Source organism: Mus musculus, chromosome 8, assembly GCF_000001635.26.
Source record: "Mus musculus strain C57BL/6J chromosome 8, GRCm38.p6 C57BL/6J".
NCBI lineage: Eukaryota > Metazoa > Chordata > Mammalia > Rodentia > Muridae > Mus > Mus musculus.
In genome coordinates, this window is record NC_000074.6 from 82,777,031 (window position 1) to 82,848,050 (window position 71,020).

General features: G+C 42.4%; 1 long non-coding RNA gene across 2 annotated transcripts; it reads right to left on the minus strand.

Moving 5' to 3' along the window:
* Window positions 1-19,083: 19,083 nt before the first annotated feature.
* On the minus strand, window positions 19,084-60,504 carry Gm31545. 2 transcript variants are annotated; one of them, XR_387821.3, is made up of 4 exons: window positions 60,481-60,504; window positions 56,117-56,225; window positions 53,101-53,178; window positions 19,084-19,402 (listed from the first exon to the last, which is right to left on the minus strand). It is a non-coding gene; the product is annotated as a predicted gene, 31545 (long non-coding RNA). The 2 variants fall into 2 exon arrangements; XR_001778599.2 differs by lacking the exons at window positions 53,101-53,178; window positions 56,117-56,225; window positions 60,481-60,504 and adding an exon at window positions 20,267-20,495.
* Window positions 60,505-71,020: the final 10,516 nt, after the last annotated feature.

Genomic DNA, 71,020 nt, shown 5'->3' on the forward strand with positions numbered 1-71,020 from the left:
GAGGAACCTGGAAGGCTAAACTCACAGAGTTGTTCCTTCAAGGGAAGGAATGCAGTACCTGCTATCTACCCTGAAGGCTGTAGCGGACGGCTTTCCAGCCTGGTGACCTTTGTGCTACCTGTGTGGCCAGAGACTTTTCAGGCACCGGATTCTCCTCAGACCCTTTTCATATATATGTTTTTCTCGGCCAATCAACAACCTGATTTTGCCAGTCAATCTGTAGACTATCTTTATTAACTTTACCAAAAACTTCCACGTCGTCATGCCTCATCTGTATTTAACTTACTTTGTTCCTCGAGGAGATGTGTGATGCTTTGTTGTGAACAAGAGATTGAGTTAATTATCATCAGATAGTCACCAAATTGTCCTGTGCTTAAATTTGCATAAAATAAACAACTAAGAGCCAGACTCCCCAAATCTGAACCTACACTGGCTGCTGAGTCATGCAGAGACAAAGGTCTTCCTGTGCCTTCCACACATCACTCTACTGGCTGTCATGGTCACAGGCACCAACTATTAACTGGAAAACTGGACCACAGTCAAGCTCAGAGGATTCAGGAGAACTGGAAATGTAAGATTCTCAGTGTCACAACCCAGCCTGTTGCATCAGAGTCTCCGTCTGACGGACATCCTAACCCTGGAACATCTATGCTCCTTGAGTTTTGTGGTTAATCTCTGGAGCGTGGCCACTCTTAGGATTAAGAATTGGACTTGTTTCTCTCTTTTTTTTCCCTGCCTTCCTACTGCAGAATCAAAGCCTCTTTACTTCCTAGCAGAAACCCACTCCATTTTATTGTTAGATTTTAAAATCCAATTAAGCACTTTGGCTTTTTTTTTCTGTTCTCAAATAATTACTTAGCATCAGATATTGCTCTTGTCCTTAAGATCACTGTTTCTCTCATATTTTCCAAGCATTTGACACATTGTACCTATTAGAATATTACCTTCTATTAGAATACCATCCCAGTTCACTACTGATAAAGATTTTAACCACTGCACTGCTACCTTGTGCCAAGGACTATCTGTCTTATGCCTGTCACCAGTAAGAGGTCCTCAGAGCAGTAAAGTTGCCATGACTCAAGTCATAAATCCTATCTTTTATGGACCAGCTCTGGCACTAACTGCCTTGGAAAGACACTCCGAGTCAGCATTAAGTAGAGACAGTCTGCTTGGGAAAGCATTTGGGAACAACAGGTGTGGAACGTGCTGTAATAGATCGGACAGAGGGAAGGGATGACCTAAATTATACTGTCAGTGAAGGCCTTGGCTTTGAATCTGAGACATCCCTTCAGTGTTATGCTGACTTAGGGTAGATGAACTGGAACATTGTAAGACTCTGACATTCGTTTTGCATAAGGACAACCAAAGGAAAGAGTGTCCTGAGGTACACCACTAATGAAAAGACTGGACAGCTGACTAGGGTCAGCCTGCTCTATTCCAGCCAGCTCAGCTACACAGACTCTCACCTCTGGAGAAGGACATTTATTAATTACAGAATAAATATTCAAAGTATTCTACAGCTCAGACCCTCAATAATAGAACTCCAAATGGTGTGCTTTAGAAACAAGAAAACGGAATCTGAAGGAGAGGAGGGATCTATATGACAAATGTATAATTAATTCATTTAATGTATAGGATGATTCTAAACCACAAGTGTAAAACTATAAAATTCAAATTCAGGTATAGAAACTACACAGACATAAAATAACACCAAGAAATAATTAAAGTCAAATGACAACAGATTTTTAATGGAATTTGATGGAGTGATATACTTAAAGGGATAGTCACAAAGCCTAGGCTATTTAAACCCAACCAGGAGGAGTATATCATTATGTATCGGAAAGCTTCACTATGTTAATTAAGATAATATTTTACAGTATCAGTCATAAGTAAATAAGCAAGTGCAACTGCAGAGAAGGCTTAAAAAGACTCACAGGCGGAAGGGTCCATGGAGAGCAGGAATCACAGCATTGTCATGAGAGGAGATCCGCTGGTGTCAAGGTGACCCAGCCTACTATCCATATAGAGGAAAATGACATTCGAAACCTCCTTTACAACACATAAAAGTTCCAGGTGAGGGGCTGCAAAGACTGCTCAGTGATTAAGAAAATTGGTTGCTCTTCCAAAGAATCTTGGTTAAATTCCCAGCACCCACCCAGCAGCTCACAACCATCTGTAACTCCAGTCTTAGAGGATGTACCACCCTCTTCTGTTATCCCTGGGTACTGTACACACATAATGCACATAATGCAGTCAATCACTCACATATAAAATGAAAATAAATAAAATCTTTTTCAAAATTTTTAAATTAAACAGCTAAATATACAAAGCAAAAGTACAAAGGCAACACAAGAAACCCAAAGGGGACGAAATAGGATGAATGCCTAAACACAATGGGGCCTCTCTGATGAAATAGGACAAATGCCCAAATAAATACAGTAGGGAAAGCAATAGAAACACGGTGAATTCAAAACATAAAGCATCTACATGACAAAGACATCATAGATATAAGAAAATTATAAATCCAAATGAAAAGAGAGGGTTTTGACAATCCAACTGACATGAAATTTATATACAGGAGAAATAACTCTACTTGGAGAGAACACTGTAGAAAACCCTAGGGAATTATAGACAAAGACTATGGACAAAGGATTCTAATTACATTTAACAAAGCCAGAGTATCACCAGAATGGGATGCCCTTTGTGATGGTTGGACTGTGTTGGTTACAGGCTTGTGTACTTGAGCAGTTGAGCCTGGTTGCTAGTGCTGTTTCGGGAGGTTAGGAGGTGTGACCCCATCACTGAGCGAAGCCCTTGAGAACAGAATTCACAGGTGTTCTCCCTGCTTCTTTCCTTTGCGTTGTGATCCCCCAGCTTTCCACTGCAGCCACTGTGTCCCCCACATGCTGCCATGCTGCCCCACCATCATGGACTCCACCCCACTGGAATCATAAGCCCAAATGAACACTTGCTTCCATAAGTTGCTTTGGTCATGGTGTTTTATCGTGGCAACAAAGAAGTAACGAATAGACCATTAGCACCCATCACATTGACCAGAGTTTTGAAAGCCTGGCAACCTGAAATATTAAATCTGGTGGAAATACATATTGGTACACCTGGGCTAGCTATACTGAAGGAAATAAATTATGTGCAAAACCAAAGACTGCAGTTTCCTAGGTGTCTAACAGAAAAAAAAACACACAAGTATAACACTGTCTAATAACATTTTTCAGTTATGAACTATCTATATAATAGTAAAAATTCATAAATTTAATCTTTAATAATCAAAGTAGGCAATCACAACAACTTACATATAGGTTAAAGAAAAGGCAAACTGAAATATATGTAAAATTATAAGCAAAGAATTATGTGCATCATTTATACATATGTAATAGACTAAACAGAATTGTGAAAACATGCCTAGAAATAGTACATACCAGCTTTGATCCTCTGGAGAGGAAAGAAGAAATGATCATGTCGGGAGCTGGCTAGAGTTTTAGGTTTCATAACTATACCAACCCAAATCCACCAAAATGCTAAAGATGAAAAAGACCAACAATACTTAGTGTTGATGAAGACAGAGCATCTTAACTTCGGACAAATGAATAGTATGGGAAGTGGAATTTGGGGCAGATGCAGAGCAAATTATTTAACATATAGATAAAAGTAACAGATATGTAATTTACCCCCTAATTCATATGTGCATTTACTAAAGTGTTATGTAAAAGAATGTTCATAGCAACTCTATTGCAATGAGCTCCAAGCTAAATAATCCAATCATCCTTTATCAGGACAATGAGTGAATGATTAGTGACATATTCACAGGAGGCCGGGAAAGTTGCCTTGGGGAAAGAGACAGGGAAGGAGGAAGAAAAAGAAGAGAACATGAGCATACAGGAAGAGAGAAAATGAAGAGAGGGAGAGAGGGATGAAGAGAGAGGGGAGAAAGAGAGACGGAGAGGGAGAGGAAAAGGGAGAGGAGAGGGAGAGGGAGAGGAGAGGAAGAGAGAGAGGGAGAGAGAGAGAGAGAGAGAGAGAGAGAGAGAGAGAGAGAGAGAGAGAGAGAGAGAGAGAGAGAGGATTATATAGGGAAAAACTTCAGGGGGAGGGGAAGCCCAGTCTTTGGGCTGAAAAGTTCAGCATGGAGGACAGGGTATGCCAGACATGCCCTGTAACAGGTAGGGACTGAGGGATGCTGGTTTGTAGAATATGCACCTCAGCTGTTTGTCCCGGGTCTGAATCCCAACATCCACAAAAGGACTGCACTGGGGTATTAGTCAGGGTTCTCTAGAGTCATGGAACTTACGGAATGTCTCTACAGATTAAGGGAAATTATTGTTATGACATACAGTCTGTAGTCGAACTACCCCAACAATGGTGAGCTGTGAATAAAATGAAAGTCCAAGAATCTAGTAGTTGCTCAGTCCCACAAGGCCTGTTGTTTCAGCTGGTCTTCTGTCTGAGTAGATTCTAACAAATGTGCTGGCAAGTAAATGCAAGCAGGTAAAGAAGAGTGAATCTTCCTTCTTCCAATGTCCCTATGTAGGTCTCCAGCAGAAGGTGTGGCCCAGATTAAAGGTGTGTGTCACCACACCCAGATCTGGGACTTGTTTTCTCCCAGTCTCCTGAGATTAAAGGCTAAAGGCATGTACTACCTTGCCTGGGCCTTAGCTTTTCATAGCCACTATGCCTCAAGATCTCCATGTCAAGATCCAGGTCAGAAACTTGTGTCTTCCAGTCTCAAGTTCTGGATCACAGCTGAGCCCTGCAATTCTGCATTGTAGTTCATTCCAGATATAGTCAAGTTGACAACCAGGAATAGCCATTACTATGGTCCATTGCTCCTGGCATCTCAGTGCTCAGTTGGGCTGACTTGTGATTCTTTGGCAAGTTTATAGTATATAAGAAAAAAGAAGTCTTATACTGTTCAGAACCAACTAACAATGTATTTTTCCATTTTCTGTGGTTGCCACACTTTACTACCCACTGATCCGGTTTGTCACAATTCAGATAGCAAGTATCTCCTATGACCAATAAGGTTTATAAATGTCTTATACTTTTGTAGTTCTTTCTAGTTTTTCAGACTTACTTCAACATTATATTTATCACCTATACAAACTCCATTTTAGGGTAGATATTATCTACAGTTTGCAAAAAGAAAGCTGGCAGATGGTTATAATTATCATCATAAATGATATGTATTCAAAATTAAGTTTGGGAACTTTTTTTAGTCAGTGTTCTGCTGCTGTGAAGAGACTCCATGACCAAGGCAACACTCATAAAAGAAAGCACTTAATTGCAGCTGACTTAGTTTCAGAGGTTTAGTCCGTTATCCTCATGGTAGGAAACATGGCAGTATCCAGGCAGGCATGATGCTAGAGTATCACTGAGAACTCCATATCTGAACCAGCAAGCAGCAGAAAAAGTGAGAGCCGTCAGTGCCTGTTTAGAGCTTTGAAACCTCAAAGCTCACCCCCAGTGACACATTTCTCCAAAAAGGTCACACCTATTCCAAAAAAGCCACACCTAATCCTCAAGTAGTGTCACTCCCTGATGACTAAGATTCATATATCTGAGCCTATGAGGGCCATTTTTATGCACACCACCTCAGGGCTGGAGAGACAGCTCAGTGGTTAAGAGTCTTAGCTGCTCTTTCAGAGGGTGGGGTTTTATCCCCAGTACCTACAGAGGGCACAGCTGTCTAGAAGACTGTTCCAGGGTGTACAATGCCCTCTTCTGCCTTCTTTGGGTACCAAGCATACAAAGTGGTGCATAAACATACATGGAAGCAAAACACCCATACACATGAAATAATAACATCAAATCAAATCAGATTTGTCAGATCTCCTCCTTAGATCTGTGAATACAGAGCACTACAATCTAGATACTTTGATCTCTCGGAACCACTAAGGCTTTGCAATATGACCCTCAAATTCTAAGTCGGGCACATTACCTCAGCTCAGTTCTATTTCTGAGAGGTGTCTAGCAAGCTGTAGGATCTGTATGGCTTCTTAAGGTTTTGTGGTGTTATACAGTGGAACACAGAAGCAGACAGGAGGAAGTCAGGTGGGCCTGAGAGTCGAGTATTGAAGGGTAGCCACCAAAGAAGGCTGTTCAGACATTGTTTAAACCAATAAAAAGTCTATATTAGCCGGCCAACTACTACACTGGGTGTCTAGGATCCCTTAGCCTTTCTCAGGGTGTGACATAAAGCACGCACATGCACGGGCACACACATACACACACACACACACACACACACACACACACACACACACACACAAACACACACATATACCCCAAAACAACAGCAAAAATAAAAACCAAAAAACCAAAAAAACATGTTCTGGGTTGACATACTTCAGTGAACAAGAAGAGTTAGCCAGAAACAGAATTACGGAAGCCAAAAGCAAAAACCTTCCCAGAACTATATGAACTTTTGAGGCATTAGATCTTTGTTTTAGTTTTAGCTGGTGGTGCTGTCTGCAAGTTGTTTTACAGCCTGAGTTTTCTACCATCATGGAGTCAATTATGCTAAGGTCTAGTGCCTTGTTACATTCCCCACTGGACTTAGTGACTGAGTCAAATCATGAACTCACACTTGTTCAGTTTAAGATGCAGGACCTTGTTGTTAATCCGACCAGAATGAGAACTAAAGGCCCAGCAGGTGCTCATAGGAGAGTAGTTAGCCATGGGCCCAAGAGGACAAAACCTGATACCAATTATTTCCCCAACCATGGCAATATTTTTAAAAAATTACTCCAGATCAATTAGCATAGTAATGGGAGATTTTTTTAAAGCCAGACATATTTTTTTAATCTCATGAGAAGTAAATATAAGCCTCTACAATTTTGTAGGATCATTTCTGTAAGGGAATTTGTTCCTTTAATACCTCTAGATCCTGATCAACCTGTATATTTAATTTGTAAAGCATCCGAAGAGGATGCATCAAAATTATAGGCATTGAAATTAGAGGAAGGGCCTAGGTTAAAGGCTTTGGATACTAGGCAAGTTTTAGCCCGTCGGAGTCCTCTGATGCTAATTTGGGCTCCCTCCTGTCATGGTGAGTTTTGTCAGTTATTGGGCATCAGTCTGGTTAGTTCCTATCACAGTGTAGTGTGGGGACCAGTTGTCTAAGCTTAGCCAGAAATCCTGGCTGGTTTTGGGGAGTGATTAACTCTATGCCCAGGGTCCTTTCTTGTGACACAGAGTCTGATGACCCAGGTTTTTCTTGTTTCTCAAAGGTCAGAGTCTTTTGAAGGAAACATTTTTAAAAGAAGCCTCAGTTTTACAATCCCAGTTTTTGTAAGGAAAAATCCCTTGTTGCTGACAATCAGGAGACCAGCCATAGTGCATATAAAGAATTGTAAACTTTGTATTACTATCTCAATATGTGTGTGTGTGTGTGTGTATACACATATATATGTATATTAAAATATTTTAAATGTTTAAAATAGGCATCACCAAGTAAAAGTCAAATGTACCAGTCCAGCTGGTACTAAGTCCTCTGATCAGGGAGTGAGGACAATCATAGGAAAGACAGAAAGGGAGACTCAGAGGCAACGGTTAGAAATTGGGAGGGCTGGCCAGTCAATACTGTGTCCTCTTTGAGTTTAGTTCTCTTAGGCTTTATATACTTTACAGTATTGTGGGAAACAGGCCACAAGCTAACAGAAACAATTTGCTAAAATGTACATGAGACATTCCTTCCCATTCCAAAGGCCTCTCTTCTTTCCACCAAGGTCAACAGGATCTTCAGCCCTAGCCCTGAACCCCAGGTGTACCTCCTCTTATCCATTCATGCCTCAGCAGGCCAGGAAATCTACCAACAAGCCCCCACATGCCTTGACACTGTCTCTATCTGTGTCTCTCTGCCTCTCTCTCTGTCTCTCTGTCTGTCTCTGTCTGTCTCTGTCTCTCTCTCTGTCTCTCTCTGTCTCTCTATCTCTGTCTGTCTCTGTCTCTGTCTCTGTCTCTCTCTCTCTCTCTCTCTCTCTGTCTCTCTCTCTGTCTCTCTCTCTGCTTCAGAGAAGCTGCAGAAAGGCTCCCAAGAGTCAAGGTGGAATATGGGTTTCTGATCTGTACTCACATTATCTAATACCTTCCCTATATCTGTCTTCCTTAGTTCCCAGGTCCAGGCCTGAGGGCCTTGAGGGTTGGACCATAACCCCTGTATTCATACCAAACACAAGTCTCAGGACGAGGTTGAGGGGTGGGCAGGTAGCAGAAGGGCCTGCAGCTCAGTGAAACCTTAACTTCAATGGATCCATAGTCTGGAGGTAGTCCATTTAGAGTCTATGGCTTCTGCTTCCTTGAGTTGAATGTGGTAGATCCAAGGCATAATGCCAACTACCTTCACTACAGCGGGACTGGGGAGCATCACCTTGTAGGGTCCTTTCCAGGCTAGTTAGCATCCCTTTTACCACTCATTTGACCCAGACAGCATCACTGGACTCAGATGTTGGTTGTGTCTCTCGGCTAGTCCAGTGGTCAACCTTTATGGAGGACTGGAGGGTTTGTACTGACTTGAGAAAGGCGTGTTTAGAAAGTACCGCCAACTGTTAGTCTCTGAGCCTGGGAAGCAGTGGAGGAGGTCTTCCACACATAATCTCATGGGAGGGGGTCAGTAAATCCCTCCCTATATGGCATGCAACAGGCCAAGCAAAGCAAAGCAAAGGAAGGAGGCCTATCCATCCTTTGGTAGACTCTAATGAGAGTTTTGTTAACGTGCCTTTTAATGTCCTATTTATTCTTTTTATCTGGCCAGAACTCTGAGGTCTATATTCACGATGAAGTTTTCAATCTATGTCTAAAGCTTTAGCTATTAATTGAGAGGTTGGCTATGAAAGCCAATCCATGGTCGGACCCCATTGCTAGGGGAAGGACAGACCAGGGACCAGTTGCTGGAGGAGCTTTTTAGCTACTATTTGAGAAGTTTGAGTTTAGGTGAAGCACACGCTGCCCACCTGGAAAAGCTATCTTTAAACCAGCAAGTACTTTTATCCTCTCCCAGCAGCTGACCCCTGGTGAAATCAGTTTATGGGGCTGTTGGTCTCTTGTTTGGATCCCTTCCTGGGTAAGGGCTCTCAGTTTTGGATTTACTTGAGCACAAACCTGGCCTCTGGCTGAGACATCCCATACTAAACTGTCCAGTCAATGTGCAACATGCCTTGGTCTGAAGGTTTTGTGGACCCCAGATGAGTAGCCTGCAAAGGTCAGCACCAACAGTCCTGCCACTTGTTTCTTGGAGGATGATCTTTTCCTCTGGTGTCTTCCATCAGCCTGTGGGTTTGAGCTATCCACTTCATCTTTACCATGGAGTCTCATGCAACACCAGGTAGGAGTGTATCATCAGAATATCAACAGGCCCCAATGGTATTAGGGCTGTTTATCAGGCAGCCAGGTCAACAGCCCAGCAGTAGAAGACGGCAATTAGTAGAGGAAGCCAAATAGCCTCTATAAGGGCCACAATTTTTTTAATATCTTTTTTCCCAGAAGTGAGGAGCCCTTTTCAGATCATATCAGGGCAGGTCTCGTAGTAAAAAACATACTAAGTGACAGTCTATGTTTATGGTGCTGGACTCTCCTTTTCCCCATCTGAAGGCCTGGGTCAGATCAATCGGTTCTGTTTTCTACCTGGCTTGGGTCCAAATCGATTCAGTTAAAGTAACTACTGCGGCTCCCACATACCTGATTTCACTTTTCATCTTGGAACAATCATGAATGAGCACCGGTGGATTGTCACCAGGCAAGAGGGTAGCAAGGTGCTGATGGGTTTCTCAAACCCAAGTCAAGTATGGGCCAGGAGTAGAGCCTGGTACTAGCTCATCAAACAGCAGCACTCGGGTGCTCCTCATAGGAGGGCCTCAACCATGTCATGTTGTGTTGCGAATATAAGATCTTGACCCAAAGTTAATCTGTTTGTTTTCCTGTATTTGTTAGAAATGCTCAGCAAGTCCAAAACAAATCACACCATGCAGCAGGTCTCATATGGGAAGTTTATTGGGAGGGGAAATAGAGGCAGCCTCTAGGAGAGGGAGGGGGTAGGGAGAACGAGGCTTGCGCAAAAGGACATAGGACAGGGACTATGGCGCATGTGAAAAGGGACAGAAACAGGAGTGACACTGCCACCTCTTAGGCCAGGTCTCTAGAGATGACAAACCTGGTCTCTGAGTCCCTCAAGAGCTGGCTATAAAGATGCCTGATTGTCATGAAGTCACTTCTAGGTGTCCATGGATATTCCTGATTGCAAACAGCATTAAACTAGCACTAGACAGGTGAGCCATATTGTGGCTACAGGGTCCAGTCATCACAGGGCGTTTCCATGGCACCAAAGTTTGAAGTAAAATACCTTTTGTCTGAAAATTTTAGGGCTGGAGTGGAGATAAGAGCTGTTTTTAAATCCCCTGCCACCCTCCCAGCTGGTAGCCAAGATATGTAGCCTTCTACAAACTGGGCTTTCTAAGCAACAGAACTGATTGGGAGGAGACCTTCTGTATCAACTGAAAGCCACTGTCCCCTCCTCTGATGATGAGAAGCTGTTAGACTCAGCAAATGGGATCCACTTATACCTTTAATTTTTTTTTAACTTTTATATCTCTTTTTCTAATATCTGGGTCCGGCTGAGTGACAAAGGAAATCTTTCAAATGGCTGTCTTTAATTTTTTTTTTTAAGTACCGAGTGAAATTGATAAAAGTCTCCTTGGTCAGTGTTGGACAGGAGGGGAAATCTGTTCTGTTCAGGCTGCACTGTCTGGCATAAATCCTCTGCCAAGTCCAACACAATTTGTTTGTTTACTCATTTATTCAAGGAATGGCGGTTTTCACCGACCACTGGATGGGAAAAGACACATTAATTATGAATGAAGAAGGAGTAGAACTTTTTCTTTTCCTCCCAGCTCAGTCCAGTGGAACTTTTGCCCTGCCCTATGGCTGGCTAGAACAGCACAGGGCGGCGGAGGGAATGTTCACCTGGGGAACCAATTTCCCCCTTCCTGTATGCATTCTGCTTACATGGCAGTGCCCTGAATGAGACCAGTCCTGCCTATGAGCATCAAAACAAGCAAGCACTCCTGCTCCCACAGTGGGACAGGTAAAGAGGGTTTGAGGGGAGTGCAAGTGGAGTTGGGGGGGGGAGGGGGGCAGGTTTCTTTGGGCAACCTGGCAGAGCCAAAAGGATTCCAGGCCCCAATGGAATTGGGCACAGGCCTAAATCCAAGGGGTTCTTAAACCAGAGAAAGCCACTGGTCACTATAGGGAAACAGAACTGACAGAAACACATAGATAGAAACACACAGAGACACACATGCACACAGTGAAGACAACCAGGGGTGGCCACCACATTCATGCACCTGAACCGAGAGAAGGACCCAGTGATGTCTCACATAGATCCTAGACACTGGGACAGTAGTCAAGTACCTTTCCTATGTGTCCAAACAGAAGCACCTTGACCAGCCTTATCTCCAGAGGTAACAGACCAGGTGGCTTTCTAATTTTTTTCCTTTGGGGTGGAGGTATCATACCCTTCTGAAGCATTAGGCAGAAACTGATCAAACAGAGCCCTAGGCACCTGGAATATCTCAGGTTATGCACCCCCTAGGAGTCCCCTGACCATCCTACTCTTCCTGGATCCAAGGGGCTCTGAGGTTCCCAGTGTCTTGAAGTCTAGTCTCTGGATCTTGGTGAGACTCCCAGAAATGTTGTAGGGTATTCACCAAAGAAGTTCAAAAATGGTTTAAGCTAATAGAAAAATCTTCCTTAGCCTGCCAGCTACTACACTGGGTGTCGGGATCTCAATGTAGCCTTGAGCCTTTATCAGAGTGAGCTTTTAAGCTTAAAAAATATGTTTTGGGTTGACATACTTAAGTTAACAAGAACTGATAGCCAGAAGCAGGACTACACAAGTCAAAAAGCCAGGTTAGTACATTTAGACTTCCCAGAATTATATGGACTTTAATGGTGTTAGCATTTTGTCTAAGCTCCACCCCACAGTTACCTGGGAACAGCCAGGTATGCCTGAGTCACTATAAAAGGGGCTACTCACCCCCTCTGTTCTCTCTCTCCCTCTCTCTCCTTCTTGTTCCTGCTTTCTCCCCATTCCCTCCCCCCTCTCTCCACATGCTCATGATTGGCCTCTACTTCTCTATTCTCTCTCTCTCTCTCTCTCTCTCTCTCTCTCTCTCTCTCTCTCTCTCTCTCCCTCCCCCTCCCCCCTCTCTCTCTGCCTTTCTCTGCCTCTACTACCCTCTCAACTCCCCTCCCCATGTGCTGAATAAACTCTATTCTATACTACACTTTTGTCCTGTAACTGGTCTCCCAGGGGGAAAAGATGCCTCTGCATGGGCCCGCAGAGTTACCCCCCTTCTCCTATACCTCACCACACATCCACCAAAACATATTCTCTTTATCTTTTTATAAACACATCAAATGGGTTGGGCATTTGTTTTAATTTCAGCCGGTAGTGTTCTTTACATGCCGAGTTTTATTGCCTGCATGGTATTTCCATCATGGGCTCAGTTGTGCTAAGGTCTGAGGCCCTGTTACATGAATAGACTTTGAGAGCACCACCATGTTTAAGGGCCTGGGTCTACAGCTACTAATGGTGGAACACAGATAACCCTCCAGCTTTAAGATGCCTCCATGGGTAGATTGTCACAGCACTGGACACAACGAGTTACCAAGAAAGGAAGAAATGGAAGCACTCCAAAGCGAAGCACTGTTTCCTCTCAGCTAACTTCGATCCTCTACTTTAGGGATGATCACTGCCCAATTCCAGAGGCTGGAATTGGAGGTTGAACGAGTTTTTCAGAACTGATTAAAATATTGACAGTAAAGACTATACCACAAAGTCAAACTGCCCCATCTTCCAAACCTAAAAAGTCATTTGCCATTAATTTTGAGTGTAGAATGGGATTTTTATCTAGGACAAACCATCTGGATGGCACTAGCTGCCAGATGGCCAACAAAAATTAGTGTGAATTCAATTAATGAAAACAGTGAAGAGATAGTCCATTCTTCTTTCTACTTGAGATGAAGTAGAACAACGGGGCATAAATTATCTCATTACCTGTAAAAGAGGCCCTGCCTGAGCTCAGCCTGAGCTCTATGAGTGCCTATACTTAGAAAAGTAGAAGGGATGTTATAAACTCAATCAAATCTCTTCCTTATTAGTGATAGGATAAAATCAAACAAGGGGTGGGGGCGTAGCCTTAACGGGCCATGTTATGGTGTGTCCCTGAGAAATTATGACAAGCAACAGATCTAGTGTAAGAGATTTACTGGGGGAGGGGAGAGCAAAAGGCCATCTTGGAGTGGGGACATTCAGGAGAGATAGAGGGCAGACAGGCAGACAGAGAGACAAAGAGAGAGAAAAGGGAGAGAGAGATATGAAAGAGAGGAGAGAGAGAGAGAGGGAGAGAGAGAGAGAGAGAGAGAGAGAGAGAGAGAGAGAGAGAGAGAGAGAGAGAGAGAGAGAGAGAGAGAGAGAAGAGAGGGCAAGAAGACAGAGAGAGCTCTGGGGTGGCTGGGGACCCTTTTATGTGCAGCACCTAGCAAACCTGCTGCATCTGGCAGTGACAGATGATGGTATAAGCTGTTGATAGGTTCCTGAGAGCAAGACAGTGGGAATGCCTGTTTACTAACAACCAGGAGTATAAAATCTGCTGGTTATGACAAATATCTGTCATCACACAGTAACTTATTGACTTAAATTAGTTTCTTTTTTCTTTTTCTTTTTTATTTTTTTTCTTTTTGTTGAATAAGATCAATTTATAATATCAATAAAGATTTCTTGAAATAAGAAGTCTGTTTGCATTAAATCTCCAGATGCTTCTGTGAGCATCCATAGTAAGGTAAAAGCCTACTTTAAATTACCAAACATATAAAACATACCCAATTTGTCAGAATGACTCTTCTTAAGGCCTGCTATTTAAGATGTTAAAATAATGATTAAACATTACATTAAAATCAGTTATCAAGTACATAAGTTAGGAACTAATGTACTCAATGTAATTAAATCCCAAGATACAGTTGACTAAACTATTTATGCTTTTATAAAAAGTGTATTTATATTATAAAAAGTGAGTTAATTAAACCACTTTGGTTCCTGGTGGGTTGTGCATGCACTGCACCTGCCCAAGAGCTCTCTGGATTCTCAAATGAGAGAAACACATGCCAGCTAATTTTGATATGCTTTGACTATCTCAATGGCTGGGTATTTCTAATCCTCCCCTTGCCTAGCATACATCCTCCTCTCCAACTTTCCCGAGTCAATTTGCTAAATCAACATTTCATCTCTGCTATCCCAGACCCAATCAGGGAAGTTGCCTCTAGGGCCATTTTCCAGGATTCTTACATGCCCTCAAGTTTCCATCTTTCTCCTTTCCAGTCATGTCAAAACCTCTCTTCTCTTTTCTCTCTCTCTCTCTTCTCTCTCAGTCTGTAGCTCACACAATCTAAAAGTCCTGCCCCACTTCCCTGCCCAGCCAATGGCTGTATGCCAGTTCTTCAATATCAATCAAAGCCAGCTGGGGACAGGGACTCTCCGGTCTGGAAGCACAGATTATTTTCAGGAAATAAGACTAAGTATTAGAACCAATTTCCAACATTTTCCTCATAGCTCAAGAAGTCCAGCCATGAAGAAGACAGTGGCTCTGACCTTTCCTGACAGCCATGCTTACATACATGGTCCTTGTTGGGAACTAAAAAGGAGGGCCCTAGGGAAGAGGGGGAGGGGGAAGACCCATACCCCACCAGAGTTTACCTATTCTCTGGTGTGTAAGGCATGGGAGAGCTGCCATACACTTTCCACTAGCCCACTCTTCAGGGGCAGCCCCACCTGGGATTCCTGGAGCTACCTTGCTAAAGCCCTGAGGTTATAGGAGAGAGGGATGAGGGAAGAGGTTCCCAACACCTGGGAGAGTATGCACAGCGGTTCTTGACTGGAGCACAGGAAAGCCTTCTAACAGGAGATTAGAAACGGCTCATTAGGAGAAAGCCTGTCCCATCCTCCAAGTGTAGTGGCCCTTGATGAGCAGAGACATTCTATGGTTTTAAAGCTTTACTATAGAAATGCAGGGGGAAAACGAGAAGGGAGAGAGAGACAGACAGACAGAGAGAGAGAGAGAGAGAAGGCTAGAGAGAAAGAGTAAGTGGGAGAGAGGAGAGGAGAGGAGAGGAGAGGAGAGGAGAGGAGAGGAGAGGAGAGGAGAGGAGAGGAGAGGAGAGGAGAGGAGAGGAGAGGAGAGGAGAGGAGAGGAGAGGAAAGAGGAGAAGACAGAGAGGAGAGAAGAGAGAAGACAAAAAGAGAGGAGAGAGGGTGAGAGTGAGGGGTAAGAAGTAAGAGAGACAAGTAAGAGAGTGAGGTGGGACTGAACAGCCCTTTTTATGGTCTTCACTGTTGCTAGGTAACTGGGGAGGAGTTTAGCCTGAAGGTCAGAAGCTTGGGCCATTGTCTATGTGACTACTGACCATGCTTCTCTTGTGGGGGCTGTGGGGGGCGGTGACTTAGGCAGGAGCCAGAGTTCCAGGAGCTTGAGGGAACACCTACCATGTCATGAAGGTGAGTTATTGTTACCTCCTTCCAGCCTAGCAAGGCTGGCTGTGACCATCTGCCACTTAGGCCAAGCCACCTGCTGTGCTGCTTCTCATCACGCTCCTTTGATGTTCCACTATCTGCTACCTGCCTGAGCCGAACAGGTTCTCTGAGATCTTCCGGAGTTAGCTCGAACTGTGATTTTCGAGGGTTCCTACTAAAAGGCTGATCTGACAACTTCAAAGGAACTTTGCATGACTCGGAATGGGCCTCCCCTCTTCTTTATAAAGCGTGTTTGCCGACATTAAAGTTGAGTCTTGATCAGAATACAGTCTTGACTCCATTTTGCTCTCTATCCACCTAGATTCCCTCTTTTCTTTCAGTTCCAAGATGCATCCCAGGCTCAAACCCAGACATGAGAGCCACAGGCCGGCCCCAACAAGTTATGACTTTGGGGTTCAGACCTCAGCTAAACTGGAGACCAACCTGTCTGTGCAGAGCCCAATGCCCCACAGGTCCTGACCAATCAATGTTTTAGAGGGAGAAAAGAGGCCATATTCACATTACAGAAATGACCGCAGTCAGCACGCCTTCCTGAATATCAACAAAGGGCTGTAGCTTCAGGCAGCTAATGAGAATCAAGTCACTGAGCAGACCTTGATGTCAGAAAAACTGCCTTATATAGTGACTCACTTGGTCACTTTGCAGCCCCAAATAAGAAGGGGGGGTTCTCTTATTAAGTGGGGATGCATATCCAGTAGGAAACATCAGTCTTAGCTAGGTCTTAATTTTTGATATACTAAGGATGGAAAATTTAAAAAAACAACACAAACGTGTTCTAAAACTATATAAGTTGAAATGGAAACCAGTGCTCTCTTCAAGTACAAAGCAATCTGATCCTGTATGAAATATAAGGTTGGTTAGTTGACGGATTGATGGAATGGAGTGAGGATTGGCCCTGAGGCCTTGTGCACACCAGGCAAGCACTCTAGCACTGAGTACTATAGCCAGCCTTGGGCCTTTCTCTTTTGGGACAGAATGAGCTCTGTAGCCGAAGCACACTTTGAACTTGTGATCATTCTCCCTCTGCTTCCCAAGTGGCTTGGGTAAAAACCTGTACTAACAGGTCTGGAGAAAGCCTTAAGTGAGGAGCTGGTGGAGGAAAGATGATCTACTCCCACTCCCTGAAAATGAAACAAAACAAGAACACTAAGACCGGACTGCAAGCCCTGTGCTCCACATGAGCTGCTAGGTAAAAAAGTCAGAATCAAAGCCAACATATGTGGGAAAAACCACTCCTCTTGCAAGCAGGACTGGAAGGTGCTCCAGAGGGTTGGGCACCCACATGTAATCAACCTGAAGGCAGCTCCTGCAGTATGTGTTCCTGGGGCTCTATGACTCCAGCAGAAAAAGAATACAAATACACAGGAGAGGAAAGAATTATTTACTTAGGCCCAAGATCTTCCACAGACTGAACTCAGCCAAGTGGGAGGTCACAATAAAAAAAAAATTCGAAGTCTACAGAGAAATCTAACACAAAAGAAATCTACAGAACTTATAACACATCAACCACTTGAAGAGAGTATACTTCAGTCTATTCCTGCCGGAAAAGATTTTATTCATAATGTGTTTATGATCCGAGACACCCCATACAACCTTTAAAATCACATCACTATCTCTAATAATTCTTCTGTAAATACTTTGGGCTTTTCTACATAGATGATTGATCATCTGTGATGAATGACTGGTTTCTTTGTACCCATCGATATCTGTATAATTTACTTCCTTTCCTTGTTGCTCTGGGTTGTACTTTCCCTTAGTAATCAGGAAAAGCCAGGCTAGATGTTCTTGTCTGGTCACTGGTCACTCCAAAGGGAATGCGTTTATTAAATGTCCATTAAAATGATGAAAAAGAGACAGAGAGAGGTTGACTGTCACTTTCTACTACCAAGAGATTGGATTTTTAACCCAATCAGTAACAAAACCATAAACTTTTAATAAATGTTTTAAAACATAAGTGAAAGCCAGGTGTGGCTGCACATGCCTTTAATTCTACTGGGTAGGGGGCAAAGGGCAGAGGGAGGCGGATCTCTGATGTTCAAGGCCATCCTGGTCTATAGAGAGAATTCCAGGACACAGAGAAACCCTGTCTCAAAAAGAAAAAAAGTTTGTGACTTAACAGGAAAAAAAAAAATGGGCAAAGGATATGAGGCAATTCACAGATTAAAAAAAAAAAAAAACTTTGTGAGGAACCACAAGGAGTTAAATTTAGCCTCATTCATAACCAAGCAGCTTTACAACTAGTGAAACATGTAGAGAAACTTCTGCACATAAATTACAGGAAATGAATGCAAGCATATACATAACACTTTAATAGAAAAACATTGCAGACCAGCTCCAACAATCACCTGGGCAATCATTAACAAACTGGTACTACTCACCTACTATAATGGCATGTGGTAATGAAAATTAGTGGAGTATGACAATATTCAAACTGTGGATGCATAAATAAAATATATGCAAATAGCATGCATACTATTTTTATCAAGAAAATATTAAATATTTAATGATAAATGTTGCTTATGTATTTCTCAATACTTCCTCATTGTATGACACTAGAAAAATAATTTAATATGGGCTCACAACCATTTATTTTTGCCCATATGCCAAGTATACAAAGTTTTAACTATGATATTTTTTTAGGGTCATCATTGTTGGAAGCAACTATAAAAACTGAAGTAGTATGCCTGCCTCACTGTATTTCACTTGCTGGAAAAATTAAAAATACAAATATACCGTCTTAGTTAGAGTTTTACCGCTGTGAGCAGACACCATGAGCAAGGCAACTCTTAGAGGACAATATTTAATTGGATCTGGCTTACATGTTCAGAGGTTCGGTCCATTATCATCAAGGTGGGAGCATGGCAGCATCCAGGCAGGCATGGTGTAGGTATAGCTAAGAGTTCTACATCTTCATATGAAGGTTGGAGAAGACTGGTCTTCAAAAAGCTAGGATGAGGGTATTAAAGCTCACACCCACAGTGACACACCTAATTCAACAAAGCCACACCTATTCCAACAAGGTCACACCTCCTAATAGTGCTACTCCCTGGGCCAAGCATATGCAAACCATCACATGTATTATTAAGGGTTCTTTGACCACTGCAATGGAAGGATACAAGCCTACCAAATACCTGGTCCCTCAACACCATTTCTGTAGACTTGAGAATCAAGGGAGTCTGATAATACCATGAGGAACACCCACCTCAGTGTGCCACAAATATAAAACTTCTCTGTCACTGACCTCTAATTCTGTGTCTTCTCTAAGCTTTCACAGAAATAGTAGCAGGCCTCTGTGGCATTGTGTCAGGAGGTCCAAATCCCAAACCCTTTGTAGATTTGGCCAGTCCTGAGGGAGAATAGAGAGACTTCCAACAACCTTGACCCAGTTTAGTAACTAAGTAGCTCTGTTGACGTGGACTATCTGAACTCTTCGTGGAGTGAGTGCCCATTATTTTCATATAAGATGAAAGAGTTGGACAGATAACCTCTAATAGTCATTGACTATTTATTACTTATAGACAGAGAACACTGTGCTGAGCATACACAAGGGGAGGCACATTCAGATACACTAGACACAGTGAAGATACAGACACCAAGCTTGTGATGTCATTTTGGAAGTATATGAATCTTGAGTGATCAAATGGCGCCTTTTCTTCATGCTTCCTTTATGCTTACATAACTGTTGGCAGATGCATATGGATAAAGTGGAAGCAAGGCACCTGGGGTCACTTCTTGTCCTTTGTGCTTCTCTTCCGTGTCGGTGGGCTTTGGGATAGATCCCATCAGGCAGAGGCCATCGTGAGTGATCTGGAACATAGAAGAGAGGTGAGCCATTATTATTCTTCCAGCAAGCAAACAGACCTAACAGACTTCAGAAATGAAATCTGACTAGCTTCTCAAAACGTGCTTCTGAGAACCACTAATACCTATGTGACAGGAGATGTCACCAGCAGCTTCTGGTTACCATGACTCCTTCAACGTTTGAATTTCATGAGATGGTTTTTGTAATCTTTGTTACCTGAATGTTATATTTTTATATGTGTGTTTAAAGCACCTAGTATCTTTCACTCAGTTCTTGCTTAAAATTGCTGTGATGGTTTTTCCTAGCCTAACTAAACTGTTCAGTTAAAAGAAGCAAAAGTCAGAAATGCCTAAAGCAGTTTTAATTTTCCTTAGAATGTCAAACTTTAATTGTAAAAAAAGAAAAAGAACAGCACGTTGTGACTCCCAGAATCTATATCCATTTACATTGGTGCTCCCACGAAAATTGCTATAAAGTTAGTACATAAAACAACACCTTTAGAAAAAAAAACAAAAAAACAGGACCATGAAGACAGTTCAAGCAGTAGAGTGCTTCCAGTATAATAATGAGGACAGAAGTTCAACTTCACAGAACTCATGTAAAGAAAAACCAGGCATAGCAGTACATTCATAATCCATTGCAAAAGAGGCAGACAGAAAGATCCCTAGGGCTTGCTGACCAGCCAGTCTAGTTGGATCTGCCCACTCCATGTTCAGTGAGATACCCCCACACAGACATGAACATGAATATGTGCATGTACACTCGGGAACAGATACACACACACACACACACACACACACACACACACACACACACACACACACACACACACACTGGTTTCTGTGAGTAAGCTTTCTGGATGGGCTTACTCTTTCTGCTTTAGATTTTATAACACAAAACGGGAGGTGTCAGCAGGATGAGATTCCTCCTCACTGCAACTGTGAAGAAGAATCCTTCAAGAACATTCAAGTTGTTCATGGGGTTCTGTTCCTTCGTGTTTGCAGCACGCACCCCTCATTCTGCACCATCTCAGCATCTGCTCTTTGCTGCCAAGAGCTGTCCACATTCCATCTTCTGCTTCTACTTTCCATTTGACCCCTGCAGCAACAGACCAGTGGGGCCAAGTGTCAGCCATTTCTCACCTCTGATTCTCCTTCTGCATCTGACTCTAGCCAGAGAGAGGGCTTTGTATTTAAGTGACTGAACACTCAGACTAATCCCACCCAGATAACCCGGGTCACCTCCTCATTACAATTCATTTTTAATTATATCTGCAAAGTCACTTTTAGTATTTAATGTGTTCATAGGTTCTCAAAACCAGAGAAATCACAGAGCAGTGCATGAGTGTGTTTACCAAGCAGACCATCTATGCAATTTGAATCTATTTGCATCTCATTTATTGATCATACTTTCTCATCTGGCATCCTCAGTTTAAGCCTCTATTATCTTCTCTTGTGTATCATAATCTATTAGTTTGTGGACACTTCTTGTTAAACCTTTTTAAAACAAGATTTTATTTTTAATTTTCTGTGTATGGGTGTGGGTGAAGGCTCTAAAGGAGGCAAGAAGAGAGTGGGAGCTCAGGGTGCTACAGTCACAGGGGGTTTGAGTGACGTGCTGTGGGAACAGGGGACTGAACACGGATCCTTTCAAGAGTGGGGACTCTTAACTGCTAAGCCTGGTCCCTGGGAACACTCCTTTAAGTAGAGGAGAGGGAAAGGCAGGAGAAATTACAATGCAAACAAAGAAACAACAAACAACAAGGCAGACCCAGGGCAAATGCAGAGAGCAAGCCCTGCAAGATTTGCATGTACAGGTTCAGGGCAAGTGAACATCTTTCAGAGGTAGCCCCGTAACTGTTTCACTTAAAAGTGAAGATGCTAAGCCGCCTTCTTCTCCATCAACCGGTCACAAATGTTAACCTGTTAACTATGCAGTCTCCCTTCCAACATACACATCGAAAACCCAGCAAAATTGGAAATGGAGTACATCTCAGAAAACTCCATTTGAGTAAAAGCCTCTTCTAAACTGGAAGGAGGGTTTAAGATTTTCCTTTTAGATCTAAAAAGGAAGCACTTACTCTGAAGGATGTGAAGACATGACCAATCACTTTGGATAGACAATTTTGTCGTTGTTGTTGATTAGCTCTATAACAGAATAAGATGTATTGCCTGAGAGAATAACATGGACTGCCCAAGGATTGTCACACTGGAAGTAATCTTTCTTTTCTTTCTTTAACTTTTTATTGATTCCGTGTGAATGTCACACTATGCAGCCCATTCCCACTCATCTTTCCATCCTATCATGGCCGCCATTTACCCTGGCAACCTCTGTCCAAAAAGAAAACAAAAAATAAAACCAAAAAACATCCCTCCATGGAAGCTGTGGTGTGTCAGGGTGTGTCACACAGCTTACCCTTTTGCACAAAGAGCGTTACTTGCAAATGTTCATTGCCAGGAGTCATTGGTCTGGCTCAAGGTCAAATATTTCTGATCATAATGTCTACCCTACTACACAAAACCAGAGACATATTTGTGCTTCTATGTGAAATAATTAGAAAATGATTAGACAATCGTTGAGTCTTTTGTTGTATGCCTGTAGATCTATCCCTTATCTCAGTAATACAAACTATTTTTCCTCTCTAATTTTGTTTTTTCCAGCCCAGTTTGCTTTCTTTTTATAACTTTTATAAGCTATGTCATACAACATAGAAAAAAAATGAAATTTAAAAAGATAAATAATAGGTTGAAAAAAATCCATTTTATCCCCTCAGATCCTTTGGTTTCCATTTATTCATAGAGGAACAGTGGGATATGCAAACATCTTACCGGCAACATATGTGAATAGCTTGTGTGCTTTTACCTGGGCTACAACAAAAACCACAGAAACTCAAAATAAAGTGATATGATTTCTTAATACTAGAAACTTATATTGTAAAATAAATGCAGTGGTTTTCACTTATCAGAGAAAACACACACGTCAGTCAGTCTCCTGTTGATATTCTAGCTGTGTATCAGGTGACCTTTAAAAGGCATGTCGATATTTATTTGATGTAAAATCATTTTATGTTTAGAATGTTTATCCCAAATGGGTTAACCATGTTCAGAAAAGACCTCAAGGCATGCATTTATAGGAATAGCTCTGACGACCTTGCCAAAATTGTACACTCTGAAATACCTATGGGTTTTGCGTATGTGAAAAGGTTCTTTAAAATAATGAATAGTCTTAGCTTGCAGCCATGCTGAAATGAGAATTTTCATATCTCTGACCCTAAAAGTATGTATTGATATCTAGGACCAACTTTGCAACCATAAATGTGCCAAAGTGCATAAAACAATCTTTGCCTTTGTGTTGAACTTTACCGTTTGCTGAAAATTTTACCTTAGTTACCATACTGAAGAAATTCAAGGGTCAAGTTCAGGCCTGCATTCCAGGAGCTGCTTCAAGCCCTACCAGTCACCTTGGTTGTTTTCTGATCTCCCTTCCCCTTTACAGAGGAAGCTGGTCAATTTAAATAGCTCACATAGAAAGGGAGAGGTGAACATGGTGTGTAATTAGTGCTATGTAAGCATATAATAATGATGATGATGATAATAATAATAATAATATACTAGAGATGAAAATGTAAAAACAAACTTTTGTCTTTTTATCAAAAAGCAACAAGAAGCCAATGAAGGCATCAGAACTGAGTAGATTTTCATAAGCTTTTTACAGAGACCTCTGAAATTCCTCTCATCCAATAGATTGCAAGAACTTACAATATCAACATCTTTCTTTCTTTACAAATCATCATTGTTTATTATTAACCAGGTAACCATTAATTAATAATTATTTAGTTATTAATTAATTTACATCTGGATCTTAGTTTGCCCTCCTCCATGTTCTCCCAGTCCGTCCCCCACCGTACCCCCATCCACTCCTCGATTTCTCTTCAGAAAAGGGGAAGCCTCCCATGGAAGTCAACCAGCCTTGGCATAGCAAGTTGCAATAGGACTAGGTGCATTTTCGTCTATTGAGGCTAGATCAAAGTAACCTAGTTAGGGGAAAGAGATCCAAAGGAAGGAAACAGAGTGAGAGACAGGCCCTGCTCCTGTTGTTAGGGATCCCACATTGAAGACCAAGCTATGTGACTGTTAAATATGTGCAGAGGGCCTAGGTCATTCCCATGTGTGCTCTCTGGCTGGTGGTTCAGTGGATCCAGGGTAGTTATTCTTAAGCACCGACTCTTCTTCTCTTGTGGTGGTTCCTTGATAAGCCCCAGTTTCTGTCCTATTCTCACAGGGCTTCCTGGGATATTCTGATTTGCTGTCGTTTCTGACTGATGGATCTGCCTGTATCTGGCCATATCTTCAAAACCACAGCCTTCTCATGTTGCCTCTCTATTTCGAAAGGACCTCACAGTCTGTACAGTGAAATCCTAATATCTTAACAAACCAGGCTGCCTGACTCACAGACCACTGCCTCTAGCTTCTGAATGGCTGCCATCTCCACCAGGCTACTCACCTAGTATTGCTGTTTTCTGTACACACATCAACTCCCCTGATCTATTGTTCTCATTGTTTCAAACTGCATTTTTTTTTCTGGTTTTTCGAGACAAGGTTTCTCTGTATAGCCTTGGCTGTCCTGGAACTCACTTTGTAGACCAGGCTGGCCTCGAACTCAGAAGGTCCAGAGCACAGCTGATTTTAGCCATCCATATTCAAGGGTGCCACCTCAAGAGTCAGCCAACCTCTGACACAAATATTTCAAAATAACATGTCCTTGTTGAACATAGAGAACACTTCTTTCATTGCTTCCCCTAAATGATACAAAATAATAAGTATTTACATGGCATTTAGATTGCAATAAGTATTGACAGTTATTTAGAGCTGGTAACATTTTGCATACAAAATAGAAATGTTTTTGTAGTCAGAAGCCATTATTTTTCATAAATAATGTAATTTAGTGCATTATTTATAGAACTTATATCAATCTGTGTCATGTTATATATCTAGATATATGCAAAAATCACAGTATGGTTGTCTACTTATGCCTCATAATTTCTTGTATATTTGAAATTATTTGGGAAGTATGAGAGAGTAGGTGTCTAAGTCATGTAAGTTGACTGTGATGATTTGTTCTGTTGCCTATTTCCTTCATCTTCTGTTTCCATGCTCAGCGGTCAGTAGACCAGCAGTTTGCCCTGCCACTTAATCTAGACAAATCAGAATTTCTGTCTTTTACAGCAAATGAGCCATGATTGGCACAACAGACATGACTGGAGTATTATTCCAACACACACAACTCTGGACCTTTTAGAAACTTGTTTTTCTCAACCTCTTTTAGAAGCATTGGTAAAGTAGAATGAAAACCGAGAAATCCCATAGAATAGAATAAATGGCTGGGACTTGTTTGCTCGGGACTGATGAAATGACTCCTAAGGCAAAGGCGCCTAATGGCTGAGCCTAACGACTGGAGTTAAATCTCCTGCCCTATATGGTGGAATGAAAGCTCTGACTGCTGAAAGTCATCTTCTGACCTCTACGCATGCGCCATGGTGTGCACACTTCCTCCTACACAAATCATACGCACAAAAATAAATGTAAACCAGTTCAAAAGGTCACTGTCTCACTGCTCATGTACTTTCTGGATGGAGTCCTTTGCAGTTCCACTTGTGTTGTCTTTGTACTTCATTTTCAAAAGTTTCAACAAAAGAGACTGGGATGAACTAAATGTTTGTGTCCTCTGGGAATCCATCTGTTGCTACCTAACTCCACTGGGACAGTATTAGGAGATGGGGTGTTTGGGAGGCTAAGAATTCTTAAAGGTGGGGGACCCATAAAAAGTATTAGTGCCTAGATAAAAGAGACACAGGGTTCTTGTCAGTCCTTTTCGTGTGGCGAGGAGTTGTCCATGTGCAGTTCACAGAAAGGTACCCATTAGAGTCTAGTCGTGTAGGGGCTCTGACCTCAGTCCTCCAAAGGTATGTGGATGAATGTCTGCTATTTATAAGGCACTCACTTCAAAGCAACTTTCTATAGACTTCCAGACTTATCATTGTGAATATTAAGATGTACATAGTATGTTCTCTTGCTTATTCATTGTAAATATAAAGAAAAAGCAAACAAATTGAGTCCCCATATTAATTAATTCAATAAATACTGAATTAAGCACTTCCTATATGTTGGGCACCAAGCTTGTTTAGATCATTTATAAAAATTTTGTCACTGTCTTTCCAAATACAAATTCAAAAAGATTAACTGAAACCTAATTTGGAGACAAAATACAAGAAATATTTTAGCTTATCTTATTCTTTAAAAATAGATTATCCCACAGTATAACAAAATATAAATACAAAATATGAAAAAAATAAAATCAGTTCACAAGGATATCTTTTATCTTCTCTTAGATGATGTACTGAAATAATAAGTTGATTGTGATAGTGCTGATTGTTAACTGACAGGATCCAGAATCACATGGGAGATAAATCTCAAGGTAAGTATGTGAGGAAGCTTCTAGATTGGGTAAATAAGGTATGAAGACTCACCTTAGATGTCAGTGGCGACACGAGCCCAAGGGTACCTTGCCAGCGGAGTCGCCCGACACCCGCAAGGGCCCACACAGGATTCCCCACGGGATCCTAAGACCTCTGGTGAGTGGAACACAGCGCCTGCCCCAATCCAATCGCGCGGAACCTGAGACTGCGGTAAATAGGGAAGCAGACTACCCCGGCCTGACCTGGGGTACAAGTCCCTTCCACTCCACTTGAACACCAGGGTACCTTGCCAGCGGAGTCGCCTGACACCCGCAAGGGCCCACACAGGATTCCACACGGGATCCTAAGACCTCTAGCGAGTGGAACACAACTTCTGCCAGGAGGCCGGTTCGAACACCAGATATCTGGGTACCTTCCCTGCAAGAAGAGAGCTTGCCTGCAGAGAATACTCTGCCCACTGAAACTAAGGAGAGAGCTACCCTCCCAGGTCTGCTTATAGAGGCTAACAGAGTCACCTGAAGAACAAGCTCTTAACAGAGACAACTATAACAGCTAGCTTCAGAGATTACCAGATGGCGAAAGGCAAATGTAAGAATCCTACTAACAGAAATCAAGACCACTCACCATCATCAGAACGCAGCACTCCCACCCCACCTTGTCCTGAGCACCCCAACACAACGGACAATCTAGACCCAGATTTAAAAACATTTCTCATGATGATGATAGAGGACATCAAGAAGGACTTTCATAAGTCACTTAAAGAATTACAGGAGAGCACTGCTAAAGAGTTACAGGCCCTTAAAGAAAAGCAGGAAAACACAACCAAACAGGTAGAAGTCCTTAAAGAAAAACAGGAAAACACATCCAAACAGGTGATGGAAATGAACAAAACCATACTAGAACTAAAAAGGGAAGTAGACACAATAAAGAAAACCCAAAGCGAGGCAACTCTGGAGATAGAAACCCTAGGAAAGAGATCTGGAACCATAGATGCCAGCATCAGCAACAGAATACAAGAAATGGAAGAGAGAATGTCAGGTGCAGAAGATTCCATAGAGAACATTGACACAACAGTCAAAGAAAATACAAAATGCAAAAAGATCCTAACTCAAAACATCCAGGAAATCCAGGACACAATGAGAAGACCAAACCTACCGATAATAGGAATTGATGAGAATAAAGATTTTCAACTTAAAGGGCCAGCTAATATCTTCAACAAAATAATAGAAGAAAACTTCCCAAACATGAAGAAAGAGATGCCCATGATCATACAAAAAGCCTACAGAACTCCAAATAGACTGACCAGAAAAGAAATTCCTCCTGACACATAATAATCAGAACAACAAATGCAGTAAATAAAGATAGAATATTAAAAGCAGTAAGGGAGAAAGGTCAAGTAACATATAAAGGAAGGCCTATCAGAATTACACCAGACTTTTCACCAGAGACTATGAAAGCCAGAAGAGACTGGACAGATGTTATACAGACACTAAGAGAACACAAATGCCAGCCCAGGCTACTATACCCGGCCAAACTCTAAATTACCATAGATGGAGAAACCAAAGTATTCCACGACAAAACCAAATTCACACAATATCTTTCCACGAATCCAGCCCTTCAAAGGATAATAACAGAAAAAAACCAATACAAGGACGAAAATCACGCCCTAGAACAAGCAAGAAAGTAATCGCTCAACAAACCAAAAAGAAGACAGCCACAAGAACAGAATGCCAACTCTAACAACAAAAATAAAAGGGAGCAACAATTACTTTTCCTTAATATCTCTTAATATCAATAGACTCAATTCCCCAATAAAAAGACATAGACTAACAGACTGGCTACACAAACAGGACCCAACATTCTGCTGCTTACAGGAAACCCATCTCAGGGAAAAAGACAGACACTACCTCAGAGTGAAAGGCTGGAAAACAATTTTCCAAGCAAATGGTCTGAAGAAACAGGCTGGAGTAGCCATTCTAATATCGGATAAAATCAACTTCCAACCCAAAGTTATCAAAAAAGACAAGGAGGGACACTTCATACTCAGCAAAGGTAAAATCCTCCAAGAGGAACTCTCAATTCAGAATATCTACGTTCCAAATGCAAGGGCAGCCACATTCATTAAAGACACTTTAGTAAAGCTCAAAGCACACATTGCACCTCACACAATAATAGTGGGAGACTTCAACACACCACTTTCATCAATGGACAGATAGTGGAAACAGAAACTAAACAGGGACACAGTGAAACTAACAGAAGTTATGAAACAAATGGACCTGACAGATATCTACAGAACATTTTATCCTAAAACAAAAGGATATACCTTCTTCTCAGCACCTCATGGTACCTTCTCCAAAATTGACCATATAATTCGTCACAAAACAGGCCTCAACAGATACAAAAATATTGAAATTGTCCCACGTATCCTATCAGACCACCATGGCCTTAGACTGATCTTCAATAACAACATAAATAATGGAAAGCCAACATTCACGTGGAAACTGAACAACACTCTTCTCAATGATACCTTGGTCAAGGAAGGAATAAAGAAAGAAATTAAAGACTTTTTAGAGTTTAAGGAAAATGAAGCCACAACATACCCAAACCTTTGGGACACAATGAAAGCATTTCTAAGAGGGAAACTCATAGCTCTGAGTGCCTCCAAGAAGAAACGGGAGAGAGCACATACTAGCAGCTTGACAACACATCTAAAAGCTCTAGAAAAAAAGGAAGCAAATTCACCCAAGAGGAGTAGACGGCAGGAAATAATCAAACTCAGGGGTGAAATCAACCAAGTGGAAACAAGGAGAACTATTCAAAGAATTAACCAAATGAGGAGTTGGTTCTTTGAGAAAATCAACAAGATAGATAAACCCTTAGCTAGACTCACTAGAGGGCACAGGGACAAAATCCTAATTAACAAAATCAGAAATGAAAAGGGAGACATAACAACAGATCCTGAAGAAATCCAAAACACTATCAGATCCTTCTACAAAAGGCTATACTCAACAAAACTGGAAAACCTGGACGAAATGGACAAATTTCTGGACAGATACCAGGTACCAAAGTTGAATCAGGATCAAGTTGACCATCTAAACAGTCCCATATCACCTAAAGAAATAGAAGCAGTTATTAATAATCTCCCAGCCAAAAAAAAGCCCAGGACCAGACGGGTTTAGTGCAGAGTTCTATCAGACCTTCAAAGAAGACCTAATTCCAGTTCTGCACAAACTATTTCATAAGATAGAAGTAGAAGGTACTCTACCCAACTCATTTTATGAAGCCACTATTACTCTGATACCTAAACCACAGAAAGATCCAACAAAGATAGAGAATTTCAGACCAATGTCTCTTATGAATGTCGATGCAAAAATCCTTAGTAAAATTCTTGCTAACCGAATCCAAGAACACATTAAAGCAATCATCCAACCTGACCAAGTAGGTTTATTCCACGGATGCAGGGATGGTTTAATATACGAAAATCCATCAATGTAATCCATTATGTAAACAAACTCAAAGACAAAAACCACATGATCATCTCGTTAGATGCAGAAAAAGCATTTGACAAGATCCAACACGCATTCATGATGAAAGTTTTGGAAAGATCAGGAATTCAAGGCCCATAACTAAACATGATAAAAGCAATGTACAGCAAACCGGTAGCCAACATCAAAGTAAATGGAGAGAAGCTGGAAGCAATCCCACTAAAATCAGGGACTAGACAAGGCTGTCCACTTTCTCCCTACCTTTTCAACATAGTACTTGAAGTATTAGCCAGAGCAATTCGACAACAAAAGGAGATCAAGGGGATACAAATTGGAAAAGAGGAAGTCAAAATATCACTTTTTGCAGATGATATGATAGTATATATAAGTGAACCTAAAAATTCCACCAGAGAACTCCTAAACCTGATAAACAGCTTAGGTGAAGTGGCTGGATATAAAATTAACTCAAACAAGTCAATGGCCTTTCTCTACACAAAGAATAAACAGGCTGAGAAAGAAATTAGGGAAACAACACCCTTCTCAATAGTCACAAATAATATAAAATACCTTGGCGTGACTCTAACTAAGGAAGTGAAAGATCTGTATGATAAAAACTTCAAGTCTCTGAAGAAAGAAATTAAAGAAGATCTCAGAAGATGGAAAGATCTCCCATGCTCATGGATTGGCAGGATCAACATTGTAAAAATGGCTATCTTGCCAAAAGCAATCTACAGATTCAATGCAATCCCCATCAAAATTCCAACTCAATTCTTCAACGAATTAGAAGGAGCAATTTGCAAATTCATCTGGAATAACAAAAAACCTAGGATAGCAAAAACTCTTCTCAAGGATAAAAGAACCTCTGGTGGAATCACCATGCCTGACCTAAAGCTTTACTACAGAGCAATTGTGATAAAAACTGCATGGTACTGGTATAGAGACAGACAAGTAGACCAATGGAATAGAATTGAAGACCCAGAAATGAACCCACACACCTATGGTCACTTGATCTTCGACAAGGGAGCTAAAACCATCTAGTGGAAGAAAGACAGCATTTTCAACAATTGGTGCTGGCACAACTGGTTGTTATCATGTAGAATAATGCGAATCAATCCATACTTATCTCCTTGTACTAAGGTCAAATCTAAGTGGATCAAGTAACTTCACATAAAACCAGAGACACTGAAACTTATAGAGGAGAAAGTGGGGAAAAGCCTTGAAGATATGGGCACAGGGGAAAATTTCCTGAACAGAACAGCAATGGCTTGTGCTGTAAGATTGGGAATTGACAAATGGGACCTAATGAAACTCCAAAGTTTCTGCAAGGCAAAAGACACCGTCAATAAGACAAAAAGACCACCAACAGATTGGGAAAGGATCTTTACCTATCCTAAATCAGATAGGGGACTAATATCCAATATATATAAAGAACTCAAGAAGGTGGACTTTAGAAAATCAAATAACCCCATTAAAAAATGGGGCTCAGAACTGAACAAAGAATTCTCACCTGAGGAATACCGAATGGCAGAGAAGCACTGGAAAAAATGTTCAACATCCTTAATCATCAGGGAAATGCAAATCAAAACAACCCTGAGATTCCACCTCACACCAGTCAGAATGGCTAAGATCAAAAATTCAGGTGACAGCAGATGCTGGCAAGGATGTGGAGAAAGAGGAACACTCCTCCATTGTTGGTGGGATTGCAGGCTTATACAACCACTCTGGAAATCAGTCTGGCGGTTCCTCATAAAATTGGACATAGTACTACCGGAGGATCCAGCAATACCTCTCCTGGGCATATATCCAGAAGATGCCCCAACTGGTAAGAAGGACACATGCTCCACTATGTTCATAGCAGCCTTATTTATAATAGCCAGAAGCTGGAAAGAACCCAGATGCCCCTCAACAGAGGAATGGATACAGAAAATGTGGTACATCTACACAATGGAGTACTACTCAACTATTAAAAAGAATGAATTTATGAAATTCCTAGCCAAATGGATGGACCTGGAGGGCATCATCCTGAGTGAGGTAACACATTTACAAAGGAACGTACACAATATGTACTCACTGATAAGTGGATATTAGCCCAAAACCTAGGATACCCAAGATATAAGATACAATTTCCTAAACTCATGAAACTCAAGAAAAATGAAGACTGAAGTGTGGACACTATCCCCCTCCTTAGAAGTGGGAACAAAACACCCATGGAAGGAGTTACAGAGACAAAGTTTGGAGCTGAGATGAAAGGATGGACCATGTAGAGACTGCCATATCCAGGGATCCACCCCATAATCAGCATCCAAACGCTGACACCATCGCATACACTAGCAAGATTTTATTGAAAGGACCCAGATGTAGCTGTCTCTTGTGAGACTTTGCTGGGGCCTAGCAAACACAGAAGTGGATGCTCACAGTCAGCTAATGGATGGATCACAGGGCTCCCAATGAAGGAGCTAGAGAAAGTACCCAAGGAGCTAAAGGGATCTGCAACCCTATAGGTGGAACAACATTATGAACTAACCAGTACCCTGGAGCTCTTGACTCTAGCTGCATATGTATCAAAAGATGGCCTAGTCGGCCATCACTGGAAAGAGAGGCCCATTGAACACGCAAACTTTATATGCCCCAGTACAGGGGAACGCCAGGGCCAAAAAGGGGGAGTGGGTGGGTAGGGGAGTGGGGGTGGGTGGTTATGGGGTACTTTTGGTATAGCATTGGAAATGTAAATGAGCTAAATACCTAATAAAAAATGGGAAAAAAAAGATGTCAGTGGCACCATTCTATAGGCTGGGGGCCTGAATCACACACAAAGTTAAATAAAAAGAACAATGTGAGATGAGCACCAGAAGTCATCTATGTCTGCCTCCTGGTCATCACGTTGTATGAGCAGCTGACTAAAGCTCCTGTAGCTGTGACATCTCCACCATGTTGAGATGTTTCCGGAAACAGTGAGCTAAAAGCAAGCCCTTACTTCCTTCCTTAAGCTGTTTGGTCTTGTGTTTTATCACAGCAATGAGAAAGTAACAAATACATGGTCAACTGTGGAAAGCGGGGACAGCTAATAGAAACACTAAATAGCAAGGTATTATGCATCAATATAAAACTAAACCTATTATTATATAAAATTAAACTTATTATTGGATGATTCCAATTAATAATGTTATATGCTCAAATTAAATTTCTCACCCAAACTAAACAGAGATATTCAAAATTTTACTGCAGTTATGAACTAATATGTTGAGATAGATAATCTTTTCAAGAAGAAAAGAAACATCCCAGGATGCCATTAAAACACCAAGGAAAAGCTATATAGCCCAGGTTAAAAACTGCTACAAAGGATGAGAGAAAAATTGCAAAAAGCACTTTGTCTTTGGGACAAAAGTCAAATTCAATTTTTTACATCAGCCACTGATCAAAAACACTGAGATAATACTGGCATTTTGCTAGACGGGTATTAAAAGAGCAAGCCCGTACTGGGAAAGGTGGGTCAAAACACTCGGTCTAGGCTAACCAATCCCTGGCACTCATCCTTCAAAGCAGATTCAGAGAGAATCAGCACAGTGATCAGTTTCTGAGACTGAAACAAATAAGAAGATGAGCCACCCCTTGGAAGGGTCAGCGTTCATCTCTGAAGGACATGGCAGCACCCATAGCTGAGAATCTAGGCCAACTGTAACTATCACCCAACAGTCAGGACAGTCACTATAGGTGATGGGTTTAAGGAGGTATAACAACAGCAGCAGCAACAACAACAACAAACACCACCATAACAACAACACAATGCTTCTCTTTACAGCCTCCATAGACTTCTGGTGTGTTCCTGGATTTGTGCAGCTTGCCCACGCCCAAGCAGTGCCTTCTGTTGTCTTAAGAGAGGTTTGCTCTGTAGCCCAGGCTGGCCTTCAACTTTCTGACTTATGATCCTCCTGCCATGGCTCCTAAGTGTGGGGATTTGTATAAATGAAATCAGATTTGGTGATTTGTGATAGTCAAGGGAACTATTCTGGTGGATTTTCTTTCTGTGGTATGAGGATTGTGTTTAGGATCTGGTACATATGAGGCAAGCTGTATACCACTGAGCTATAACATAGATCCTTTTAACTTTGTATGTCTACTGAAAGTCTTCCTTTCTGGCTAAGGTATTCATTGGGAAGACATAAAACAGCACTCAGGAGCAAAGATAAACCTGAAGATCTGACCATGCAAATGGCAAAACCCATAACAACTGTGAGGATACAGGTTGTAAGAACAGTGCTCAAGAGTCAAAGGTCCTGAGATATTGGTCTAATTTGGGTCTTTTGCCTTTTCCATTTGCTAAAGGATGACATAGAAATTTGATTCAAATTTCCACCGTATCTCCTCAAACCAAGAATGAACATATTCTACTCCTGAGATGGAGGGCTTGTCACAGAGGACCCAAGTTCCTCAAAGTGGAATTTCCTCAAAGTTCCTCCAACACAGTGGTTGGAGCCATATTTTTGTATTATGTTAGCATCAAATAGCTGTCAGATTAAGCCCCCCCCCTCACAGGTCAGCTGGAAACCTAGCTTGTTATGTCTTGGAGGTTTCTCCAAACAACCATTCTGCTGCACTCCCACAGCCTTGTGCCTTGATGCTCTGTGTACTGGGGCCCAACACTTTGAACTGTGACCACCTTGATGACTTGGATATTTGTGCACTACAATTGCATTGCTTCCTCAGTGTCTCTTTGCCCATGTGTCCCAGTCCTACTGGCTCATTACCATATCCAACTTTAGCTTTGTGTAGAAACATCAATAAAGTGCTTGGGAGACCAATGCCCCATATGCTGTGCAGCCCACAGCTTTATCAGTGTGTGATGTTCGAGACTCTTACTGGAAAACAGAGCAGAACCCTGTTGTAATGTAATAGAAACCTTTCTGTAAGGATCTTGAATCTTTCTCTTCTTGTATTCTTATAAATTACCCCAGACCTATTAGAATCATTCAGTCTTTCTACCCCTCTATTTGTTTAGTCTTTACAACTCTTCTAATTGTCTTATGGGTTTAGATTGTTAGCAAAAAGGGGTCAAGATGTTTGACAGAGCAGTAATGATTGCCATACTAACCACATGCCCAGCCTCTCCGTTTCCACCCGTCACTGAGTCAGACATCCAAAATCAAAGTTCAGTTTGGGTTGCTGCAGAGGAGAAAGATGAAGAGGAAGCTAACCAGGAGCATGGAAAAAGAAAATATGATCCAGGGCAAAAGCCGAATAAATTGATATGAAAAGATGAGATAGCCCCAAGAGATCAAGGAATAGCATTAAAGGTGGTTGGAGTGGCCTGGAACTATTCCAGGGATGGAGATTGGAGATCTTCATGGGCCTTTTATAGGATTGCTTCTAGGGCTAAAAGGGCAGGCTGGGTTCATTTAGAGAGCAGACTCTGCATCAGGACCCGAGGGAACAATTGGGTGTTCTTCCTGGCAACCTGGAACTTTTGATTTTGGCTTTAATGTTTGCAGGCATTCTCAACCTTGACCCTTATCTGTCTTTCTTTCTTTTCTTCCCTCTCCCTCTACCCTTCCCCCTCCCCCTCCCCTCCCCTCTCCCTCCCCCTTCTACCTCCCCCCTCTCTCTTGTCTCTCTGCCTCTCTTCTCTCTCTCTCCTGCCTCTGTCTCCATCTCTCTTTCCTTCTCTCTCTTTGTATCTGACTCTTTGTTTCCACCCCCCCCCTCTCTCTCTCTCTCTCTCTGTGTGTGTGTGTGTGTGTGTGTGTGTGTGTGTGTGTGTGTGTGTAAAAAGAACATTCCTAGTAGTTACAGGTTGGAAAAAGATGTATATTTGTTTTCAACATCTATGCTTACTTCACATAAGGAGCAGCTAAGAGCATTATATACTTGCCATGTGCCCATTGCTATTCTGAATGTCTTACATGTCTTAATTAGCAAGCCTCCTATCTACCTGGTGTCCATTGCTACTGTCTTCACACTACAAAACAAGGGACTAAGGCACAGGATGAAGGAAGAGAAGAAGTGGGATTTGAACCCAGGCAGTTCACTCCAAAGTCCATGCTAAAGTAATGCTCCATATGGACTGTGTTTACTAGAACAGTGAGCATATATGCCTGTCCTTTGGTTCATTCTACTCATACGGAAAGGTTCTGATTGTGAGGCTCTGTGCCCTGTGAGTTGTCACTATAAGAAGAAACAAAAAAGAACAACATCCTTTCTTTGTCCTGAAAGAGCTGGCAATTGTACTGGTGGAATGTGCAATGTGGTAGCATTCATTTTTGTTTATCTAATCAGACAGACATTTAAAAGGTCTGTGGTTCTCCATCTAGGATTCTACTAAATTGTAACATCATTATGGAGAACATTCAGCATTCATAAGAAAGGACTCTATGTGTTCCAACATAAAATGTGTTCCAACATAAAATATGAAATGATATCCACATAATATTTGTTATTGTGATATTCATTTATCTGTGAAAATACTGTGCTTTTCATCAAAATGCAATGTCTAGATGACAAAAATATCATGTATAATGCTATGTATATACATATAAATGTATAATCTATATGACATAGAGTTTCTAATCCTTATATGTGTGTTTGTGTTTATGCAAATGCACACATGTGTGCAAAAACCAAATGTAGACTTCATGTGTATTCCCTAGCTGCTTTTTCACCTGATTCTTTGAGACAGTCTCTTGGTGAGGTTGTAGCACACTGATTTACCTATGATGACTGGCTACGGAACACTAGGGATCTGCTCATACCTACACTCATACTCATACTCATGCCCACACTCAGTCCTGGGGGTGTGATGAACTTTTACGTGGTGCCAAGAATCCCAACTCAGGTCCTCATGTTTGCACAGCAGACACTTTCCCAGCTGAGCCACCGTCCCAGCCCTCATCTCTACCTATCACTTTTCATTATCTGTAATATACTTGTAAACATGACTCATCTGCAGTTCTCTCGGGTGTCTTTCAACACTTTAAATGCATGTAACTATGTCTCAAATCCCATTCATAGTGCCTTATGAAATGCATGAAAATCCACCCTACAAAGACACCAGAGCCACCACAAGCATCTTTCAGGATTTTCCATCCGTGATTCCTGTTAGCTTTTTATAGGCATTTACCACACCGGAAATGTGTAGCTTCAAATGTATGACATGTGTGTTTCAGATTGCATGTCCAATTGTGACATTTTGTAAAACCCTGTAGTTATGGGAATTGGAATGGCACTACATTGTTGTTCTTTTACTTTTAATGGTTTTTGTTTGTTTTATGCAGATGGGAGTTTTTGTCATTATGTGTGTCTTTATATCACATGCCCAAGGAAGTCAGAAAAGGGAATTGAATTCCCTAGAACTGGAATTACAGATGGTTGTGAGCCACCATGTGGGTGCTGGGAATCAAGCCTGTATCCTATGAAAGAGCAACCAGTGTGCTAACCACTAAGCAATCTCTCCACTCCCCTCTTCTTCCTGAGAGGGTATTCTATTTTACTAAGAATCTTATAGCTAATTCACTAAGTGCAGATGGGACCAGAGAGTGGGAGAAAGAGAAATGACAGTACGTACCAAATTTAAGGATGTATGAAGAATGTGCCTATCACTGCTTTTAGTTGCTCACCTTAAGTATCTGGTAAGACCTATGGCTGAAGGACACAGATAAATCACTTTGCTTTTTCAATAATTTATTTTTTTATTCACTTTACACCCCAACCAAAGCCTCCTCCCTCCTCTTCTTCCAGTCCCACCATTAAAATCTGCCCCCCGCCCATCGAAGCCCTAGAGAATCAGAGCTCCCCTTGGGTACCTCCTCACCCTAGGCCATCTACTCCCAGCAGGACTAGGTATATCCTCTCCCACTGAGGCCCAGTCATGCAGACCAGGTATAAGGAAGGGAATCCAATAGCAGGGAACAGAGACTAACACAGCCCCCTTCCCCACTCCACTTGTTAGGGGTTCCACATGAAGACCAAGTTGCACATTTGCTACAAATGTATAGGAGCCTAGGTTCCCTGGTTGGTGGCCCAGCCTCTCTGAGCCCCCTTGATCCAGGTTAGTTGACTCTATAGGTCTATTGTGATGTCCTTGATGATTCTGGATTGCCTATTTCTAAACCCCACTCTTCCACAAGACCCCATGGGCTTTGCCTGATGTTTGGCTCTGGGTCTCTGCATGTACCTCAATCCACTGTGGGATGAAGCCTCTGAAGAGACAGTTATACTAATGACCAGGAAGCGCTCCCTGATCCATAGCTTTTCTTGTGCTAGAAGGTTCTGAGGAAGAAAGACACCAATGATCTTATCCAGCACTGGTCCTCAAGTGCTACAACACAGCCCTGCCAGGCAAGATACACCCACTGGTGCAATAGCAGCAAGATGGTTTAAGAGGTTAAATGACCACTGTGTTGATTGCATTGAGTTCCATTCCACAGGATGTAATTCATGCCTAATACTGCAACTGTAGACAAAGCCCGTGGCTTGGGAAGTCATACACCCTATAAAAGAACCTTTTAAAGTATCTACTATTGATCATCCATCAGTCTTCCTATCTAACACCCCACCCCCTCTCCCTACCTACAAATCCATCAGTTTTCTAACCTTGTCCAGCTTTGTTTTGCTTATACAGCAATTTAGGAACTTCTTGATTGGGATTCTGCTTGGCTTTGTGATCCTGAAGATTGGCACTTCCACCTCTGAGTCTTCTGCAGGTTTATGCTCCTATTGCCAAAAGTTGGGAATACATTTTCTCAGTTTGCTTGGGATAGACACTTTTCCTGATGTTGATCATCCCATCTTCACTGGCCTCAATTCCCCACCCTCAGACTTCCTTGAACCAGATGGAACACAAGTCAGACTCCCATCTTCTTAGTCAAAATTTACCAGATACCATTGTTTCCTTTCTTGGGTACAGCTGAATTCTTAACTATTTGGTTCCTGAGTTGCTAAAGAATCCAGAACTTTCTTTACACATCTTTTGGAGATGGATAACAGAAGGGGGGTGGAATGTGACTAACAATTGGGTTGGAACCAGGGGATCTAATACTGGACTCTTAGGCAAGGGTTGAGCTAGAATATGCAATCATGAAGATAGGCAGAGAAATGTTGTAGAAGACAGGAGTGCTTGAGACCCAAGCAAAGTCAAGAGATACATGGCCATAACCTACACCATCTACAGATTGAGGCAGGCACCCACATTAGAGAGAATCAGTGACAACTTAGTGGTCATTATCCAGGCTGCTCTTTCATAGCTGAGAGCATTACAGCACCATTGAAAGATCCTGCTCCCTCCACTGGCAAGAGTACACCAGAAGCCTATGTTCTCAGCAGGATTAGCCAGTGTAGGCAATGGCAGGCAGCAGATGAAGCCTACGTTCTCAGCAGGATTAGCCAGTGTAGGCAATGGCAGGCAGCAGATGCAGTAAAGGATGTTGACGTCTTCCTGAGAGCTAGACTTCAAACTGACTGAAACCCTACATACAATGAGAAAGTTTTGAACTAGAAAGGCTAGCTTAATGATTTCCTGTCCTCAGGGAAGGCTCCTTTCACACTAACTCAAAGTCAACTGATTAGGGAACTAATGCTTTCAGCAGCTCTTCCCTTTTGCTGTGTAATTTAATCAAAGGATGGTATCTCAAAGTACTCCAAATTTTTCCATTGTTTGGGTGGAGGTGATGACAAAAAGCATCTCTATGGGAGACAGTAGTAGGAAATGTGGAGCCAGCCTTAAATTCCGCCTGCTTTAACATCTAAAAGAGAGACAGCAGACTTAGACAAGTATTACCCAGGCCTATGAAATGCTTTATGCATCCAGCTGCCGATGAGTAGCCCTCAAATCTCCACCTATGTGTGGTAGTAAAAGGGTACTGTGTCTGTGGACTTGTGACCAGATAGCTAGATGAATAAAACGTTTCCTTTCCTACTTATCCCATTAGCAGCTCTCTGACACCCTAGCTGCCAAATGAGTTTCTTTTCTTTCCAATGTGTCAAGATAGGAAACCCATGTCTTAATGCCTAGGAGGGACATAGGTGTACATGGTAGTTCATCTATAACGGAAGACATCAACATGTGAGTGAGTATGTTGGGGAGTCTCTCTCTCTCTCTCTCTCTCTCTCTCTCTCTCTCTCTCTCTCTCTCTCTCTCTCTCTCTCTCTCTCTCTCTCTCATAGTCCCAGCTACCAAGGAGGTTATGTTAGCATACAGGAGATTCTGCTGCCCTGCCCTCAGGAACTTTGTAATTGCTTATGTCATGAGTTACTGGATACTGCTTCTTGGGAGGGAACTGAAAAAGGGGGGAGGGAGAGGGAGAGGGGGGAGGGAGAGAAAAAGGGAGGATGGAGAAGAAGAGGGGGAAGGGAGAAAAAGAGGGGGAAGGGAGAGAAAGAGGGGGAAGGGGAGGGAAATGGGGAGGGGGGAGAGGGGAGGGAGAGGGAAGAGAAGGGGAAGGGGGAGGGAGGAGGAGAGAGGGGAGAGGGGGATAGAGGGAGAGGGAGAGGAGGAGAGAGGGAGACGGAGGAGAGGGAGAGAGGGAGGGGGAGGGGAGAGGGAGGGGGAGGGGGAGGGGGAAAGGAATCAGGGAAGCACCAGGCCTTCTTTTGCCAAGGAAAATCTGGTTGACAGTTCTTTTTGCTTCTCAATCCCTCTACTTTCTCCATTATCCCACTGCTGAGTACAACAGTCCTGGCTCCATCTCTACCAATATATTTCCCATTTCTGTGACAGAAATAGCTTGCCATTTATTCTCAATTACCATGCAGCCCAGTAACAATTATGCACATCATTAAGTATGTGTCACATTAACTTTGTTATATATTTTAGTTAAACACTGAACTTTGTATGCTTATCGTCTTCATATTTATAGATCACGAAGCAAGGATATTAGATAGCAGCCAAAAAAATAAGAGAGGGCATTTGTATGCAAAAGGGAAAGTGTCACTAGGGAGTCAGTAAGAGTGATTGCCCAAGACTAATCAGAGAAGCAAAATAAAAAACAGAGTGTTTTCACAGAGGTCAAATAGAAACTATCTAATAAATATATTTCAAAAAAATGTTACAATTGCAGAATACATTTATTAATTATGCACAGATGAAAAATCTTGAAATTGTTCAGGTCAATCAATTTCTTCACCTAGTCACAATTATAGGAGGATTATACATACTCCATTTTCTTTCTTTTGTATGAAAGGTTAATGTGCTAACTTCGTAGCATTGCATAATGAATTATGAACAATTACCAAGGACATCTGTCTACTTATTTTCTCTTCACTGCTGGTGGGAAATGAGAATCTTATCACCCTGCAGGGACACTTGGTGACTTCCAATTCTGTAGGTAAGAAGGTAAGGACAGATTATGTAGTCCGAGTTGATGAATGGGACTGATAAGCTGTGATAGAGTACTGCTTCTCTAGTGGAGGGTGATATCTCTGGATGGAGTGATTAGTTCCTAACATTGGATATGTGTGTCGGTGGGCATTGGGTCCCCTTACACAGGAGAGTATCTTTGGGTGGACTGTGGGCTCCTGACACAGAATGAAATCTCTATGGATTGTGGGTCCCAACTTAGGATATTATCCTCTAGAATACACATGAAAGTATGTTGGGGAGTGTCTCTCTCTCTCTCTCTCTCTCTCTCTCTCTCTCTCTCTCTCTCTCTCTCTCATAGTCCCAGCTACCAAGGAGGTTATGTTAGCATACAGGAGATTCTGCTGCCCTGCCCTCAGGAACTTTGTAATTGCTTATGTCATGACCTGCCACTGCCACCAGGTGCCACATGTGTATCCTGATGATAAAAAGGACCAGTCTGCCACTCCACTCTCTGTCTGTTCCCAGAGTCCCCTCTATGTATTCTCTGCAGGTGTTCCCCACACTGCAGGTGCTCCCCACCCCTCTGCTCTCATGGCTCTGCTCCCGTCTGTCTGTCTATCTATATGTCCACTTGTCTGCCTCTGTCCCTTCCCCATGCTCACACTCGTCTCTCTCCTTCTCTACCAGGTCTCTTCTACACCGGGTCCTTTGCACAGTGTACTCTAGGGCACAGCTTGGCATGGACCAGCCAAAGCCCCCCCCCCAATTATATTTTATAATGGGTTGAGGCTAGAAAACTGTATGCTCAAAGTTATCCTGGGATACAGAATGATTTCAAGGCCAGGCTGAACAATTCAGGAGGACCCTAACTCAAAGGGAAAAGTGGACAGAGGACTGAGGCTATGTTAATGGTAGATCCTAAATATAATCCTTATACCACAGAAAGAAAATCCACCAGAATAGTTCTCTTGAGTATCATAAATCATCAAATACTGAATCTGACTTCATTTATACAAATACCCACACTTGAGGAAATTAGTCTGAACAGGTTAGAGGGTGCGCCAGAGAACCGGACAGCTTCTGGGACGGGCAGAAGCACAGAGCCGCTGAGGCAGCAGCCTGGGCGGGCCGCAGACAACCGGCCACCATCCGGACCAGAGGACAGGTGTCCGCCTGGCTTGGGAGGCGGCCTCAGCCTCAGCAGCAGTGGTCGCCATCTGGGTTCCGGGACTCCACGGAACCTAGGAAATTAGTCTGAACAGGTTAGAGGGTGCGCCAGAGAACCGGACAGCTTCTGGGATGGGCGGAAGCACAGAGCCGCTGAGGCAGCAGCCTGGGCGGGCCGCAGACAACCGGCCACCATCCGGACCAGAGGACAGGTGTCCGCCTGGCTTGGGAGGCAGCCTCAGCCTCAGCAGCAGCGGTCGCCATCTTGGTTCCGGGACTCAGCAGAACTTAGGAAATTAGTCTGAACAGGTTAGAGGGTGCGCCCGAGAACCGGACAGCTTCTGGGACGGGCAGAAGCACAGAGCCGCTGAGGCAGCACTCTTGGCGGGCCGCAGACAGCCGGCCACCGTCCGGACCAGAGGACAGGTGTCCGCCTGGCTCGGGAGACAGCCTCAGCCTCAGGAGCAGCGGTCACCATCTTGGTTCCAGGACTCCCTGGAACTTAGGATTTTAGTCTGCACAGGTGAGAGTCTGCACCACAGAAGCTGACAGCTTCTGGGAACTGCCAAAGCAACACAGCTTCTGAGAGAGGCCCTGTTTTGGGCCTTCTTCTTCGACCAGGAGGAGGTCCAAAAACAAGATATCTGCGCACCTTCCCTGTAAGAGAGCTTGCCAGCAGAGAGTGCTCTGAGCACTGAAACTCAGAGGAGAGAATCTGTCTCCCAGGTCTGCTGAGAGACGGTAACAGAATCACCAGAAGAACAATCTCTAAACAGAGTCAACTATAACTACTAACTCCAGAGATTACCAGATGGCGAAAGGTAAACGTAGGAATCCTACTAACAGGAACCAAGACCACTCACCATCATCAGAACCCAGCACTCCCACTTCGCCCAGTCCAGGGCACCCCAACACACCCGAAAACCTAGACCTAGATTTAAAAGCATATCTCATGATGATGGTAGAGGACATCAAGAAGGACTTTAATAAATCACTTAAAGAAATACAGGAGAACACTGCTAAAGAGTTACAAGTCCTTAAAGAAAAACAGGAAAACACAATCAAACAGGTAGAAGTCCTTACAGAAAAAATGGAAAAAACATACAAACAGGTGATGGAAATGAACAAAACCATACTAGACCTAAAAAGGGAAGTAGAAACAATAAAGAAAACTCAAAGTGAGGCAACACTGGAGATAGAAACCCTAGGAAAGAAATCTGGAACCATAGATTTGAGCATCAGCAACAGAATACAAGAGATGGAAGAGAGAATCTCAGGTGCAGAAGATTCCATAGAGAACATCGGCACAACAATCAAAGAAAATGGAAAATGCAAAAAGATCCTAACTCAAAATATCCAGGAAATCCAGGACACAATGAGAAGACCAAACCTACGGATAATAGGAGTGGATGAGAATGAAGATTTTCAACTCAAAGGACCAGCAAACATCTTCAACAAAATTATTGAAGAAAACTTCCCAAATATAAAGAAAGAGATACCTATGAACATACAAGAAGCCTACAGAACTCCAAATAGACTGGACCAGAAAAGAAATTCCTCCCGACACATAATAATCAGAACATCAAATGCACTAAATAAAGATAGAATACTAAAAGCGGTAAGGGAAAAAGGTCAAGTAACATACAAAGGCAAGCCTATCAGAATTACACCAGATTTTTCACCAGAGACTATGAAAGCCAGAAGAGCCTGGACAGATGTTATACAGACACTAAGAGAACACAAATTCCAGCCCAGGCTACTATACCTAGCCAAACTCTCAATTACCATAGATGGAGAAACCAAAGTATTCCACGACAAAACCAAATTCTCACATTATCTCTCCACGAATCCAGCCCTTCAAAGGGTAATAACAGAAAAAAACCAATACAAGAACGGGAACAATGCCCTAGAAAAAACAAGAAGGTAATCCCTCAACAAACCTAAAAGAAGACAGCCACAAGAACAGAATGCCAACTTTAACAACAAAAATAACAGGAAGCAACAATTACTTTTCCTTAATATCTCTTAACATCAATGGTCTCAACTCCCCAATAAAAAGACATAGACTAACAAACTGGCTACACAAACAAGACCCAACATTTTGCTGTTTACAGGAGACACATCTCAGAGAAAAAGATAGACACTACCTCAGAATAAAAGGCTGGAAAACAATTTTCCAAGCAAATGGTATGAAGAAACAAGCTGGAGTAGCCATCCTAATATCTGATAAGATTGACTTCCAACCCAAAGTCATCAAAAAAGACAAGGAGGGGCACTTTGTTCTCATCAAAGGTAAAATCCTCCAAGAGGAACTCTCAATTCTGAATATCTATGCGCCAAATACAAGGGCAGCCACATTCATTAAAGAAACTTTAGTAAAGCTCAAAGCACACATTGCACCTCACACAATAATAGTGGGAGACTTCAACACACCACTTTCACCAATGGACAGATCATGGAAACAGAAACTAAACAGGGACACACTGAAACTAACAGAAGTGATGAAACAAATGGATCTGACAGATATCTACAGAACATTTTATCCTAAAACAAAAGGATATACCTTCTTCTCAGCACCTCATGGTACCTTCTCCAAAATTGACCACATAATAGGTCACAAAACAGGCCTCAACAGATTCAAAAATATTGAAATTGTCCCATGTATCCTATCAGATCACCATGCACTAAGGCTGATCTTCAATAACAAAAAAAATAACAGAAAGCCAACACTCACGTGGAAACTGAACAACACTCTTCTCAATGATACCTTGGTCAAGGAAGGAATAAAGAAAGAAATTAAAGACTTTTTAGAGTTTAATGAAAATGAAGCCACAACGTACCCAAACCTTTGGGACACAATGAAAGCATTTCTAAGAGGGAAACTCATAGCTCTGAGTGCCTCCATGAAGAAACGGGAGAGAGCACATACTAGCAGCTTGACAACACATCTAAAAGCTCTAGAAAAAAAGGAAGCAAATTCACCCAAGAGGAGTAGACGGCAGGAAATAATCAAACTCAGGGGTGAAATCAACCAAGTGGAAACAAGAAGAACTATTCAAAGAATTAACCAAACGAGGAGTTGGTTCTTTGAGAAAATCAACAAGATAGATAAACCCTTAGCTAGACTCACTAGAGGGCACAGAGACAAAATCCTAATTAACAAAATCAGAACTGAAAAGGGAGACATAACAACAGATCCTGAAGAAATCCAAAACACCATCAGATCCTTCTACAAAAGGCTATACTCAACAAAACTGGAAAACCTGGACGAAATGGACAAATTTCTGGACAGATACCAGGTACCAAAGTTGAATCAGGATCAAGTTGACCTTCTAAACAGTCCCATATCCCCTAAAGAAATAGAAGCAGTTATAAATAGTCTCCCAGCCAAAAAAAGCCCAGGACCAGACTGGTTTAGTGCAGAGTTCTATCAGACCTTCAAAGAAGATCTAATTCCAGTTCTGCACAAACTTTTTCACAAGATAGAAGTAGAAAGTACTCTACCCAACTCATTTTATGAAGCCACTATTACTCTGATACCTAAACCACAGAAAGATCCAACAAAGATAGAGAACTTCAGACCAATTTCTCTTATGAATATCGATGCAAAAATCCTCAATAAAATTCTCGCTAACCGAATCCAAGAACACATTAAAGCAATCATCCATCCTGACCAAGTAGGTTTTATTCCAGGAATGCAGGGATGGTTTAATATACGAAAATCCATCAATGTAATCCACTATATAAACAAACTCAAAGACAAAAACCACATGATCATCTCGTTGGATGCAGAAAAAGCATTTGACAAGATCCAACACCCATTCATGATAAAAGTTCTGGAAAGATCAGGAATTCAAGGCCCATACCTAAACATGATAAAAGCAATCTACAGCAAACCAGTAGCCAACATCAAAGTAAATGGAGAGAAGCTGGAAGCAATCTCACTAAAATCAGGGACTAGACAAGGCTGCCCACTTTCTCCCTACCTTTTCAACATAGTACTTGAAGTATTAGCCAGAGCAATTCGACAACAAAAGGAGATCAAGGGGATACAAATTGGAAAGGAGGAAGTCAAAATATCACTTTTTGCAGATGATATGATAGTATATATAAGTGACCCTAAAAATTCCACCAGAGAACTCCTAAACCTGATAAACAGCTTCGGTGAAGTAGCTGGATATAAAATTAACTCAAACAAGTCAATGGCCTTTCTCTACACAAAGAATAAACAGGCTGAGAAAGAAATTAGGGAAACAACACCCTTCTCAATAGTCACAAATAATATAAAATATCTCGGCGTGACTCTAACTAAGGAAGTGAAAGATCTGTATGATAAAAACTTCAAGTCTCTGAAGAAAGAAATTAAAGAAGATCTCAGAAGATGGAAAGATCTCCCATGCTCATGGATTGGAAGGATCAATATTGTAAAAATGGCTATCTTGCCAAAAGCAATCTACAGATTCAATGCAATCCCCATCAAAATTCCAACTCAATTCTTCAACGAATTAGAAGGAGCAATTTGCAAATTCATCTGGAATAACAAAAAACCTAGGATAGCAAAAACTCTTCTCAAGGATAAAAGAACCTCTGGTGGAATCACCATGCCTGACCTAAAGCTTTACTACAGAGCAATTGTGGTAAAAACTGCATGGTACTGGTATAGAGACAGACAAGTAGACCAATGGAATAGAATTGAAGACCCAGAAATGAACCCACACACCTATGGTCACTTGATCTTCGACAAGGGAGCTAAAACCATCCAGTGGAAGAAAGACAGCATTTTCAACAAATGGTGCTGGCACAACTGGTTGTTATCATGTAGAAGAATGCGAATCGATCCATACTTATCTCCTTGTACTAAGGTCAAATCTAAATGGATCAAAGAACTTCACATAAAACCAGAGACACTGAAACTTATAGAGGAGAAAGTGGGGAAAAGCCTTGAAGATATGGGCACAGGGGGAAAATTCCTGAACAGAACAGCAATGGCTTGTGCTGTAAGATCGAGAATTGACAAATGGGACCTAATGAAACTCCAAAGTTTCTGCAAGGCAAAAGACACCGTCAATAAGACAAAAAGACCACCAACAGATTGGGAAAGGATCTTTACCTATCCTAAATCAGATAAGGGACTAATATCCAACATATATAAAGAACTCAAGAAGGTGGACTTCAGAAAATCAAACAACCCCATTAAAAAATGGGGCTCAGAACTGAACAAAGAATTCTCACCTGAGGAATACCGAATGGCAGAGAAGCACTGGAAAAAATGTTCAACATCCTTAATCATCAGGGAAATGCAAATCAAAACAACCCTGAGATTCCACCTCACACCAGTCAGAATGTCTAAGATCAAAAATTCAGGTGACAGCAGATGCTGGCGAGGATGTGGAGAAAGAGGAACACTCCTCCATTGTTGGTGGGATTGCAGGCTTGTACAACCACTCTGGAAATCCGTCTGGTGGTTCCTCAGAAAATTGGACATAGTACTACCGGAGGATCCAGCAATACCTCTCTTGGGCATATATCCAGAAGATGCCCCAACTGGTAAGAAGGACACATGCTCCACTATGTTCATAGCAGCCTTATTTATAATAGCCAGAAGCTGGAAAGAACCCAGATGCCCCTCAACAGAGGAATGGATACAGAAAATGTGGTACATCTACACAATGGAGTACTACTCAGCTATTAAAAAGAATGAATTTATGAAATTCCTAGCCAAATGGATGGACCTGGAGAGCATCATCCTGAGTGAGGTAACACATTCACAAAGGAACTCACACAATATGTACTCACTGATAAGTGGATATTAGCCCAAAACCTAGGATACCCAAGATATAAGATACAACTTCCTAAACACATGAAACTCAAGAAAAATGAAGACTGAAGTGTGGACAATATGCCCCTCCTTAGAAGTGGGAACAAAACACCCATGGAAGGAGTTACAGAGACAAAGTTTGGAGCTGAGATGAAAGGATGGACCATGTAGAGACTGCCTTATCCAGGGATCCACCCCATCATCAGCATCCAAACGCTGACACCATTGCATACACTAGCAAGATTTTATTGAAAGGACCCAGATGTAGCTGTCTCTTGTGAGACTATGCCGGGGCCTAGCAAACACAGAAGTGGATGCCCACAGTCAGCTAATGGATGGATTACAGGGCTCCCAATGGAGGAGCTAGAGAAAGTACCCAAGGAGCTAAAGGGATCTGCAACCCTATAGGTGGATCAACATTATGAACTAACCAGTACCCCGGAGCTCTTGACTCTAGCTGCATATGTATCAAAAGATGGCCTAGTCGGCCATCATTGGAAAGAGAGGCCCATTGGACACACAAACTTTATATGCCCCAGAACAGGGGAACGCCAGGGCCAAAAAGGGGGAGTGGGCGGGTATGGGAGTGGGGGTGGGTGGGTATGGGGGACTTTTGGTATAGCATTGGAAATGTAAATGAGCTAAATACCTAATAAAAAATGGAAAGAAAAAAAAAAAAAAACAAATACCCACACTTAGAAGCCATGGCAGGAGAGTCGCAAGTCAGAAAGTTGAAGGCCAGCCTGGGCTACAGAGTAAGCCTCTCTCAAGACAACAGAAAGCACTGCTTGGTGTGGGCAAGCTGCACATATCCAGGAACACACCAGAATACTAATGGAGACTGTAGAGAGAAGCATTTGGAAAAGAAAAGATGTAATATCATGACAACACATTTGTTCTGCTCTTTTCTAGAAAAGTTCAGATGGAATAGTATGGCACCAGAGATGAGACACTCAAGGGTGAGCAGACTGTCACCAGGATGTCAGTCCATAGGAGGCTGCCAGGTGCCCAGTAGAACAGGCAAACCCCTGTACAGCAGTTCTCCACTTTCTGTCACCTACAAACAAAAGAACGGGACACTTTCCTTTGCCTCAAGAGGGGTGGCCATGGAACCCACTTCCGGCCAATGAAGTCTACGAGGCATTGACAGAAACTACACACCTTTTTTTCTAGTGATTATTGAAGTTTATTCAGTATTTTTTTCATTAATTTATTTATTTACTGTACAGATCCCTGCCCTCCTCTTCTCCCAGTTCCACCCTCCCACCCATCCCCCATCTCCTTTTCCTCAGAGAAAGGGAGCCAGCCCCCCATACCGCCCCACCCTTGTAACCACCAACCAAAGAGCATGCAGGGGCTAGGCCTAGGTCCCCTACACAGATGGAGCAGATGTGTCCCTTGATCTTCATGTGGGCCTCCTAACAATTAGAGCAGGACTGTCTCTGACTCTTTTGCCCACGAGTGGATCCCTTTCCCATAGCTGGGCTGCCTTGTCTGGTCTCACTGGGAGAGAGTACTCTTAGTTCTGCTGCGACTTGATGTACCAGAAGCTAGATTCTTACAAGGAGGTTTCTTACTTCGCCAAGAGACAAGAGTAAAGAAGAAACCGCTGCTTGTTTTTCATGCTCCCTGCCCTTGGACATGGTATGTGAGCACAGACTTCTGGGAAGGAATTCGAGCATCACAGACATAGCCACACAAGTACCTGACCTGGTGAGGGCTTGAATATGCACTGGCAAACAACAGCTCCCGGGTTTCTTGTTTTCTATCCTATGCTTACTTTTTAAGCAATAATCAGCCAGGCATCCAGGCAGAATGGCTTCTAACTGGATATCCAATTATCTGAGATGCCTGGCATCGAAGGACAGGAAGACTAATTGGATGGTAACCAGCAGTGACAACAGAGGCAAGACAGACGCTGTGGTTTGTTTACCACGCTTCATTTTGTTTCCCAGGAAAGAAAATGTCAGCGTCTGTGGTTCTGGACGGTGGAGCCCCATCTTTCTAACTAGTTGACAAACTGGGTATGGTATTTTATTGTATCTTGTTAAGAGGACATCTCCTGACTCAGGGGTAATTAGTACTAATTAAGCTACCTCTCTTTCCTCTGGTGCTTTGTATTAAATAAAGATTGTGCAGCTGCACAGGGGCTGATAGCTGTCACGCATCTGGAGGTTAAGGGACAGAATTACTGCCTGTGGCCAGCCAGAAGCAAAAAGAGAATAAATCCCCCCAAATCCCATGGAGCAGTGTTATGGGGATTGTGGGAGGTGACAGCTCTCTTTGCTGGAACTGGAATGTATTTAAGTGGTTGTGAGGAACCCAGAAAATATTTATGATCAAGGACATTTAGCTTTTTAATAGAATATATGCAATTCAGTGACTCTCTTTTTTATAAAACAAATAATTATTGAGTCATATTATTTATTTATTTATTTATTTGTATTAATCATTCCATTTGTTTACATCTCAAATGATATCCTACTTCCCAGTTACCCCTCCACCAACCCCCATCCTATATCTGCCCTCTCTCCTTCCCTATGCCTGTATGAGAGTGCTCCCCCACCCACCCATACTCTCCCACCCCACTGCTTCAGCATCCCCCTACTCTGGGGCATCAAACCTCCCCAGGACCAAGGGTTTCCCCTCCCATTGCTGTTGGGTAAGGCCATCCTCTGCTACATATGTATCCCTCGAGGTGCACTCCTTGGTTGGTGGTCTAGTCTCTGGGAGAACTGGGTGGTCAGGCCAGCCTATATTGCTCTTCCATTGGGCTTGCAATCCCTCTCCACTCCTCCAGTCCTTCCACCAGCCCCCCTACTAGGTTCCCTGAGTTCAGTCTGATGGTTGGCTCCAAGCAACCACATCTGCATTGGTCAGTTACTGGCTGAACCTCCCAAGGAACTGCCACACTAGGTTCCTGTCAGCAAGTGCCTCTTGACCACTGCAACAATGTTGAGTTTGGTGTTTGCAGACATGATGGATCCCCAGATGGGGCCGTCTCCGGCTGGTCCCTCCTTCAGTCCCGTTGGGTCATTTTAAATGTTAAACCCCATTGGCAATAAAAGGGAAACTTGCAGTGGTAGGTCATTGTGCCAACAGAAGGCTGGTAATAAAACATTAGAAAAACCACATAAATTCCATAGGAAAAATTGAGAAAATATTTAGATGTGTTCACTCATATGTATTGATCTGCTGACTGCCAATCAATGCAACAAGTACTGCATCATTCAGATATGGTACTTACAGCATGGCTGAATGTAAAAAAAAAAATAACATTTTGCAGGCAAGCAATCATAAAATATACTGTGCTATTGTATTCTGTATAATTACAATTAATATAGGCGACTCTTTGAAGGAAATGAACAGAGAAAAATTTAAAGGATCCTAATTTAGATTTAGGGGTCAGGTAAATTTTCCTGGAGGAAGTGACATTGAGCTTGGGCATGAAGAATAATTGAGTATTGATAAACTGAAAAGCTAGCAGTGTGGTAGGAACAGAGTCTAGTCATAGTCAACTTTGTAGAAATAGTTCTACTGGTGTAAAAACACATATTGCACGTGAAAGGTATTAGACTTCACACTAGATATCAGTTACGTCAGCTTTTCAACACTGTGACAATACACTTGGGATGAGTGAACCTATAAGGAAGAAAGGCTTATTCTGGTTCATGTTTTCAAGGATGCGTTAGCATATTACAACATAGTGGAAGAGCATGGTAAAAGAAAGCTGTTCTCCTCAGGAAGCCAAGAGAGAGAGAGAGAGAGACAGAGACAGAGAGAGAGAGAGAGAGAGAGAGAAAGAGAGAGAGAGAGAGAGAGAGACCTGGAGTGGGAGGAGAGTGGGAGCAGGAGGGGTAAAAGAGAAGGAAAGGGGAGCGAGGGAAAGAAGGAGAGAGGGAAAGAGAAAGACTAAGAGGAGGGTGAGAGAAAGTGGGAAAGAGAGGAAAAGGGAAAGATGGAGGGAGAGAAGGAGGAAGGGAGGGCGAAAGAACATGTATAGTGGGACCAGGAGGAGAGGAGAGGGAGGGAGGGAGAAAGGGAGAGGGGAGAGAGAGGACAGAAAGAGTGGGTGTTCCAACATACCCTTTAAAGACACTTCTTTGTTGATGGAACTTCTTCAGTCAACTAGATCCCACCCCGTATGAGCTCAACCTCAGCCTGGAGAACATGTGGCCTTTGGAAGATGACCAAGGCCCAAACTTAGGTGATTGGAAACATAAGCCAGCACCTGCAGGAATCAAAACTGTATGTGCCCCCTGTCAGTTTCTTTAACTCCTATACATCGTATTCTTCCACTACCAACTCCAAAGACTGACTAGTCATTGATCAAAACATAGTGTGTGAATAGCAAGAGGGCTCCAAGGTTGTATTTAGTACTGAGGCACAACCCCACTCTTTGTCTCTGAAGTCCCGTTAGAACTTCTCCTTTCTGATACATCTCCCACAAAGAAAAAGGAAAGAAAATGTAAGAGAGAGCTGACTTCTGTGGATCTGAAGCACAGATCACTCTCATACTGCTTATCTACAAAATTGCCAGTTTTAACCCTAGTGTGGCATTGTTCCTCCAATTGGCTAGAAAGGCTCTGTTATTCATGCTTAGAAAGGACTGTGTGTGCATGCATGCATATGTGAGCACGTGCACACACAGAGACAGACACATTCAGACAAGCTAACACACACACAGACACACACATGAAGGTCACAGCACACATTGCAAAAATATTTGGAATTCAACCCTAGTTATTATAATTCCTGTTTGAGACACTACTAAAAAGAGATTATTTTACAGTCTTTCAAGCTTATTTTTTTTTCATTCTGTTGTACATATTCTACAATATGCATCATACTGAAATTCAATGCAACTCCCACACTCATGTGAAATTGATCAGACTTGTCAGTTGACTTGCTGTTTGAGGACAAACTATTGCCATATTAATTTGAAAAATATAAAGCCACCACGTCCTCCTTCCAACTTCAATTACCATATTTGTTATTGTATGTACTATTTATATGGAGCCATAAAAGGATGAGGTTTCTTATGGTCAATGGGGCATGAAAATAAATAAAAGCAAATAAGCAAAAAGCCCTGTGTGCTGAAGGACTTATCAGCAAGCACCTTCAGATCTCCCCAAGGTATCCATTTAATAAGCTGAATGGTTAAGATGATGAAGTACCAGAGCTCTTAATTTATTCAGTTCCATTAATATTCTTCTATAGAAGAAAACAAGAATTGAGTATGAAAAATAACACAGCCAGGAAAGAGAATGCCAGTGTGTGCATCAGGGCCATGGAAACTCTCCATAGGAAAATTATCTTTCTAGGATAGTTTGACATTGCAGAATAATGAAGTTCCCTGGACTGAGCTTTCTGCTCTGATATCAGTGCATTTTTTCAGACTAGAAGGGATGGGTGAATGGTGGGTGGGGGTAGGCTTGTGAAGCCAGAAGATCCTACCAGCCATTTCTCACCTGTTCAGCTGAGTCAAGTTCCTAGATCCAGGGTCCCCCAGTTTCCTCTTCCAACCATAGTATCTATCTTCAGGATGCCTTGGGGAAGGTTGAAAATAGTGATTGTCATGCACTCAATGTCCATTCCTCCTTGATTTATCTGTATGTTTATGGTTGTTTTTATAATAAGCACACAGAGGACAAAAGACTCTAAGAAAGACTGTGGGTGGGATAATAGAACACATGATGTTGGATGTGGGAAGGGGGAGATATGAGCAGAGGAACGAGGATAAGAGGGGGTGCTGGATCAGAGGAACAGTGTCAATTAAAGCAAACAACAGGTAAAAATGCCCCAAGGAAACCTGTTATTGTGTGAGCTAATTTAAAAGAAAAGAAAAAAAAGGTTGATACTATCAATAATAATGCCATGCCTATAACAAATATATAGCTCAAAAATTAGGTTGTCACAAAGCAGTATTGCTAACTGCAGAACCCTTGCTACTATGTTTTATTTGTTCATTGACCTTTTTTGCCTTTTATGAATTATATAGAAAAGAACATTAAGACATATACTTGCAATTTTTCAAACAGCGCACATCCTATGATCTCTAAAAGACTCACATTCTACAGTAACTACGTAAACCAACATTCTGAAGCTATCAGATGATAAACTGATTAAGGCACACTCTCAGCTGCTTTTTCTGTTGCTATGATAAAAACCTTTAGAAAAGGAACTCAGGGAGAAAGGGCTTAATTGGCTCACAAGTCCAACTTGCAGTCCATCACTACAGGCTAGTCAAAGCAGTAGGGAATTAAATCACCTGGTCACATTACATCCACACTCAACAGCAATGAATTATTGTGTGCTGGCTAGTGCAGATCCTACTTTCTCTACTAAAAAAATACATACATTTTATCTAGCACTAGAACATGCGTGTGTGCGTGCGTGCATGCGAGAGAGAGAGAGAGAGAGAGAGAGAGAGAGAGAGAGAGAGAGAGAGAGAGAGAGAGAGAGAGAGAGAGTGTGTGTGTGTGTGTGTGTGTGTGTGTGATGTGTGCTGGTGTTCATGTGTATGTCATAGCATTATGTGGAGGCCAAATGGAAACTTGAGGGAATTGTTTCTTTCTTCCACCATGTGGGTAATGGAGATTGAACTCAGATCATCAGAATTAGTAGCAAGTGCATTTGCCTGCTGAGTCATCTTGCCAGCTCAGTATTCTTCATTCATATATAAATAAGGTGTCTCTGCCAAAGGAATGACACTACCCACACTGGGTAGGTCTTTCCACTTCAATTAGCATAATGAAGATAATCCCTCAAGAACCTGGCCACACTCTAACCTAAACAATCCTTCAAGATTCTTTCCCAAGATGATTCTAGATTGTGTCCAGTTGAAAATTAAAACTAGCCATCACAGATACCCATGGGTTTAACTGATTATAAGCAAAAGCTTTATAAAGAGTGGCTCATTATATACTCCCTCATATACAAAGAACCCTAATATTTAGTAAAAATCAGGAGTGTTGGAGCATACATAGGAATGTTATTTTAAGAGGTTCTTGCTATGAAAACATGATTGCCAACCCTTAGAGCTCTTAGGAAGATATCAGAATATGAAGGCCTCAACTTAATCACTCATGGCCCAGTCTCTTTCATTCCTCTCTCTCTCTCTCTGCTCACTGGCCATCATGAGGGAAACAGCCCCCTTTATCGTGTGCTCTCCACCACAATGTTCTCTCTTATTTTAGTCCACAGGCAACAGAGCAAAAAGGTCACAAGCTAGTTCCATGAGCAAAACAAATCCTTGGTTTATGCTGTGTCTTCTGGGTGTTGGTACATTAACAAAAAGCCCAAGTCACACTGTAGTCATAGGAATATCCCAAGGCAATGAAATGAAAGCAGACTCTCCGTCCTTTTCCTCCTTCTCCTTTTCTTTCTCTTCTTCCTTTTCCTCCTCCTCTCCTCGCACTTAAATATCCTTATATCCCTTTATTTCAAATCAATATGAATCTCTTGATTTTCATAACCTAATTGTTTATTCTAGTACAGTTACAACTCAAATTAATATTTTAAGACTAGAGGAAGGCAGCTCCAATCCTAGAAGCTCACCAGGGCACATGGCTCTCCATCTGGCTTAGGTATATACATATAGGGTCTAGGTCTAGGTTCTAGGTCTAGGTCTAAGTCTATGTATAGGTAGAGGTCTATGTATAGGTATCGGTATCGGTATCGGTATAGGTATTGGTATGGTATAAGTATAGGTATAGGTACAGGTACAGGTACAGGTACAGGTACAGGTACAGGTACAGGTACAGGTACAGGTACAGGTACAGGTACAGGTACAGGTACAGGTACAGGTACAGGTACAGGTATAGGTATAGGGCCAGATCTAGGTAAGGTCTAGGTCTAGGTCTAGGTCTAGGTCTAGGTCTAGGTCTATTGAGGCCTAACTCCTCCAATGCTTAGTGTCAACCATTAAATGCATTATCTTAACCATCCTTTTCATCACCTAAAGAGCAAAACAAACTACTGCATATGGATGAATGGGGAAGAAGACTCAGGAGATATTTTTCCTCTATCCACATCCACATTGTCATCAGAGGTGTGACGAGGAGAGCCTACTTCCCTGCTCCTTGGCACAGGGTTTGGTTGTGTGACTTGCTTTCGCTCATGAAATACAGACAAATATGTCTAGGCCATTTCCATTGCTCCCATGAGTTTCCACTGGGCCCTTTCAACTCTGCCACCACTACACAAGGCAAATGACCCAGCTCATATGTTGTCCCAAGAGAAAGCCAAGAAACAAATTGAGCAGAGCCACTCTGCTGACCACACTCTGAAGCCAAAGCATCTACTGACCAGCAAGCCCATGAGGATACAACAAAATTTCTATTGTGTGCCACCATTGTGGGTTTTTCTAGAGAGTACTATTATAACAATAGCTAATTAAAACATTAATCTTGCATATAGATGTTAATGTACAGTGGGAACACATTCTATTGTATGTATTAAAGAACATATAAAAAATAATTTTACCTTATTCTTAGCAGAGCTAGTTATTCACAAGAAAAGAGGCATTGGGATATGATGTCACAATATCCTCTGGTGAAGAGCTTCCCAAGAGTCATTGAAATATGAATAATATCTGCAGAAATATATTGGTTCCAAAATAGGAGGATTATAAGAGTTGAACACATCTTAACTAAATATCTCTGAAACTTTATGTCAACTAATCAGGTGCCTTTGATGTGGGCTGTGTGTCTACTGTATTACAACCAACTGTCAGTGTGGAGATTAAGGAGCAGGCATCTTTTCTTGAACTCACAGCTTTTAAAACACCCTTGACAGAAAAGCTGAGACTAATTAAAAAGGTGGATCCACGACCTCTGTTTTGTGGTCACTCACAAGCAAGTGATAACAGTGGTTATTTGCAATTCTCTCTCTCTCTCTCTCTCTCTCTCTCTCTCTCTCTCTCTCTCTCTCTCTCTCTCTCTCTCTCTCTCCTGCTGTACACACACATACAATTTATTGGATTTGTAAGTACACTGTACATTACAAACCATATGTGAGTCACCATGAGGAAGGATAATCCCTCCCAAGATGGATCATGGGAAACTGGAGAGAGCTAGAGAAAGCACAAGACACTCTGGAGGTCAGGAGGCATCACCTTCTCTAAGCCACTTTCCCACAAGCCACTGTATACAGCCTTCTGTTGGAAACTGTTTCTTCCATTTTCCTAAACAGCTCATGTCTACCCTCATCACAAGAATTCTTGAAATTACTCTTTTGCATTTGTCTTCTCTGGAAGATTGTGGCTTTGAAGGGCCGTGGCAGAATGCTTGGAATGTCTTTTTTTTCTTTTTTGATTTTCTGAAATGGGGTTTCCCTGTGTATCCCTGGCTTTCCTGAAACTCATTTTGTAAACCAGGCTGGCCTCAGCCTCCTGAATGCTGGGATTGAAGGCCTACTCCCTTCCTAGCTCCCTTGGCATATCTTATGTATGAATAAGTACCATAGACTAAGGATATGATTCCTCATGTCTCCAAAAGGAATATAGTCAATCAAAATGAAGATGCTGCTGTCTTGAAAACCTTCTTATAACTACCAAGTCCATTAAGGACCAAAAGTTCGAATCATTCCTAGGACACTGTGGTGCCAGGTAACACATAAATAGTTGCTCTCTGAGGCCATTCCAAATATAAAATTGTTTCCCAGATGTTTTAATATCATTAAATGGAAGCAGACTAAATGCATCTACTGGAGTGAGTATACTGTTTTGGAAATCAAAATGAAGGCTATGCTCCTTTGTATGAACAATAACCACATAACTTTAACAATACACTTTTCTCTGTGCAGCCAGGAAACAAATCTAATTTCATTTTTCTAAGCCAAGTGGAGCTATCTTACAATAAGTGAAATGGCAAGTGTAAATTGATGGTCTATTTCATCGTTTATTCAGTCAGTTGTGTGAGGATGGAGTTGAAAGGCTTGAGAGATGGCAGAGCAGCTAAAGGCTCATACTGCTCTTGCAGAGGACCTAGGTTTGGTTCCCAGCATCAACATGACAGTTCACAACTGCCTATAACTGCAGCTCTGGGGAAAGCCAATGCCCTCTTCTGGTTTCCAGAGGCTCCTGCACACATGTGTACATGTAAATTTATGCGGGAACACACACATATGCCTAAGTAAAAATAAATAAATAAATCCTTAATAAATTTGTATTTTTGAGAGTATTATTATATCATTTCTCCATTGCCTTTCCTCTCACCAAACCCTCCCATATACCCCTCCTTGCTCTCTTTATGATAGATTCTGACAGTTCTGAAAAATCTAGAATCAAGTTTCAAATATTATATGGTGACTCCTGCCTCATGAAAAAAATCTTTTATAGGGGCACAAGGCATTAAGTTAATGTTAGGAATATTTCCTCTAAATAACAGGAATTACAGGTAACTTGCTCCAAAGGATACTTATCAATCAACATGCTGTATATCATCTAAGGTATAACTGTTACAGATATTTATAATAATGGAATATATTGTTTAACATGATGAAGTCTAAAAGGCTCATTGCCTCTAAATTTGATTCAGTATCTCTATTTCCTTTCATTTGTGACTCATGATTTCACAGCTCTGCAACATCAGCTTTATTACAGGAGCAATGAACCATTTCTAAGTCTAAGTATACGTGTGCAATGCGCAAGACAAACATTGGTGCTAGGATTCTGGTTTCTGAAATGAAGCCTTTCCTGGACAAATTCATCTGCTCCCTTTACTTTTCTTATTAAGAGAACAGGTTGATTATAGATCAGCTATTAAGGAGGCAAAGACCTTAGAAGCCACAGAAATTGTATTAAGTGATATATGGTCCTCATAAGTCTAATGATATTTTTAAGCATCAGAACTTCAATTACCTTTGTAAATGTCAAAAAAAAAAGAGTATCAAACACTCAACCAAAACAAAAGGCAGACCTAAAAAGACCTAAAAAGAGTGTGTAGGAGAAAAATTAGGGTTTAAGTTAATAGCTAAGCATCAGACCTCAATAGATGACTCCTAGGAGACAAATCCCCTGTCACACACATTCCTCTAACCTCAACTTTTGTGTGTGATTCCTGGGGCTGTTTCTGTTGTTAAATATATAAATACTTATTCCTTCTCCGTGAATGAGGCATTCTGATGCTTTAGCAATTGCAGATGTTAAATAGTGTCTCAGATAATAGCTACTTAGTGATAAATCCGTTAATTCTCCTTTTTCCACAAGTGGGCTTACCTTTGCACGGTAAAGCTATACAGTTCGTCTTTGTGAAGGCATCTCCTGCACGTGCACAAGTCAAGACTGCTCACACTCAGATAGCTTGGCAGCACATGATGGCTCCTCCTCTACTTCAAGGGGGCTGTAACTCCCTTAGTGTTGCCCTTGCACCCAAAGGGATTTATCCTCTCCATTCTTTTTTTATTTTACTCTTCTCTCATATATTATATCTCAGACTATAATTTCCACTTCCTCCACTCCTCCCTGCCCCCATGGCACTCTCGCTCCAGATTCACTCCCCCATTTTGTTTCCCTTTAAAAAAGAAATGGGCTTGCCTCCCAGGGATATCCACCCAACAAGGACTAACAAGACACAATAAGACTAGGTTCAAACCCTTATATCAAGGCTGGATGAGGTAGCACAGTAGGAAAAGAAACCCAAGCACAGCCCCACCCCCACTGCGAGGAGTCCTACAAGAACATCAAGCTGGAAGGTATAGGAGTCCTACAAGAACACAACTGGAAGGTATAGGCATAAGACCTAGCTCAGACCAATACAGGGTCTATGTTGATTCCGTTTCTGTGAGCCCCTGTGAGCCCTGTTAGTTGCTTTTGTGAGTGTTTTAGATCTCTCTGGCTCCTACAGTTCTTCCTCCCCCTCTTCTGCAGGGTTCCGATGGCTATGCCTACTATTTAGCTGTGGGTCTGTGTGCATCTGCTCCCATTAGTTGCTGGATGGTTCCCTCTGATGACAATTGTGCTAGGCACCTATCTATGAGTTTAGCAGATTATCATTAGGAATCATTTCATTGACTTTTTTTTCTTTTTTTAGCTAGTCATGTTTGGTTCTATTGAGTCTCTGGGCTATCCTGCCTCTAGTGCCTGGCCATCCAGGCAGTAACAGGCATGATGAGCTCCGTCTCTTGGCACGAGCCTTAATTAAGTAGGACCAGTCATTGGTTGGCCACGCCCACAAGTTCTGGGCCACCATTGCCCCAGCACATTTGGAAGGCAGAACAGATTGAAAGTTGAAGGTTTTGTGGTTGGGTTGATGTCCTGGTCACACTGCTAGAGCCTTGCCTGGTTATAGAAGATGGCTGGTTCCAGCTCCGAATCTCCCATTATTGGGTTGCATCTGCTAGAGTCACTCTCAGGGAAGATTCCAGAGAGTTTCCACTGCATTAAGTTCTACATTGCCTCCCCCAAAATGTCCCCAAATTTCATGATAACATGTATGCTTTTTGTTTCCTTGTCACAGATTTCAGTATGTCCAGTGAATAACCAAAACCAAAGAACATGGTTTTTCAGATTTCAACATACATCAGAATACAAGAGGAGCCTTGTAAAAACAGACTAGAGAGCCAACCCAGTGCTGGGGTGAGACTGGGACATGTTCATGTCAAAGCAAGCTCCAAGTCACTCGAATGCTAGTGCTCTTAGGACCTCCATCACAGCTCAGGACATTTGTAAACAGTGCTGTTATATCAGTACAGATCTCTACAAAATTGCCATAGTGTCATAAGGCTTGCTGATTGTGAAGGAATAAACACAGTTATGGATACGGTAAAAGCACTTGCCGTGCAACTGAAGGACCAGGAGCTCAGATATCCTGCTTCCAGGATAAGCCCTGGAAGAGTGGGTTGCTCACCTGTAGTCAGAACCTGGAAGACAGGGGATCCCTGGGGCAAGCAGTGTAGCTGCACTAGTAGAATCGGAGTGCTCCAGTGAGAGATCTTGCCTCAGTAAATTGTGTGGAAAGTTAAGGAAGAAGATGCCTGATACTAACTGACCTCTGGCCTCCACATGCATACATACACACCTGCCGCATGCAGGTACACATACACATACACACACACACACACACACACACACACACACACACACACACACACACACAGACACGATGCCAACCCCCCACCCCCCAATGGCTGATTGGCTATGGCCGAAATGTCAGGACTAAGGAAGGTAAGTTGCAGATCAAGATCTGAAGACTAGAACATCGACTCTCTAAAACCACCTTAAAGCTCCTCTGCCCGGCCGTGTGCACCAAGTTTTCCTGCCTGCAGATAGATTCTTTACTCGACTTCCAAAGCCATTGTGATGTGTGCTGACATGACATTTCTAGATTGTCACTCTGGAATGTCACACTCTGTTAGTAGGCTTGCTTGTTTTTCTTTTTTATTCCCAATGGCTCATCAAATCCAAACAAACAAAACCCTCTGTTCTCCGGATGTTGTTGTCCCTGTGGAGTAAAGCCCTGCCAGGATTATTTGTGATCAAAACCTTCTTTCTGCCCTCACATGAAGCTTTCCCCTGCTTGAAGATCCTGAAATAGATTCTTTCGAAATATCAGGGTCAAGTGTAAGTGATTCTGTCTTCTCCATTCTTTCAGTGCCAATAGCCCTAAATGTTACTAATTACGACCTTAGCAAACAGAGAAGAGAACATCACTCCTCCAGGAACAAAGGGCAGACCACAATTTCACTAGAAGGAATAAGCTTGATGGCTTGCTACATGGTTTGCTATGCTAAAATTGAAACAGGTGAGATTCCAGTCACATTCTGATGTCTAACCGTGTGGCATCCACATTCAAATCTGAACAGGACACTAAAGACAAAGGAAACACCAGCTTTGGCCCAGGAGCCACACACCCTATACCAAGTCCGACTGGCAATGGTTGTCACATGATTCAGCTGAGCTAGAACAGCATAGAAACTGAGGCAGAGGACAGAGACAATGAGCAAACTCTGCTGCTGCAGTCAACAAATAATCTCAGAAATAGTATTCGTTACAGTAGGGGAAGAAAAGCCTGCAGTAAGACAAGTAGAGCAGGGCTATACACACGCACACACACACACACACACACACACACACACACACACACACACACACACGAGCACTCCTATTCATACATGCACACGAGTGCCCCCCACACACACCCATGCACACAGTGCACAAACACATGTACTCACAGACACACATGTGCAGGCATGCACATACATGCACACTCGCGTGCACACATGCACACACATACATACACACATGCACTCACATGAATACATGCACATGCATACATAGGCATGTACATGCACACACATGTATGAGCTCATGTGCATGCATACACAGTTTATGCACTGTTCTCATTTTGTTTCTGCACTGTGACATATATCCTGATCTAAAGCAACTAAGGGAAGACAACAGTTCATCTCATTTCACAGTTCCAGATCACATCCCATCACTGAAAAAAGGTAGAACCTGCAGGGCAGGACCACTTGCTATTTCATAGAGCATTACCTCTGACCGAGGACCTCACCCACAGCCAAAGACAGTCAGCAGTGACCTTGTTGGGGGCCTGGAAGGGATGCCTATCTAGCTTTCTTTTCTTTTTTAAATCTTTCTAATTTTATTGTATTCTTAAATTTTCAATAATATGTTTATTAATTCCTTGAGAATGTGTCATTACTTTCTTTGATTTTTCACATAGTTTCTGTTGAGTTGACTGGAGACTAAGGCTTCAATGTGGAACACAGGGAGCACTGAGGTTTTCAAACTGGGCCTGGACCTGACTGCCTTTTTAACAGAGGGCAAGAGAAACAGGAGCCATCAGGTCTCGTTGGATGTGGAGTCCAAAGGGTAAAGCCCCTACCCCCAGCCTCCCATCAGAAAAGAGCAGGCCTCCTGGGGACATGGACCAAACCCAGTGTAACAAGCTACAATAAGACCAGGCACATATCACTACATCAAGGCTGGGCAAGGCAATCCAGTAGGGGGAAAAGGTCCCACAAGGAGGCAAGAGTCAGGGACAGCCCCTGCTCACTGTTAGGATTCCCACAAGAACACCAAGCTACATTATCTAGCTTTCTTACATAGTACAGGACCATCTGCTGAGGGAAAGGTATTGCCCATAGTGGGCTGGGCCTTCCTGCTTCAATTGTCAACCAGAACAATCCCCTACAGGCAATTTCTCAACCAAAGCTTTCCTAGCAGGCGACTCTAGGCAGTGTCCTGTTGACAGCTAACGCTAACTAGAATATACATGGATGGTACCTATGCTTATATACAATTTGACTTAATAAATAAAACCTTTATGTTTGTAATTAACTTCTCCCCAAACATCAAAATATAGATGAAAGAAGAAAAATAGAGCAGGAACTCATGGTCAAAGAATATGTGTCTTTCAGTTCATTTTATTTTGTCTCGCTATCCTGTAATATATGTATAAACATATATATATATATATATGTATATATATATATATATATATGTATGTATGTATGTATGTATGTATGTATATGTGTAGTTTGGTACATGATAATTTGAGAACAATTTTATAGAAAATGGCTCATGAATGTATTTAAAGAAAGCAAACATGAGCTATACTTTCATATGTAAAGGGTGTTGGTATGCCAGGGTCTACATTCATTACACTTTCATTTTGCAAAGCCATCCTGTTGGGAAGGCTTACTGTCATACAGATATGCATTGACCAGGTACAGTGATGACATCATGCTGACTCTCAGGGTCACATGGTTGAAAACGGCACATCACATGAAAGACACACTTTCAGTCTCTGTTAGACCCAGCCCCAGCCTGATGTAATGCTCAGGTCCAGATGACCTGATGTTGGAGGGTGACCTACCCTCAAGTGGCACATGGGAAAGTGTAGTCTATATGGGAAGACAGTCTGAAGAGCAGTATGTCAAAGCCCTTTAAAGTAAAGACTTAAATAACTTTCCCGTCATACCATTGCATCATAATTGGCATCGAATCATTTGGCAGGCAGAGGTATAGAGTTCCAAAGAGGCACTGTCTGGAGCCTGTATCCTTTGAACTCCACATCCAAGGAGATCTAATGGCTCGTGTTTCTCTTGCCCTCTGTCAACAAGAAGGCAGTCAGGTTGAGGCCCAGTTTGAAAGCCTCTGTTTTCCCTGTGTTCCACATTGGAACCTTAGAGTCCAGTCAACCCAACAGAAACTACATTTAAAAAGCCAAAACAGGTAATGACAGAGAGCCAAGAGGTCCACAACTATAGCCTTATCTGACCATTTGGTGGCAACCATGAGGGATATACAGGACTCGGGAGGTGACCAAGCTTTAGACTTTTAATGATTGTGAGTAATATCAAACATAAAATATTATTTCATATGTGATGGCTATTTGAAATTCTCATTTTGGTGTACACATAAAAGTATGTTGGACAATACCCTCACAGTTAGCTGAATAACCCAAAGCAGCTGAGGAGACCTGAGAGGAGTTTTGACTAGTTCTCCTTATCTAGCTCCTACTGTAACCTCTGGCCTCTGGCCAAAGGACTCAAAAAGAGTCTCTTGCTGTGGATTGCAGAATGTTTTAAACTGACTTTGCTGAGGAATTTCTTCTTCGAGAAATATCTCTTGTTATATCTGTTCTAAGGCATATCAATTTGGCAACTTCATTGCAGATCATTGATTCTACTGTTAACAGAAAAGAAGAGCTAACTAATGGTGAGGTTTCAGCTTGCCTGTGTGTGAAGGTCTAGGTAGAAAGGATGAATTCTTTCCTTCCTTCCTTCCTGAGGAAGAGAGTGATGGGGCAGGCAATTCTGGGAAAAAAGCATTCATTAATAAAATATAACCCCACCATCTCTACACTGGTTTATTTGGCCGAGGGGGGGGGGAGGGTCGTTTCTTGACAAATAAACAAAATGTCAGCTAAAAGTTAGTTAGGAATTGATTGTGTTAATGTTTCATCCACTAAAGGATAAGCAGTGCAAAGTTATAATTCCTAAAGCCTTAGGGAATCGACACTTGTGACCCCACAACTACTGATGTCATTTCCCTTGGAATTTTAAACTGAATCAAGCTTGGCTTGGTGAAAAGACACATTTTCCTCTATGAACAAATAGTGACCTCCAGTGACTGAAGAAGGGAAATACAGCCATAAATTGATTCCCCCTTTTTAAATTTTGTTTTGTTTTGTTTTTTTAATAAATTATTTTATTTATTTACATTTTAAATGTTGCCCTACTCCTGGTCCCCCCAGCAGAGTTCATCCCCTCATCCCCTACCCCCTTTGCCTATGAGTGCGTGGCCCCCATCCCTGTACATTCTTTGGTTGATGGCTCAGTCTCTGAGAGCTCCCAGGGGTCCAGGTTAGTCGACACTGTTGGTCTTCCTGTGAAGTTGCCACCCCATTCAGTTCCTTCAATCTGTCCCCCAGTTCTTCCATGAGAGTCTTCAACCTCCATCCAGTGCTTGGCTGTCGGTGTCTGCATCTGTCTTACTCGGCTGCTGGGTGGAACCTCTCAGAGGAGAGCCATGCCTGGCTTCTGTCTGCAAACACAACAGAGCATCAGTAATAGTGTCATGGATTGATACCTGACCATGGGGTGGATTCCAAGTCACTGGTCGACTATTCCTTCAGCCTCTGTTCCATTTTTGTCCCTGAATTTCTTTTAGACAGGAGCAATTTGGGGTCCAAAGTTTTGTAGGTAGATTGGTGTCCCCATCTCTCCACTGGGCGCCCTGTCTGGCTACCAGAGGTGGTCTCTTCAGGTTCCATATCCCCACTGTTGGATATCTTGGCTAAGATCACCCACATTGAGTCCTGGGAGCAAGCCCCCACCAGGGGGTCAGGGTGGGGAGTGGGGGCTATGGGGGTGGGGAGCATCTCTAGGAAGTCTCTTGTCTAGATTTTAGATGCTATTTCTATTATTTAACAAGAAGCTACAGAGTGACATGGGGTGGTTGGTACAATTCTGAGCATAGGTGCTATCTTAGAGGTAGCATACCATGATGAACCAGACCCCCATGTTAGATGCTTTATCTCTGGCCTGAGCCCTGAGCATCTCAGCGCCCTTTTGAGCAACTGTGTGTAAGAGTGTACATTTGCAAACAAGGGGTGGTAATGTGGTGCTATGCGTATACCTTCTTCCTCCATGTCATGAATCATACCCTGACTCTTATTAGGACATACAGATTCAGTATAGAGATGGGCAATAGAACAGTTGGGCACAAGAAGGGGGGGTAGTGTGGGGCAGTGGGCATGGGAGAATAAAGGGATTGGGGGAAAACCTGCATCCTGCCAGAGAGTTCTGGTGCTCTGGGCAGACAGACGTGGAGGACTGCCACATGCTTTCCACATGGCCCCAGGTGGGTGTCTGGCTGTGGGAAGCTATGGACCCAGCCCATGGTGGGGGGTAGGGGGTGGACAAAGGGTAGTCCTAGGTCTCTGGGCCTCAAAGAGGCCAGAGATAACAGATTCTCACTCTCGGGCATCCCAGACACCACTGGTCACCACAGAAGAGCTAAGAACAAAATGGGGGCCCCGGGGAAGGCTTGGTCAGCGCCAGGGTGGAAGGGAGGATAGGGCAGGGAAAGAGGGGGTGCTGGTTGATTCCCACGCGGCTGAGAGACCTTGGTCTGGTCCGTGGCTGGAACGCAGGAAGGCCTTCTGGCAGGAGGTTAGAAGAGGTTCTTTAGGGGAAAGCCTATGCCATTGTTCTAGCATGGCAGACCTTGATGAGCAGGGAGAGTCTATGGTTTTAGAGCTTTGTTGTAGAAAGGCAGAGAGAAGGAGAGAAGGTAGAAAGAGGGAGAGAGGCTGGCCATGGCCATGTGGAGGGTGGGGGAGGGAAAGAGAGAAAGAGGGCTACAGATGAGAGTAAGAAAGGTGAGAACTTAAAGAGGGAGAAGGGGCCAAGCAGCCCCTTTTATAGTGGGCTGGGCTACCTTGCTGTTGCCAGGTAACTATGGGGAGGTACATACCTGGCTATATTCAGGTAAATGTGGGGGTGGAGTTTAGCCAGAATACCACAAGCTTGGGACATTGTCTATGTGACTTATCGTCACAGAATTATGGAGTTGGGGGCTCTGTGGTGTCAGGCATCTGTCTCTGGAAATGTGGGTCACTGTTCTGTCCCTTGTAGAGTTTCCTACTGGGTCGCTGGAGCAAGCCTCATTCAACCTAAATAGGCTGCCTTTTACAGCCCTACAGGATAGGGCACTTCCTCAAAACTAAACAAGTGGAGGCCAAGGGCACTGGGAAGCAAAATCAATGTCTTCCTGATTCTGTTGAAGCCAAACCTTGTGGGCTACCACTGCTTGCTGGTTCCCCATTAATCTGGCTCTCTAGTCACCTGGTCACCCATATTTCTCCTTCTTCCTCAGCAACCAAATTTGACTGCAGTTAAAAGCTCAAACCTGAGCTGGTGGGATCAGAAGTTTTCTCAAGAGCAGTGGTTTAAATGGCCATCCTAGGAATCCCTTTTATTGCTACTATCTATCTACCTACCTATCTATCTACCTATCTATCTATCTATTTAATTTTGAAGTTAAAATTAAATATTTCCCCTGCTTCTTTCCTCCCTCCAACATTTGCTCTTTTTCAAATCCACAGCCTCTATTTCTTTGTCATTACTCTCTCTCTCTCTCTCTCTCTCTCTCTCTCTCTCTCTCTCTCTCTCTCTCTCTCTCTCTCTCTGACACTCTCTCACCTCTCCCTCTCCCTATCCCCCCTCTCTCTCACACACACACATATTTCCAAATGTATAAACACACTTTGCTCAGCCCATATAACGTTGGACATATACTTGTCTACATATGATTCCATGATTCCATGACTAGCAACTTTGTATTTGTATTGGATAAGCTATTAGGGGTCTCCTCCCCCCCCCCAGACTAATTCTGCTCTTGGTATTCCTGACAGTGGCATTATGTGCTCTCTTTTTTTCAATGTGTTGTTGCTTCATTGCTGTCTATAACCACAAGAGGATGCTCTGACAACATGCCTAAGGGGACAGAGAGAAAAGCAGAAAGCACTTGAATTATTTTTTTTATTTTTGAGAATTTTGTACATGATACAATAAAACATTCTATCTACCCACTCCATTATCTCCATACTTCCAAACATACCTGTTTTCAACTTCATGTCTTTTTTGTTTGGTTATAACCAAAGAGTTCAGTTAATGCTACTTATTCACACATAGGCATGGAGCCATCCACTGGAGCATAGGGATTCTACCAGGGGTCACATACTCAATAAAGAATGATCCTCCCTTCTCCAGCCATTGTCATAGCTCCATAGCAAGTGGTGCCATTGACTAATCTGAATTCTATGCTGTAACTCTCCTCTGGTTGCTTTTGCCTTCAGTAGGTCTTGCACTGGTAACAACAGCTGCTGGGATTTCATGACTACGACAGCCACATCCTGTCCAGAAGGCAGCATCTCTCAGCACTCTCCCATCCTCTGGCTCTTCCATCCTCTCCTCCTCTTCTGCAATGTTCCCTGAGCCTTGGTGATGGTGCTCATGGCAGGGACAGGCAATGCAGATGCCCCAGTTAGAGCTGAGCACTCAGCCTCTTGTTCTTGGCATTTCAGTCAGTTCTGCATCTCTCCAGTGATTGGTTTCACAGATCAAGGTTGAGAGCATCCCAGGTCTGTTGGTATCAGGATGTGGGCAGACAAGAGAAGGACCTAAGCATTGACTCCTCAACAGTAGCATTGTGGACTCAGCCAACCTTAGGACTGCCTACCCTGCACTTCTTCCTGTCTGAGAGGCTAAGTCCATTGCTTTTGAATATAGTCTTACCCAGAATCTTGCCAGTTGCTGCTGTATCTTTACCATCAACACAAGGTGCTGCCACAGTCTGAGACTTCCATGCTTGGGAATGCTTGGACTTTTGAGTTGAGTCTTTCTTCTTGTTTAGCTTCTTTGGGTCTGTGGAATGTACATGGTACCTGTATTTTATGGCTAATAACCACTTCTAAGCGAGTACATACCATACAGGTCTTTTTGGGACTGGGTTACCTCACTTAGGATGATATTCTCAAGTTCAATCCCTTTTTCTGAAAAATTCACAATGTTTTGGTTTTTAATAGCTGAATTGTATTTCATTGTGTAAATGTACCACATTTACTTTATCCATTCTCCAGTGGAGGGACATCTAGGTTGTTTTCAATTTCTGACTATTATGAATAAAGCTGCTGTGAACATAGTTGAATAAGTATCTTTGTGGGATGTTGAGTCACCTTTTGGCTTATATGTCCAGGAGTGGTATAGCTGGGTCTTGAGGTAGAACTATTCCCAGTTTTCTGAGAAAATGCCAAATTGATTTCTAAAGTGTTAGTACAAGTTTTGTCAGCCACTAGCAATGGTGGAGTGTTCCCCTTGCTCCACATCCTTGCCAACATGTGCTGTCACTTACATGAGTTTTTTGGTTTTTTTTGTTTTTTTTTTATCTTAGCCACTCTGATGGGTGTAAGATGGAATCTTAAGGTTGTTTTGATTTACATTTTCCCAATCTTTCTTTTAGTTGTCTACAGAAAAATTTAAATATAATGCACGCTGTTCTAGACTAGCAGGAACTTAGAGAGCAGATAGATCTTACAAAAGGGAAGTCTTTGGTTAAATGTCTGAGTCTGGTGAAGGCTGATATGACTCAGCAATTACCTTAGTGGCAGGCCCACACTCTCAGCCTGCCCTTAATCTTTACTGGCTGAATTAAATGATCATTTGGAGCTTACAGTGTTGACGAATGCTGGCTGCACTCTTTTGATCACCTTTGCTTCTGTCCATGCTTCCACCCTTTATAACTTACTGAAAACTCACCTGGTCATGACAAACTATGTGAAATCCAGCTGTTGGTTTGTGACCCCTTTGAGTTCCAGTCTGTGGCCTGAATTTTAAGCAAACTTGCTCAATTTTTAGACATGGTATAGGAGGGCCTGCTCTGTCTCCAAATACAGACCAGGACAGCAGCTGGGCATTTGTGCTCCCCATCTCTATGTGAACCAAGTTCCCTGACTCTTCTCAGCCACATTAGCCTGAATGCTGTCATTAGTCAGTAAACAATGGGAATTGTTTATCTTAACATCTGTGCTAATACATAATACGATGCTACACAGGCAAGGTACAGAACAGAATGATCTCTGTTTTTATTTCAGACTTCTTGGGAGTTCCTTTTCAGATTTATAAAAGCCACATCTTCTGCCCAGAGTAGGAGTGTCTGGCCACTTATGTGACAATAACGTAAGTTGGAATTTGGCCAAAGAACCAATAGCATTATCAGCCAGACACAGTCTTTCATCTTTTTGTCAGCTGTTAAGCAGAGATGTGAAAGGGTTCACATATGCCTTCCACATTGTTGAAATGACTCACAGGCCCACAGTGTGGGGTAGAGCTAGAACCTTTCAGACTCATAGCAAACAACATGGCAGGTACAATGATGATCTGTCCCGCAAGAGAAATCGAGGCACAGAGAAACTAAAGCCAAGGTCTGATGTTTGTGTCTCCCTAACAACAGACTCTCCTCTTTCCCCCACACATCACACAGTCAGTTTGAACCTGGAGCACACCTTCCCCATTAATCACCACTGCATTAATTAACTGTGCCTGATCATTTACCATGTACAAATTAGGATTAAAAGGCAAATAACACATTGTCTCTATGGCATCTCACAAGTGGAGAAATAGATGCTGAAGAGCCTTCCTTCCCCTGAACTATTCTAGAGCCACCTGCCCCCACTGCCCTCTTCCTCGTTAGCTATTATTGCTTGATTTTAGCCTACAAGGGCTATGTCAAGTACAGCCATCTTGTCTGCCTTAAACAACAGGGCTTTGCTTTCTCACAAGTGCACAATCTAGATGTGTGCTGGCTTCATTCCTTCTGAGGCTGCTCATCTGAGCTTGTGAATCGCAGCTGCTCAGGGTCTTCACATGACTATGTCCAAGCTTCTTTTATAATGGAGATGTTGTTCATACTTAAGGGCATACCTGACGCCCTCATTTTAATTTTAACTACCTCTTAATGATGCAATCTGCTATACTCACATTCTGAGATACCAGTGAGGACTTCAGTATATAATGGTGGGTGGAGGGGTTACAACTCAGCTCATAATACTATAGTAATATCTCTCCACCAATATCTCCATAAAGTGCTAAACTTCTGCAATGACTGCATACCCCCCTTCACCCAACACACACAGACACACAGAAAGACTTTAAAACCTTTCCCAGCCTGAGTCAGGAAAAGAACATAATTGTGCATGGTGTAAACCAGGCATACAACTAAGAGGTAAATGTTTCCTGGGGATAAACAGCCTTTGGGCTCCTCAGAATGGCCCTCTTTAGCTGTTTGCATAGGCTAATGTACATTTGTCTTATCAAAAATGTTATATAGGTTTAAAGCATAAGGGAAATTTACTCACC